The following is a 72,089-nucleotide window of genomic DNA, read 5'->3' as shown; positions in this document are numbered from 1 at the left end:
TGCTTAGTATGGTGTCCAATAGCCCGCCCACAAACAAAAGATGGTATGATGGGCTCAAGAGTAATTTTGAAACCTGAAGAAAAGACCCAAATATCACATTGATTTTAACAATAGCCAAAGCAAGTTTGGGAGAGCAAGTAACCATTCCAAATTGTCCCTGAGTTAGGTAACCATTTACGGAAATAATACTTCTTTCTCTCTAGATGTATGGGTGTCAAGAAAACAGCTGGAGTCTATCATAAAACCAGGCCTGACCCTTGGCTCTATGTGGTTCAGTTGGTTCCCTGGCTCATTTCTTATTTTATCCAAAGCCAGGTCAGACCGTCCGGGTGGAATGTTCATAAAAACCAAAACCTTAGTGTGAACATTTTCTTTAAGGTCAGTGTAATTTACAATCTGTCCGGAGAAGCTTTTAGAGATGTAGGATGTGATGTGGAATGTGGCTGTAATCCACAATGCACTCTCATTACCCTTCCCTCCTATTAGAAATTGATTCTGGCACAGCTCCTTCAGGTGGAAAGTGACTCTGTCAGCAACTGCTGTTTCGTTTTTCACACATTTGTGTTCCCCCTACCAGAGTATTAAAGCCTCCTTAATGTTTAGGAAAGGTTAAAAACAGTTATCACCAACATTTAGAGTTTCATATCTCCCTGTTATTTCTACTGTGCTTTGCTCCTTGGGCAATTAGCAATCATGTGGAGTGGAAGATCTTTTCCTCAAATTACCTGAGCTTGACTACTCTGTATGCCAAGTGACCCCGAAGGAAAACATGCCCAAACAAGTCAGCTGGCTCTGACTGTAGTTGGCAGCACTTATCTCCCTTTTTCCCTACCCTTATGGATCTTCCTTGCACTTTAGGAAAAGATAACACTGTCACCAAACTACGGACACCTTGCAACTTGACTCTAGACAGATCCAGAGAACACACCGGACTTTTTCCATAGATGAATTGAAGCTGCCGAAGAGGATGGTCAGCTCATCTCTGTATGTGGCCATTAGCATTCCCATAACTTTCAGGGTGTTGGGTAGTGTGATGATTAATTTTATTTGTCAATTAGATGAGATCACAGATGCCCAGCTATTTGGCTAAAAATTATTTCTGGGGTGTCTCCAGATAAGAGTGTTTCCAGATAAGACTAGCATTTGAACTGGACTGAGTAAAACAGATTTCCCTTCCTTGCATGGGCAGGCATCATCCAATCTGTTGAGGATCTGCACAGAACAAAAAAGTGGAGGAAAAGAAAATTTGCTCTCTGCCTGACTGCTTGAGCAGAGACATTCATCTTCTCCTCCCTCAGGCTGAGACTTACACCATCAGCTCCCCTGGTTCTTAGGCCTTTGGACTTGGATTAAATTACACCACTGGCTTTCTTGGGTCTCTGGCTTGCAGATGGCAAATCATGGGACTTCTCAGCCTCCATAATCAAGTGAGCCAATTCCCCATAATAAATCTCTTTTATTAATTAACCAATAATCCTATTGGTTCTATTTCTCTAAAGAACCTCGACTGATACAGATAGTATCTCTTAATAGTGCCCATGGTGTTCACTTCCTGATATCATGCTTTTTAACCTGTTTCAATTCATGTATACCTCCTTTGGTTAAATATAAAATATTCTTTCACCCCATACATTGAACATTACATCTTCCACAAGTAGATTCTGTTTAATCTTCTTTAAACTTGTTCATTTTTCAAGTTTCCAAATATGGAAGCATATTGAACATGCCTTTTAAAAATGAAGTAGATTGCCTAGAGATTTGTGTTGGCCTCTTTGGGGAGGAAGCTCCTGGTTAACGGTCATGGATTATGACAGACATAATGGGTGGGCCCAACAGCTACCTCAATCTTCTTATTGCCATCCACTTTAAACACCAAGAAGCTTTCCCAATTTTTCCTGCACTGAGGAATGGCCCTATGGCATGTTATCGTGGCAGTGATAGGTAAGTAGATGTCTGCTGCTTTGCTTTCCTAAGAAAGGGACAGACATAGCCGACTCCATCTCTCCATGTCTTAACTTGGGGAAGTTCACCACCTCTAGCAACCTCAGTCTTTTTAATGTAAAATGATAATAGCGTCTAATTCATGGATTGCTACAAGAGTTATAAGCATAAGTGAGGATAACTTTTAAAAAATATTAACCCATTTTTTTGTATCTCATATTTCTTACCCTTCATGCTACAACTTTCCTCCCCCCACCAATACCTTATTCACGGTCAACTATTTTATGGTCCCTACCCTAGGGATGAGATATACTGGTGAAAACAGATATACAAGGAGTTTCTTCTAGACACTGAGTAGGTAGAGGTGAGAAAAGAAAGGACTCAGGACATAGACTAGAGAATTCAAGATATTTTAAAATTTATAAATATTAGTATTTGATTTCCACTTCCAGGAAAATGAAGTAGATGTACTTTTCCCTCTTCCTCTTCCTAAATATAACAGACCAGCCAGGGACCCCAGGACCGAAATAATGACACCATGGTGAGCTTCTTTTTGCACTGTATATCCCAGACTTGGAGCTGAAGAGACAGCAACCTGGAAACCCCAATGGGCACAAAAAACAACAAAAGTCCCCCAAAAACCTGTTCTCACTAGCCAATAGACCAGGAAAGGGGCAGCCTAGAAAGGCAGAAAATTTTTAGATGATAACCTCTTCAGTCTAGCCAAACACTACAGAAAAAAAAACAACAACCCTGCTTCTCCACCCCCACTCATGTCAGTAAAGACTAAGTAGTGAGCCTAGACTTCCACCTTCATCAAGCTGCGTGACATGTCTCAACCCTCTTGTTGCAGTGGTGTCAGAGAAGGTCAGTAGAGAGCTGGAAACTTTATCCTCACTGGTTGATAAGGAGGTCCACCCCTCCACCGTGTCAGCAGAGACCATATGGGAGCCTGGACTTCTACCCCAATCTGTCAGTAATGATGTCAGTAATGACCCACTGGGGTGGTAGCAGAAGAGGCCTAGTGGAGAGTTAGCCATAAAGGACGTCACCCTCTCTTCCACCCTCATGATGTTATTGGAGGTCATGTGGGGAACACCAATGAGACACTCCTACCCCTCCCGGCTACAGAGATATCAGTAGAGGCCTAGTGACAAACTAGAACTTCTACCTCCACCTAACAGTAACAAGGAGCTTCCCCCACCCTGCTCTCAGATATCAGTGGAGGCCAAGTGGAGAATCTGGGTTTCCACTGGTATCTGGCAGTAATGAGATTCCCTTCTCCCTTCTGACCCCCAGCCACTAGAGTAGTATCAGAGGAAGTCAGCTAAAACAGAAGGTTCAAATAAGATCAAGAGTCAAATGTCATGCCCCAAATGTCCAGATTTCAATTGAAAATCACTCATCATACATTTCAAGGTGAGTGGAAAAAGACAATAGATGTCAACACCAAGACACCCGAAATGTTAGAATTATGTGACAAAGAGTTCAAAGCAGCCATGATAAAAATGCTTCATGAGCAATTATGAACATGCTTGAAACAAATGAAAAGTAAGAAGAAAGTCTCAGCAAAGAAACAAAAGAAGAACGTCACATCATCAGAGTCCTGGAAGGAGAGGAAAAACAGGATGAGGCTGATAACGTATTCAAGGAAGTAATGGCTGGAAACTTCCCAAATTTGCTGAAAGACATAAACCATAAAAAAAATTCAAGATACTAAGAGCACGCCCAACATGATAGACCCAAAGAAACCCATACCAAGAGTACATCATAGTCAAACTTTGGAAAAGACAAAGAAAAAAATCTTGAAAATAGTAAGAGAGAAATGACACTTGTGGGGAAAGACCATTTGATGACAGATTTCTCATCAGAAACCATGGAAGCAGTGAAAGTAGGACATTTTTCATATACTGAAAGAACTATCAACCCAGAATCCTATATTCAGCAAAAATAACATTCAGGATTAAAGAGAAAAATCAAGACATTCTCAGATGAAGGAATATTAAGAAAACTATTAAGAAAACTATCACCAGCAGACCTACTCTAAAAGAATGACTAAAGGAATTTCTCACAAAAAAAGGAAATAATAAAAGAAGGAAAGGTGAAACATCAGGAAAGGAAAAAAAAAGCTTGGTAAGCAAAAATATGGGTAAATACAATAGACTTTTCTTTTCTCATATGTTTTCTATATTATGCTTGATAATTAAAGAAAAATTATACCACTGTCTGATACAGTTCTAAATGTATATGGGGAAATATTTAAGACAATTATATCATAGGTGGGAGAGGGTAAAAATATGTGAAGGTAAATAAAGTTTCTCCACTTCATATGAACTGGTAAAGTGATATTAGTAGATCATGACGTTATGCATTTATACAGTAACACCTAGATTAACCACTAAAAAAGCTATACAAGGAGATGTACTAAAAATATAATGGAAGCCATAGCAATCTTGAGAAAGAAGAACAAACCTGAAAGTGTCACACCTCTTTGATCTACTACAAAGTTAGAGTAATCAAAATAGTACGAAACTTGCCCAAAAGTAGACACATAGATTGGTGGAACAGAATAGAGAGTCAAGCTTATTTTGTCGATTATTCTATGACAAAGAAGGTGGGAATATACAATGGGGGAATAGACAGTCTCTTCAATAAATGGTTCTGGGAAAACTGGACAGCTACATGAAAAAGAATGAAAGTGGACCATTTTTTTAATACCATGCACAAAAAGAAGCTCAAATGGATTAAAGACCTAAATGTGAAAACATAAAACTCCTAGAAGAAAACATAGGCAGTAATCTCTTTGACATCAACCATAGCAACATTTTTCTAGCTATGTCTCCTTACACAAGGGAAACAAGAGCAAAAATAAACAATTGGGACTACACAAAAATTACAAGAAAAAAAAACCCACAAAAACTTTTGTGCATCAAAGGAAACCATCAACAAGATGAAAAAGCAACCTACTCAATGGGAGAAGTTATTTGTAAATGATATATCTGATAAAAGGTTAATATCCAAAATGCTTAAAGAACTTACACAATTCAACACCAAAGGAACCAATAATCTGATTAAAAATTTGTAGAGAGGGGCGCCTGGGTGGCGCAGTCGTTAAGCGTCTGCCTTCGGCTCAGGGCGTGATCCCGGCGTTACGGGATCGAGCCCCACATCAGGCTCCTCTGCTGGGAGCCTGCTTCTTCCTCTCCCACTCCCCCTGCTTATGTTCCCTCTCTCACTGGCTGTCTCTCTCTCTGTCAAATAAATAAATAAAATCTTAAAAAAAAAAATTGTAGAGGACCTGAATAGACATTTTTTGAGAGACATACAGATGGTCAACAGACACGTGAAAAAATGCTCAACATCACAAATCATCAGGGAAATACAAATCAAAGTCACCCTGAGTTATCACCTCACACCTGTCAGAATGGCTATTATCATAAAGACAAGAAATAACAAATGTTGATGAGGATGTGGAGAAAAAGGAACCCTTGTGTACTGTTGGTAGAAATGTAAGTTGATGCAACCACTAAGGAAAACAGCATGGAGGTTCCTCAAAACATTAAAATAGAAATACCACATGATCCAGTAATCCACTAGTGGGTATTTACCCAAGAAAATGAAAAATATATATGCAGCCTTATGTTTATTGCAGTATTATTTATAATAGCAAGATATGAAAGCAACCCAAGTGTTCACCAAAATATCACTCAGCTATAAAAAGAACATAGTCTTGCCATTTGTGATGACATGGATGGATCTAAAGGGTATTGTGTTAAGTGAAGTAAGTCAGACAGAGAAAGAAAAACACCATATCATTTCACTCAAATGTGGAATCTAAAAAACAAAACAAATGAACAAAAACAACAACAAAAAAACGAACAGATGCTTAAATACAGAGAGTAAATTGATGGTTTTCAGAGGGAAGGGAAGTGAGGGACAGACAAAATGGGTGAAGGGTAGTGGGAGGTACAAGCTTCTGGTGTGAAATGCACATGTCACTAGAATGAAAGGTACAGCATAGGGAATATAGTCAATGATATTGCAATAGTGTTGTATGGTGAGAGATGGTAGCTACACTTGTGGTGAGCATACCATAATGCATAGAGCTGTCAAATCACTATTTTGTACACCTGAAACTAATGTAACATTGTGTGTCCACTATACTTCAATAATATAAAAAAAATCTTTCCACAAAGATAAATCCTGGGCCAAATGGTTTAACTGGTAAATCTTACCAAATACCCAATGAGAAATTAATATCAAAATTTCACTGACACTTTGAAAAAAATTATCGCAAGTAAAGAACATTATGGACCAATATAACTAATGAATATAGATACAGAAATCCTCAAAATATACTAGCAAACTGAATTGAGCAACATATAAAAATGATCAGACTATGACCAAGTGGGATGATTTCATAAATGCAGTGTTTAACGTTTAACATCAATCAATGCAATACACAATGGAATAAAAAACAAAAATATCATTTCTATAGACCCAGAAAAGTATTTGTCAAATCCAAAACCTATTTGTGATAAAAACCTAAACAGGCTTTTAGTAAACAAAAATTTCTGAGACCTACTAAAGGGCACCTATGAAAAACCCATAACTAACTTCACACTTAATGGTGAAGACTGGATGTTTAGGAACAAGATAAGTATATTTAATTTGCACTCTATTCAACATTATACAGGAGGTATTGGCCAATGGAACTCTGAAGAAAAGAAATAAAATTCTACAATTTGGAAATGAAAAAATACATTATGGCTAAATCAAATTGGAATTCTTTTTTTTTTTTCCCCAAAGTAAGCTCTATGCCCAGTGTGGGGTTTGAACTCATGACTCTGAGATCAAGAGTTGCATGCTCTACTGACTGAGCCAGCAGGCACCCCCAAAATGGAATTCTTTAAAAGGGTCAAGTAACCCACAGGAAGGCAGGGAAAAAGAAACAGAAAAGTGAAAAGCAGAACAAACAGAAAACAAAAAATAAAATTGCTAACTTAAATTTTGACAGAGCAATAATTTCATTAAATATAATTGACCTAAGTACACTAAATAAAAGACAAGGATTGGCAGAGTGGATTAAAAACTGACCCAACTATATGTTATCTACAAGAAACTCATTTCAACTATGATACAGGCAGATTGAAAGTAAAAGGATGGAATAGATATATTACACACACATTACTTAAAAGAAAGCAGAGGTAGTTGAATTATTTCAGATAAAATAGACTTCAGAGAAAAGAAAATATCCAGACAGAGAGACATTATATAATGATAACAAGATTGAGCCACCAAAAAGAACACTAAATAGGTATGTACCAAACAATAGAGCCACAAATATGTGAAACAAAAAGTGATACAACTAAAAGGAGAATAAGACAAATCCACAATTATAGTTGGAGACTTCAACACTCCTTTCTCAAGGACATAGCAGAGCTCTGAATTCAGCACCACCATCAACAAACAGGATATAATCAACATATACAGACCATGCTGTCAAACAATTTGAGAATACACATTCTTTCCAAATGCCCACAGAATATGTACCAAGATAAACTATATCTTGGGCCATAGAATACATTTTTAAAAATGTAAAAGAATTTGAAATAATACAGTGTGTTCTCTGACAATTGAATCAAACTAGAAATCAGTAACTGAAAGATAATGGGAAAATCTCCAAACAGTTGAAAACTGAACAGTACACATCGAAATAATCAATGAGTCATGGAGGAAGTTTCAAGGGAAAAGAAATGCATTGAATGGAATGAAAAATAAAAGTAAAATGTAATCAAAATTTTGGAAGCATTGCTGACAAGGAAATGTATGGCACCAAATATCTACATTAGCAAAGGGGAAAGGTCTAAAATCAATAATATAAGCTCTCACCTCAAGAACCTAGAAAATGAAGAGCAATATAAATCCAAAACCAGCAGAAGGGTTAAAAAAAATCTGTTCCGTAAGAACAGAAATTGGTGAACTTAAAACAGAAAAATAACAAAGAAAAATTAATAAAATAAAGAGCTAATCCTTTGAAAAGATCAATAAACTAGACAAATCTCTAGTAAGACTGACAGAAAAGAGAGGGGACACAAATTACCAATACTGGAAATGAACAAAGGCTATTATTACAGACTTTTCAAAATCAAAAGGATCATAAAGGAATAATACAAACAACTCTGCATAAATATGAAATGGATCAATTTCTAAAAGAAACACAAATTATCACAACTCACAACTAATATGAAATAGTTTGAATAGTTTTATGACCATTAAGGAAATTGAGTTCACAATTTTAAAACTCCGAGAAAAGAACTCGCCAGGCCCAAATAGTTTCACTGGAGAATTCTACCAAGTGTTTAAAGAGGAATTAACATTAATTCTACACAATCTCTTCTAGGAAAAAGAAGAGAAGACTTTCCACTTCACTTTATAAAGCTAGTGTTACCCTAATACCAAAACTAGACAAAAACAATACCAAAAATCCCACCCTACAGACTAATACCCCTCATGAACTTAGAGACACAAAAATCCTCATTACAATTATATATTATGGCACCTATAATTCACCCATACGTAAGATAATTACACAGTGACGCTTGCTATATAGCTATAGTAATCAAGACTATGTGGTACTGGAAGAGGGATATCCACATAGATCACTGAACAGAATAGGGAACCCAGAAATGGATGCACGCAAATATGTCTGATTTTCACAAAAGTGAAAAAATAATTCAATGGAAGAAATGCAGCCTTTTCAACAAATGATACTGGAGCAGTTGGGTATTTTATGGGAGAAAAGAAGAGAACCTCACTCTAAGTCTCATTCTTTCTACAAAAAGTCAAAGCGTATAACGGACTTAAAAGTAAAACATAAAGTTGTAGAGCTTTTACAGAAAGAACAGGAGAAAACCTTCAGATCTAGAGGTAGGTAGAGTTCTTAGACTCAAACCGAAAGCACAATCCGTAAAGGGGAAACAATTGACAAATTGGACTTCATTGAAACTGAAAACTTGTGCTCTGTGAAAGACCCGGTGAAGAGGATAAAAAGACAAGCTACAGACTGGGAGAAATATTCACATACCACATATCTGACAAAGGACTAGTAACTAGAATATACAAAGAATGCTCAAAACTCAACAGTAAAACAAACAAATCCGCTCAATTATTTTTTAAAATATTTATTGATTTGAGAGGGGCGCCTGGGTGGCACAGTCATTAAGCGTCTGCCTTCGGCTCAGGGCATGATCCCAGCGTGATGGGATCAAGCCCCACATCAGGCTCCTCCGCTGGGAGTCGGCTTCTTCCTCTCCCACTCCCCCTGCTTGTGTTCCCTCTCTCGCTGGTCTCTATCTCTGTCAAATAAATAAATAAAATCTTAAAAAAATATATTTATTTGAGAGAGAGAGAGAAAAACACAAGCTGGGGGAAACAGAGGGAGAAGCAGACTGCCCACCGAGCAGGGAGCCCGACGCAGGGCTGCATCCCAGGACCCCGGAATCCTGACCCGAGCTGAGGGCAGACGCTCCACCGACCGAGCCACCCAGGCACCCCACAAATAACTCAATTATTAAATGGGCAAACAACATGGAGATTTCACCAAAGAAAATATAGAGAAGGCAAATAAACACACAGAAAGACGTTCATCATTAGCCATTAGGGAAATGCAATTTAAAACCACTTGAGATCACCATTCACTAATCAGAATGGCCGAAATGCTGATGAGAACGCAGAGCAGATAGACCACTCATACATTGCTGGTGGGAACATAAAATGGAAAGACCACTCAGGATGATGGTTTAGCACTTTCTTAAAAAAATGAAACATGCATCTACTATACAACTTAGCCATTGTACTAGGCTTCTATTCTAGAGAATGAAACTTATGCTCACACAAAAACCTGCACACAAACGTTTATAGCAGCATTATTTGTAATAGCCCAAACTGGAAACAATCCAGCTGTCCTTCATCAGGTGAATGGCAAAACAATCTGTGGCACATACACACTGTGGAATACTATTCAACAGTGAAAAAGGATCAACGATCAATACATGTCACAACCTGGATGAATCTCCAGAGAATGATGGTGAGAGAAAAAAGCCAATTCCAAAAGATTACATATTATATGACTTCACGGATGAAATGACAAGATCATGGAAATGGAGAACAGACCAGTAGTTGCCAGGGTTAAGGATGCCAAGTGTGAGAGGGAAGTAAGTGTGGCTAAAAGGGCAGCATCAGGAATGCTTGGGTACGGTAAAGTCTGTATCTTGACTGTATCGATGCTAATATCCTAGTTGTGATATTACAGTACAGTTTTTCAAGATGTTTCCATTAGGAAAACTGTTAAAGTGACATCTCTGTATTTTTTCTTACAACTGCATGTTAATTTACAATTATCTCATAATTAAAAATTCAATTAAAAATATCAATACTTTGTTGAAATGATGTCTTTTATTATTTATAAAACAACTTCTATTGTGAACTACTGTTCTAGAAGTGTAAACAAGTAGTTTTTTTTACTGAACTTTGTATTTTGAACTACTTTTAGACTTACAGAAAAAATTGCAAAATAGTACAGAGCTTCCATGTATCCTTCACATATACGCTCCCAATTGTTAACATCATATATAGACATAGTATAATATCAGAACTAGGGAATTCATGTTGGTACAATATCATTAACCAAATTCAAGACTGCAAACTTCCACAAATTTTTCCATTAATGTTCCCTTTTTTGTTGTAACAGGATCCTATTCAGGACCCTACATTGCATTTAGTTGTCATTTCTCCATGTTCTGTGATCAGCCCCAATTGTTACTCAGTCTTTCCTTGTCTTTCCCAACCTTGGCATTCCCAAAGAGCAGTTGTTTTGCTGAATGTTTCTCATTAGCAGCCTGTCTGGTGTCTTCTTGTGATTGGACTGAGCTCTTGTGCTATGAAGACACCCAAAAGCTCCTAGCTTCTAAAATTGGGAAGGATTCTTAGGGGAAGGGAGGGCTTGGGAGGTAATTCACAGCTACTTCTGAGTCCTATAGAAAAAGGTCCTTCCACTCCTGGACTTGAAGAGGCGTCCCTGGGAAAAATACCACAGAAGTGCCACATAGACTTGTGCAACTTAAGAGTGAAAGGAACCCATGTCCCTTTCCTGGACAGACAGGTGGAGGGACCTTTCAGTCAGCATGGACAGGCAATATCAAAAGTATTACATACATCCCCCTCATTCTGCCACCACATCTAGATGCAATCAAGAGGCTGGATAGACCCTCCAAACTGGCTATTCGTTTAGCAGAATAGGGGCTCAGACTAGAATCTATTTTGAATTAAAAAAAAAAAAAGGTTACGGGGGAATGGGACAGACTGGTGATGGGTAGTAGTAAGGAGGGCACGTATTGCATGGTGCACTGGGTGTTATACGCAACTAATGAATCATGGAACTTTACATCAGAAACCAGGGATGTACTGTATGGTGACTAACATAATATAATAAAAAAAACATTAAAATAAAAAAAATAAAGGTTACATTTCTTAACCTCTGAGCTGTGACTTGGGATTTATACCCATTGGTAAGGATTGAATAAATGACAGCGGATATAGTGAATAATGGTATATATGCACAGAAGTGTGTGGATGAGTAGGAGTGTGTGTTTGTTCTGAGCACAAACAGCACCATGTTCAAAGGCATGGAAGTAGAAGGTGGCCTGGGTACTTTGGGAACCGCAGACCATTCATGGGAAAGTAACCAATCGGCTCTACTTGTCAGGGCAGGGGGGCTTCTATCCAGATTGTGCTGTATTCCTTCTATTGCACAGTGATGTGTGTAATGTACCAAGTTGTGATGCCATAAAAACATCTTTTTATGAAATGCCATAATCACCCCCTGGGTAATGGTGCTGTATGCTTTTGGTTCTCCAGACCACCCCAGAGGGTGTGCTGTCATTGACCATGAAGGGGAGCCCTTGGCATGTTTCCGAGTGTAGGTGGGAAGACTGGCCTCTTCTTCTGGGTGATAAGCAGGTGCAGTGACAGCTCAGCTGTTCCGCCACCGATAAAACTCCCAGCACTCCGCAGTCCTTTAGGGACTGAATCTGTGCACATTTCCAGACTTAGGGAATGACAGCATTTTAGACCAGTGAGGTTCTTAGAGGGTCCAGCACCCTAAATTTACAAATGAAGAGACTGGGTTGCAAAGAGGGAAGGGTAGCTTGTGCAAGCGTGTCCAGCCAGCCAGTGACTGAGTCTTTGGGCTCTAGGTTCCCAGCCCAGTGTTTGTGGCTACTTTTCCATGTTTCATGCTCCTCTGGGGTAGCCTTCTCCTGGGGAAACACTACCTGCCCTTCCAGCCCACCTAAATCCAATCCAGCTTTCAAAACCCACCTCATATATCTCAGGAACTGACCTCCCCCGTGGCAATTCTTGTCAATACTAGTAGTTGGCAATGAAACAAGTATTATCTTAATGTCTTATCTTCTAAAGTTGTTCTATCAGCTTAAATAGGTTTTTTTGCTTTTACTTCACTTTTTAAGCCTTTATGCATTACCTTATCCAATGAAATGGTTTCATTCTGGAGCACAGGCTTTTGTGTGTGTGTGTGTGTGTGTGTGTGTGTGTGTGTGTGTGTGTGTTTGTTCCTGCAACAGTACCAGCGCCGTACCATGCACAAGTGCACACGTAATAAGCACTGGCTGATTCGATGCTGCTAGCCCAAGCTCACCGCAGCGTGCTATGGGACACAAAGGAGTGTCATATGAAGGCTAATAATATGGGTTCAAGAGTCAGTAGCCTAGCTTTGGCAAGCTGTGTGTGAACTTGGGCAAGTTGCTTCAGGGTTTTTGGGGGGGATGCTTTTTAAGTTTTCGTTTACATTCCAGTTAGTTAACACGCAGTGTCATATGAGTTTCAGGCGTATAATACGGTGCTCATCACTAGTGCCCTCCTTAATCCCCGTCACCTATTTCCCCCACCCCTGACCCCCACCCCTGTTCTGTTCTCTAAGTTGCTTCAGTTTTGAGCCTTGGTTTTCTTTTCTGCAATATGGGATGATGATAGTTCTCCTAGGACTGACAAGTGGATTAAATCAATCTCTCTGGCATATAACATACCTTATATACCCGTGGTCACAGCCATAAACCTTTGGTTGATGGCAGCTATTACTACTACTAACATCATGTCATGGGTTGGAAATCACTGAAGTTCTATTAACTCCATGGAGCTCTGTGGCCTTAAACTAATCCTTCCACAGGCATTTCAACACCTCATAGAAGGGTCACAGGGTCCAGGCAGGGGCGTGTGCGTATGTCCCCATAACTGTCATCCATTCTTATTCTTACCCTACTCTGATCCATAAAAAAAGTGGTGTGTATTCGATACATAAAAGCATATGTGTGTGTGTGTGTGTGTGTATGTCGTGCACACACAACACACATTTGCAGGGCACCCCTTCCAAAAAACCGTTCAGGGGCTTGCCGGAGTCTCTCCTTGCATAAATACTTTCAGCCACTAGGCGGTGCCTTGGTGCCTCGATTCTTCTCAGGGCAGCGTTTTTTGCTAGTTCCCACCAGGGAGTCAGCTGTAAAAGCCTAAGTGAATCTTTCTTTCTCCACCTACTGCAGACTGTGCAAATCATTGCCTCAGCTGATTCAGATGTATTATGATGTGCTGGGAAACCCGAGCATTCTCTCATCCTGTGGAGATTAATTACCTTGAAATAGTCATTGGATTAAAAGTATTTAAACATGCACTGTTTAAAGCTCAGTGCTGCAAAATGCCATACTCAAGATATGTATTATGGGTATTAAATAATTAACTTTAGTGTGTGAGAGAAAGGGAAATGAAGGGGGAAGAAAGAGTGGGAGGGTGGGGGAGATCTTATTTAGTGCTAAACCAGCGGTGAGACTGACAGTAGCCAAGTCTAAAGCTTTCCACAAATCAGCTCAATCCTGGCTTCTCAATTATTAGAATGATGTGACCTTGGGCAAAATACTTATCCTCTCCAAGTCTCAGCTTCCACATCTTTAAAAGGGAATGACAGTGCCTCAGAAGTAGAAATTTCATGTGGCTAAGACATGGAAAGCACGGGCTGTCATGCCTAACTCATGGTAGGCACTCATACAAAGCGAGATTCAGGGTTTGCCTTTGCTTCTTTAGACCCAGAGATGGCCTTGGTCCCGGCTCTGTGGCCCTCTCCTTCCTCCCCCGTGCCAAGCTGCTCTCCCTCAGGTCTGGGAGAAGCTCGAGAGTGTGGGTATTAGGTGCACAGACTCAGGAGGCTGGCTGCCCTGGTCCACGGCCCCGCTCTAGCACAGACCAGCTACGCAAACTTGGGCAAGCATCTTACACCCTCACTGCCTCCTTGGGGTGCCTGGGTGGCTCAGTCAATTAAGTGTCCGGCTCTTGGTTTCAGCTCAGGTCCTGATCTCAGGGTCATGAGATTGAGCCCTGGGTCCGGCTCTGTACTCCGTGCCCGGAGTCTGCTTGAGATTCTGTCTCCCTCTGCCCCTCCCGCTTATGCTTTCTCTCTCTAAATAAAGAAATAAATCTTAAAAAAAAAACAAAAACCCAAACCCTCTCAATGCCTCAGTTTCTTTATCTGTAAGGGAGATGATAATAGCGCCTTACCTGATAGGGCTGCTGTGAGGGACGGAGGAGTCACCACGTAGGGATCGACGAGAGCAGTACCCGTCGCGCAGACAGGGCTCCGCAGGTGTTGCTTCCTGTGATCATTTCAGGTTCAATTCAGACCCCACCTGTGTTTAGTTCTGAGCCGGCCTTCACACGCAATGTAGGGGCTCTTTCGCCTCCTGGTGCCCTATCCTGTTTGTCTCGGTGCCATGTTCAGGCCTTGGACCTTCTAGAAGCTCCTATGTAGGCCCGACCTTCCCCAAGTGTCTCCTGCTCCATGCTCTAAGCCAAGCCTCCCCTCTGTTACTCATTCAGATTCATTCCTCCTTAGTCCCTGATTTGTGGCCGCTGTAGGAAATAGAGCAACCCAACTAATTCATATTAAGATGCTAATGGCTGAATACAAGCTCCAGGGGGACAGAAGTCTGGTCCGTTTTATTCACTGCTTATCCCTAGTACCTAGGAGGTGCCTGAACATGGGAAGTACTCCATAAATACTATTGCATGACTCTTTGGATCTGTGGGAACATAAAATCTTCATTGAAAGTAATGCATCTTGAACGGTGGGATTTCAGACGTCTTGACAACTAAAGAGGAAAATGTTGAAGTCAGGGACTCCTAAGTGTGTCCCCGAGATCACCGCGGCTAGGGGAACTTCTACTTCATTTATATATACAGCTCTATTTTTTATTTTTTTTACTTTTTATTTTGAAATGAATTTTGACTTAAAGAAAAGTTGCAAAAAAGAAAAATAAAGCACCCATCTCTCAGCTTATCCTGAATTTTAATGTTAACACCTTCCACAGGGCAGGGACGGAAACTACGAAACCATGAAGTTAACATCGGTACTCTTAATGTTAATCTCTGTGCTATGAATTAGCATTAACTAAACCCTGGGGCTAACTTGAGTGTCACCAGTCCTTCCACGGATGAGGCTCTCACGTTGCACTTACTTGCTATGTCACCATAGTCTCCTCCAATCTGTGACAGTTCCTCAGTCTTTCCTTGTCTTCGGTGACTTGCCACAGTGCAGTATAACTGGTCAGCTGGATGTTTTTCACGACTAGATTGAGGTTATGGATTTTTGCAGGAATCCAGAGGGATGTGACCTTCTCAGCAGATGTATCAGAGGGCACATGATGTCAATATGTCTTTTTACTGCTGATAATTAACCTTGATCACTTGGTTGAAGTGGTGTCTGCTGAGTTTCTCCACTGTAAAATTGCCATTTCTCCCTTTAAAAGTAATAAATGTCTTGAGGGAGATATTTTGAGACTATGCAAATACTCTCTTTCTCCTCAAACTTTCCCACACTAACTTGAGCATCCATTGGTAGATTTCCCCATAATAATTATCACTGTAGTGTTTGCCTCGTGGTGATTTTTTTTTTATCTTTCTCATTTCTTTTGCATTTACTTATTTGAATTTTTTTGCAAGGAAGAGCTGTCCCTTCTCCCCCATTTATTTATTTATGCAATTAAAATGCTTATCAGTATGGAATTATGGATATTTATTTTATTTTATGGACAATAATCCAATATTTGTTTGTTCGTTTATCAATTTGTTCTAGTTTTGGCCAATGGCCTTTCCGTGAGGTCATATGTGGTAACTGTAGAGACTACCCGGGCATATTCCCCATTGGACCCTGGGGGATAAGGCCCAAGGAGGCAAAGCGCCGGTAGGGGTGGTTGGGCTTAGAAGCCTCGTCTCCTGGATGCCTGTCCTGCTCTCTGCCAAGGCACCAGGCTGTCTGTCCACACTTCTCAGTCTTTGTTTACCGTGAAATTCCCATAACCACATGCTCCCCCGCCCTCTGACTCCTGGGGCTCAGCCAGTCACTGGGAGGCTGCGGGAGGGGCAGGAGGCCAGGCTGTCTTCCCATTTCTGCCACGTGCCGTGGAGGGGTGGCCTTCTCTGTCACCTCTTTGCCACCAACACCCACGCAGGCAGTCAGGTTTAGTTTGGGAAGGTAAATCTGTAGGTTATTATTACTGCTGTAAAAGTAAAGCATCTCACTTTTCAGCCAGTGTGGTCACCCACAGCTTTTTAAAAAAGTGTAGGTACAACTTATTTCTCCTTCCCGCAGTAATGAATGCAAATGAGGCTTGTTAAAAGGTGCCAGGACAGTTAAGTAGAACACGGTTTCCTCTAGAGAGAGAGGAATAAATGAAGGATATCGTTGCTAAACATCAAGACATATCCAGAACGTGGGTGTCCTACCAGCAAGCTGGCCTGAACTCTACAAAGTCGGTGTCGTAACACAAAAGAGGTGAGGTTTTGTAGATTAAAAGAAGCTAAAGAGACATAACAACCTAATACAATGTGTCAGTCTCTGATGGGTCCTGATTTTTGTGAAAGTCATTTGGAGACACTTGAAATTTGAATTTGGACTGGGTATTAGACACCAGGAAATTATTAATTTTCTTAGGTGTGATAATGGTATTATCATTTTGTAGGAGAACATTCTTGTACTTAGGATATACATGCCGAAGAATTTGGAGTGAAGTGTCTTGATATCTGTAACTTACTTCAAATAATTCTGAAAAAAAGTCCATAGAGTAAAGCAAATGTAGCAAAATGTTAACAGTTGTCAAATGTAGGTGTATAATAGAAGAGTGTTCCTCTTTCAATATTCTGTATGCTTGAAATTTTTCAAAATAAAGCCTGAAGAAAAACTACTCCTATAATCTCGTTTTATATATCCTCTAGTTAAAAGAACCCCTCCTTTTATTCCCATTAAAATGACAAAAATCAGTTCCATCCCGCTGAAATGATCACATGACCAGGGGTTCAGGAACTCACATTAGCAGGATCAAGTATCAAACCCGGATCTGTGGAGAGATGGTTGGAATGGGGAGTAGAGCTCTGGTCTCTGCATATCTAGTCTTAAATTCCAGCTACTCTGCTGTTTGATCAGTGACCTTGGCTAAGGAACACAACACTTCTGGGCTTCAGTTTCCACAACTGTAAAATGGGGATAGGAACGTGTTATTTGTTTCGAGAATCAAGGGTTCCATTTGTACGTGCCATATAATATGGATATGGGTATCACCACCAGCAGTGGAGAGTGTAGACCCACCACCATCAGTTGTTGTTGTATTACGTACTAAGGACTCTCTTGTGAGCCCCTGCGGGCCATCCAGTTCTCCTGGGGTGTGCAGGGAATGTGAAGATGATAGCTCAGGCCCCAGGAGCTAGAAGTTGGGTGACGGAAGCAGGACTGGGGGAGAGATGGGAATGGGGTCTGTCTTCAGGGACCTCAAGACCATTTGAGCAAGCGAGATTTTATATACAATCATTGTTCTCTTCAAAACTTTTGGGTTAGGAGCATTAGCTTATTCAATGTGAACATTTAAAATATCTGACAATATTTTAAAATTCTGGTTTGACCTAGCTGCTGCTGCTTCCTTTTTTAAATACAGAAGCCTCAATAATAGGAGGGCTGACAATTGGGTATCTTTATGCAAAAACATGATCCTTGGCTGTTATGTGACACTACATGAAAAAAATTAGATCATAGACTTAAATTTAAGAGCCAGCTAAAAAACTTCTAGAATAAAATATAGAATAAAATGTTAGTGATCTTGAGTCAGGCAAAGATTTCTTAAATAGGACACAAAAAGCATGAGTCATGAAAGAAAAAGTATTAAATTGGACTTCATCAAAAGACAGTGTCTTCAAAAGCACCATTAAGAAAGTGAAACAGCAAGCCCCTGACTGTTAGAAAATGTTCGTAAAACACATATCTAACAAAGGACTGTATCATGTACAGTAACACATGGCAGATTTCTTATAACTCAATAATGTGAAGATAAACAACCCAATTAAAAAATGGGCAAAAGAGGGGCACCTGGGTGGCTCAGTCAGTTCTTGGTTTCTGCTCAGGTCATGATCTCAGGGTCGTGGGATCAGCACCTTCTCAGGCTCTGCGCTCAGTGGGGAATCTGCTTGAGATTCTCTCCCTCTGCCCCTCCCCCCCACCCATGCTCTCTCTCTCTCTCTCTCTCTATCTATCTATCTCTATCTCTATCTCTATCTCTATCTCTATCTCTATCTCTATCTCTATTTCTATCTCTCAAATAAACAAATGCCCAGAGAAGGAAGGTGATCTTTTAAAAAATGGGGAAAAGGTAATCTTTTAAAAAATGGGCAAAAGACTTGAACAGACACTTCAGTAAAGAACATGTGCAGATGGCAAATAAGCGCATGAAATGATGCTCAACATCGTCAGTCAAAAACACAATGAGATGCGACCACACCCCCACTAGATGACTGAAATTAAAGAGACAGTACCTAGAGTTGGTTGGTGAGGATATGGAGTAACAACAACTTTCATACACTGCTGGTGTAAACGCAAAACAGGAAGGTTACTTCGGAAAACAGTTTGGCAATTTCTGATACAGTTAAATATACATTTAATAGAATTCCTGGAAATTCTACTCCTAAGTATTTACCTAAGAGAAATGAAAGCGTATGTTCCCACAGAGGTTTGCATGTGAATGTTCATTGAGTTTTAGTCATAATAGCTTCAAACTAGCAGCAATCCAAATGCCTATCAGCTGGTGAGTGGATGAAAAACTATGGTATGTCCACATAGTGCAATAATATGCAGCAATAAAAAAGAGGAATGAACATGCAGAACATGGATGAGTCCCCAAAAACGTGGTAAGTGAAAGAAGGCAGACACATAAGTATGTAATTTCACTTGCATAGTGTTCTGGCATCTTTAAACAGAGGTGTTCTGAGAAAAATAATCTAGTGGTGTTATAGAGGTGACTTGACTTGCAGAGATCCCCAGGGTGGTGTACATTCTAGGAGGTGGGTGCTGCAACCTTGACCTGACCTTGTGGGACCCTGGGCTGGGGGGATTAGAGAGAAAGCATGAACATCAAGGGCATTATACAGAGCCTTGGCTTCTCATCTTGGCTCTGCTAAGATGTGTGCCACTGGGCAAGTCATTTAACCTCTCTGGGCCTCAGTTTCCTCACCCATAAAACAGGGACTTAAAGTCTACTCCTAAGGAAAGTTACAGGTTAGTTAGAGTTACAGGTAAGTTGTCTTACACCCAGAATAGAAGCATAGCTCTTTGAAGATTAATTTCCTTCCCTGTTGGTTTCTCTCCCTTTGCCCCTCATTGATATGTGTCTTGCCACTTCTCTCTGCTTCTTTTCTATAAGAAATGTAAGCACAAAATGTGTCTAAGCTGGGTCAAAATGTGTCTTCCGGCCAGCTTTGCCACAGCACCAGCCTTTAGTTGGGTCTTTCTTCAGCACACCTTGGCCACTGACATCCTATGTGACTTGGACAAGTCACCTTCCTTCTCTGGGCATCTTCTTCAAATTGAAGGGCTTGGGCCAGACGATTGCTCTGGGCTCCAATTTCAACTGCTTCACTCTAAGATTCTAGCCCAGGAATGAAGAAATGGCAGAACTCAAGAAGCAGTTGCTTATGAAAGTCTAAGGAAACAGATCTTCTGGGCGCTGGGCCTGGGCCTCTGGTCCAGATGAGAGTGGAAAGGAGGTCTTTGGGAAGAGTCAGTCTAGAGTCTAGAGGAGAAGGATGGTAAATTCAGAGTGGTTCCTATTTCCCTTCCTGCTCAACCCCCTACCCAGCGAAGCGTTGTGAGGTGGGTGGAGGCACTGTCCTTTCTTGGAGGAAAATCATTTCTCCAAACAGGGGCCCTGAGTGTTCTAAATCAGAGGTGCTGGCCTCCTCTCTTCCCCAGCACAGCAGACTCATCAATAGCTTCCAGCGCCTGCTCACTGCAGTGAAAAATGAGGTGCCAGCCCTTACTCCTGTGGCAGTGAAGGGTGAGGCAAGCTCAGAATAGTTGGGCGTGTCCCTGGTTGCACAGGCTCAGCACAGCCACCCATGGCTCTGCAGCACCTACCGCGTGGAGAGGAAAGGGCAGAATGGCACCATCGAGCTTGTGACCTTGGCCTCCGAGAGGATCCTCCAAGTAGGGTGCTGAGCAGCCTTGGAGAAAAGAGCCAAACAAGAGCCATTAACTTCCCTGGGCTGAGGGTGATTGATCCCACCCGGACAAGTCCCGTGTCTTCAAGCCATGCTGCACAGTAACTTCCAGACTGGCCTGCTGCCTCAGCTCTGAGCTGTAGGTAGACCAGTACTTTGTCTCTGATGGGCACATACATTGTTAAAAAACCATGTAGTCACACAGGCCTGGGTTCAAACCCCAGTCCTTCTCCTTCAGACAAATGACTTAGCTTCTGTGTCTTACTCTCTCTGAATGAGATCAATAAAAGTACCTGGAGGAGTCGTGGGGAGAAAGGATAAAGGAATGTGAAACATCCAGGGCAGTGCGCTGTACATGGTGGGTGCTCCAGAAATGGTGACTATTCTTACAGCTGGCTTTAGGACCTCATGCATGAGAAAGGACCACATAGCCCAGACTCTTTGGCATGCAATGAAGTTTATTTTATTTTTTTTATTAAAGATTTTTATTTATTTGACAGAGAGAGCACGCATGAAAGAGAGCACAAACGGGGGGAGCAGCAGGCAGAGGGAGAAGCAGCCTCCCCACTGAGCATAGAGCCCGAAGTGGGACTTGATCCCAGGACCCCGGGATCACGACCTGAGCCGAAGACAGATGCTTAACTGACTGAACCACCCAGGTGCCCCAACAGGGTTTATTTTACTAGACCAGTAGCTCTCAGAGTGTGGCACCCTGACCAGCAGTATCCGAGAACTGGTTAGAAATGCCAATTCCCCAACTTCACATCAGATCTTCTGAATCAAGGACTCTGGAGTAAGGCCCAGTGAGCTGTTTTAATAAGCCCTCTAGGTGATTCTGATGCCTGCTCAAGTTTGAGAAATGTTGTACTTTTTTTTTTTTTTTGCAAATTCGAGCATAGAGAATTTAAAATGTTGTCATAAAATATATTAATTGGTTTCACTTTATGCATCAAACTTGAAATAATACAAATCTCCCCAAATAAATATGTCATCACAATTTGCATCGTTTCGAAGCTGGCAGGTGAATGCACTTCGAACAGCACCTACGCTAGAAACACTTGGTAGTGCCATCGTAGTTGCTATCAGTTGGGATGCTCTCAGCAGCAGATATCAGAAAATCCTGACTAAAATGGATTTAAGACATAAGAAAATGTATTAGTTCACATGACAAGAATTCCACAGGTGGGTGCCTCTGGGAACAGTTCATCAGGGGCGCTTGGCTGCTCTGTGATTGTGTCCTGCATGCTTCTGCGTGTTGGCTTCCCTTCAGGATGGGGGTATTATGAACGCAGCAGTCCTAGATGTCACACTCAGACTTGGCAACACTGCAAGGAAGAAGCCTATTTTTGTGATCTTTCTTTAGGAACCAGGAAGCCTTTCCTACAAGATCCTGAAAGGCTTCCCCTCATCTCATTGGCTGTTCCTATACTGTATGCCCACTTCTAAATGCATGTTCACAAGATGGGAAGAAGACAATTGGTTTATACCAATCTATGGGTGTTGTTATGGGTTGAATTTTGTCCCCCCTCCCCTCCACCAAATTTACTTGTTGAAGTCCTAACTTCCAGGACTTCAGAATGTGACTTTATTTGGAAATAGGGTCACCACAGATGTAATTAGTTAAGATGAGGTCATACTGGAGTAGGGCGGCCCCCAGTCCAATATGACTAGTGTCTTTACAAAAAGGGACACTGACCTGCACACAGGGAAAATGTCATGTGAAGCTGAAGGCAGAGATTGGGGTGAGACAGCGGAAGCCAAGGGAGACCAACAAATCACCAGCTAGCCACCAGTGTCTAGGAGACCGGAGGGGAACAGATTCTTCCCCACTGTGCTTATCAGGACTAACCCTGCAGACACGTTGATGTGGGACTCCTACACTCCAGAACTGTGAGACAATACTTTTCTTTTATTTAAGCCTCCCATTTCATGGTGCTTTGTTGTGGCAGCCCTAGTCAAACCAACAGAGTGGTAGACCAGATGTTGGGGAGTCAGCTGCCATGATCACTGCACCTGCTATCGGGTAATGAATGTCATACTAATATCTCTACCTCAAATACACCTAAAATGTGGGACAAGCAATATCATGAGATAGAAAGTGCCCAGGCTTTGGGATCCAAAGATCTGGGTTTAAACTGTATCCGCAGCTAGCTGTGTGACCTTGGGCAAACCACCTGGGCTCTCTGAACCACTAAACTGTAAAGTCCACTACTGAACTATGAGATGGGATATCAATTGTTGGCATGCAAATATTCAGACACTCCCCTTTCCCAGACCATCAAAGAGAATTACATCCCCCCTTAATTTTCCACCTGGTTCCATTCTGTCCCTACCTCAATCCTCCTCCACCCACCGCCACTCCAGGAGAGTTTGAGATTGTTTCTGTAGAACTACTTGGGTAGATAAGGACAAAAGAAGACAGTAGAGGGGAGAGAAGGAAGAGAGTAAGAACTTGACCCCTGGAGGAGGAGGTCAGTCTGCAGAATAAAGCGTTGAGAGAAAGAAGAGAGGAGATGAGAAAAAGAAAAGTTGAGAAGGCTGAAGGTAGAAAGACATCGTTTTGAGGGCCATTTGGCTAGTGAGGGGCCTCAGAACACATAGAGGGTAAGAGAATGTGGAAAGACAGAAAAGAGATTTCCAAGGAGATTTGGGGTATAGATTAGATCCACCTTTCTGTGTTTCAAAAGCTTCTAGAAAAGAATGTAATTCCCGAGCTCTAGAGAGAGAATAAAGTCGGATCACAAACTCACCTTCCTGGAATACTTAATGAAAGAATCGCAAAATTAAAATAAGCTTCCCCTTGCCAAAACAAAAACAAAAACAAAAACAAAAGTGAGCAAGCAAGAACCCCTGGCAGTAGCCAATCAAGGAAAGGGATACAACTTCGTGCCCTACAGTCCAAAACGTGGTGGTCAGGGAACGAGACAGAGAAGTCTGGCTTGATTTGCCATGACTTGTAAACTTCCCCCATAAGCCTCTCAGATGCAAGTGAGTGAAAAAAATTCTGAGAATTCACACAACTATGCCCCAGACTGGTTCAAGCGGGACTAAGGCAGGGCTGCCAGCTTAAACACAGGATACCTAGTTAAATTTGGAATTTCTGATGAACGGTGAATAGCTCCTTATTGTACACCCCATTCAGTGTGGAGGACATACCCATACTAAAAATGATTCGTTGTTTATCCGAAATTCAAATTTAACTGGGAGTCTTGGTATTGTTATTATTATTATTTTGATTAAATCTGGCAACGCTAGACTGAGGAAATGAGCAGATATTCTGTAAAAATTAAAAACAAAAACAAACAAAAAAACTAAAACAACAGCAACAACAAAAAACCCCTCAAGCAGAAGTCTCTAACAACTCTAGAAAGGTCTCATTGGCAATGGGACTCACCATTTCATGGGCTCCGTTCTGAATGGGGATACCACTATCCAGTCTCAGCGAGCTGCCTGTGGCTTTAATAAAATCCCAGTGCAGAGACAGCCAAAGTCCCCAGGGCTCCACCTGACTCCTACAGGAGTTCTCCCTACTGCACCCTCAGGGTATAAAAAAGTGGAGAGAACTGCATCGCCCTAGCCTCTCGAACTTAGAGAAGACAAACAGGCTTTGGGTATGGCAGGACAGAGTTCATAAAGTCTTTCCAGAGTTATCTCCATTATAATGAGCAAAACAAAAGGAATGCATCACAAGTATGAAAACAAGCAGTACGTAGAAGGCAAAGGAGAGATGAAGAATCCGGACGTAGAAGAAAACCCAAGGAATGAAAGAAAATTCTCTCTGGCTATTTGGAGGCAGCTGTTTCTGCCCAACTGGCTGTTCACCAGATTTTTGTAGCAGTGGAAGAAAAGGAAAAGAAAGAAAAGGCTGAGATCTTTGATTAACTCTCTGCTTTGGGGAATTGCTGCTTAAGGCAAAAACCAAAGAACTGCCCCAAACAAAACAACATTTATAATAGGAATATTTGTTCTACTGCTGTTTATAAGAGTAAGCGAAAATGATTTATATAATCAGAAATTGGTTAAGTAAATGGTAGAAATTCATACCGTGGAATTTGCATGGAGTGTTGAGAATTGAAATTAAGATCTGTGTTTTCTATTTCTGAGTAAAAATAATTAGGTTATGGAGCAACATGTAAAGGAAAATCTCTTTGATGATCTGCAAATCTGTGCTCATGTGCTTATGTTCATAAAAGTGCCCCCAAGGGTGTTTTCCCAAGATGTTATCCATGGCTTCCATGTCTTATGATGGGATTTCTAATTTTCCCCCCTTCTCTGCACTTTTCTGTATTGAGTTTACTTTTTCCTTTCACATAATAGACGTATTGATTCTATTTATTTTTTAAAAAAGCTTGTACCCCCTTTTGCTTTTCTTGAGTTCAGGGGACTTTCAAGTTACCTGAAGTACTCTGGGGTGAAGTAGACCAGGTAGGATGTGACTAGGTCACATTTGCTTTGTAACGAGTGGCCAACAACTTGTCTTCCCTCAGGATGGTTCTGCAGCCCCAAGCCCTTGGGGAGTCTTAGCAACAGCTGCTTGACCTGAAGCTCCGGATGACCAGCTGGGTTAGGCTCCCGTTGGAACGCTGGACCTGTGCCAGATGAATTGCTTTGGAAAGCAGAATAGTGCTGTGAAAGAGTGAGAAACCAGCAACTTATTGGCCAAGCGTTCTTGGGCAATGATTTCTCCCCTCTAGCCTCAGTTTCCCTGTATAAAATGGGGGTAATGGGAACCTACCTTACAGGGTCGTTGTGGGCATCGGATGAAATAATGTATGTGAAAGATAGTCAATGAATTTGTTTCCCTTTTCAAAGTCTTTCCATTGTGCTGTTAAAATTAGATGTTCCATTTTATTGATGATTGGACCTTGGGTTGAGGGCAAATTTATTTGGAAATGTTTATGTAAGGGTAAATGCCCTCCCTGCCCTCTAGTCTATGCCCGCAATCTTGCCTTGAATACACTTTAGAATTTTACTGCTGGTGGGAGTCTTACAACTCAATTATTTGTTTCCAGAACTTGACTTCCCTGTGCATTCTCTTATTTGGTATGTGGGAAACAAGAGAATTCTACTGTAATTTCTATGAATAGAACATGATTAAACAGTTGTCAGGAAATCAGAACAAAAGGGAATGCTTTGCACTCAAAAGGCTTGCAATCAGTAACGAAAGGTCAGATGGCATCTGAGACGGACATAGGTTTTCCAATGCTCCCTGCAGGGTGAGAGAGCCTTGGTGCCCAGCTTTTCATCTCTGGCTTTGGGCTCAATTAAACAGCAGAGTCAGCCTGCTGCCCTGGGCTGACACACAAGCTGAGTACGTGTGGGTACTTCTCGCTTCTTCAGAACAGCAATTTGTATTTTAAAAATAATTAAGAGGTGTTAACTAGCCTTACACGCTGTCTTTAGAGGGACAGTCTGTCCTAGGGTATGGTGAAAACATTCTCTCTCAAGTCCACGCAGCACAGGAAGCCAGAAAAATGGGATCGCTCACTGGATCGGGGTTTTGGAAACAATGTTTGAAACAAAATATTTTATGGCAACTAGCATGTCAAAGCGGTGAAATCAAAGAGCCGAGTTCCAGTTCAGACACCAAGCATGTGGCCATGGAATTCAGGATCAATCAGAGCAAATAACACATCTGCATGCGTTCCGGGCAATTTCTCCCTCAGACGACAACATCTGTATTTTTCACTGAGGTTCAAGTTTAGGAAAGATGGGCATACAAGTGAACCCTGAAGCCCCTGGCCTAAGAATTTAAAAACGCAGGAGGATCCACGACATAACGTCCCCAAGTCAGAGTCCCCCCACCAGGTAAACCTTACGTGTTGGATGGGCGTGCACTTGCACGGGACTTGACAACATCCTGACCGTCACAAACACCCTCTGAGTGGGGGAAGGGACTGAGGGAGCTTCCAGGGGCTGTGTCTTGGGTTGAATATAGGTAGGAAGTGATGACACTAATAAATCAACAACCACTAAACATTCAGACATTGAGACCAAGCGCTTCATAATTTTGGTCACTGGTAGCCATGCGATTAGTAAGTTGCCCCATATTGTGAGTGAGAGAGAGAGTGTGCACGAGTGTGTGCGTGTGCACGCATCCTCACACATTAATTGGAATAAGAGAACGGAAATAAAAGATTCCAAACAATTAATTGCCCAATTAGCTGTCCTCACAATTATGGGAATGTGACATTTCGTGAAAAACGCAACGATCATTTTAAACGAAATTGCCCATTTTGAAAGCGTCCTCCTAGCTCAGTCGCCATGCCAACTGGTTCTCACGGTGGTGCCATTGCTTTGGAGAGGCGGGCACAATAGTCCCTCTCACACCAAGCCCAGTCTGCTTTCTTAATTAACAACATTGAAACTAGGGAGGGGAAAGGCTGCGGTTGGGAACTGGCGGCTTGGTGAGACTCCCTTTCCGGTGATTTCTCCTTGCATCTGAGGAAATATTGTTGGCGGGGGCAGTGATGCAGGGCAGGGCTGGGAAGACTGGCTGATGAGGGACGTTGTGCAATCAGCTAAAGGTCTCTTTCCAAAGCAGGGTGGTGTGTGGGCAAAAATGAAAGACAAGGGAATATGAACAAAATCTCAGGTTCCAGAGATTCAACGTGACTGATGGAGGTCTGGCTGGATTCTTTCCAACATTTTCTACTGGCTTCCAGAAATTCAATAAAGGGACGGAATCAGAACGCTCTTCTTCCTGCCCCTTGTTTTCATAGTATCTGGTCTCATGGACTGACTTGCATGCCCACCCAGCGGCCATCCCTAGGGCACACAAGGACCTCGGTTTTCTTTGGCCTCATTCCCTCCTAGCATCATGGCCCCTACCGCATGCATACACACACACACACACACACACACACACACACACACACGCAGCCCACCCACTAAGAGAGCACAGACCTGAATACAATGGGGCCCACAGTTCCCACATGTATCATTTTCATCGCCCTGAGCTCTGAAAGAAGGGCCCAAGGGAAACCAGGATTTGAAGGGCACTGAGACCTCCTCCTGGATAGGCCTCTTCTGCCTTGGGCGGCAGCTCAGATTCCAGAGCCCGGGCCCGACTTTGCACTCAGTGAACATTGAACAAATTCAAGTTTGTTCTGACATGGAATTCCTGAGAAAGCCCCATTGGTCAGCACTTCTGCTCTCTTGCACAGTGAAGTGTAGTGCTCATGATGGTCATATTGTAGGACATGGACCAGCACTTGCTTCAGAGAGAGGGGGGTTTTGGATCTTGGTTTACTGCAAGCTCTGTTGCTTCTCAGCTGGGAGAACTTAGATAGGTCACTTAAATATTACTTAGCATCAGGGAGCCTTGTCTGTAAAATGGGGAGGAAAAAGGTACTATTCCACTGAGTTACTATGAAGACTAAATAAGCCAATGCATGGGAGGGGCCTAGCACTGCTAAATACTCCAATGGTAGACTTTGTTACTATATATTTATTATTTCTTTCCAAATAATGGCTCAGTGTCAAAGCTGGGACTCCAGAGAGGATCCATCAACCCCTCAGCTTTGTGCAGACTCCAGGACTCGGAGGCCAAGGAGCAGGCTGACTGGGCCCACTCTCCACACAGCCTCCAGTAGAGTGTTTCTAAAAATGGAGCTCTAATCCGTAACTCTCGTACTACCCGAAGCCCATCGGTGGCTGCCACGGACCACAGAATATAGGCAGGGCTTCTTGCATGACAGAGGGTCTCTCTGAATCACTGGGGCCTGGGCAGGGGCCTCAGCAGAGGCAAGGTGAGCAGGCCAACTGAGGACTCTGTTCCGCAGGGAAGGATCTGAGGGCTTGTAAGGGCCAGGGGCCAGGGTTCAATCCAGGTCTTGGGAAGACTCAGGAACAGAATGGAAACAGATTTGGGGCACCATTTCAGGATTAAAACCGAGGTTCTTGTGTGCTCTAGAGATGGTCCCTGGGTGGGCATGCAGGTCAGTCCATGAAACCAGATATCATGAAAATGAGGAGGAGGAATAAGAGTGTTCTGGTTCTGTCCTCTCCTTGAATTTCTGGATGCCAGTAGGAAATGTCAGAAAGAATCCAACATAATGACAGCCAGACTGGAGAGTGTCCGTTGATCCTGGGGTGGTGAGGGAACATTCACTTCTCTGTATCCCACCACAGTATGTCTGTCTTGCTTCCTAGTGTATGAGGAGAAATGTGGCAGCTTCCATGATGGATTCAGGGGCTGGTAAGTGAGAAGCTCACCACGGGCAGTAATGACACATTAGGTTGCAAGCAACAAGTACGTTTACTTCTCACCATTCTAGAAGTCCTGAGGTAAGGCAGACTCCAGGTGAGAGACTACTGGTGATGCAGGCTGACTTTGGGTCTCAGCTCTGCCATCCTTGCATGGATATCCTCCTAAGATGGTTTCCTTCAGAATCTCAAGATGGCTGCCAGGAACAGTGGCAAGTACCTGCCTCCTTGTGAGGGTGGGGGAAGTGCTCAAGAGACCTCTCCCCTGACCATGAAATGTAAACATTTCTGTTTAGCCTGACTGGGCAATGTAGGGTACTCCAATCAATAACAGCTTCCCTCTGGAGCTGGGGGGATCCAGAACAAATTTGAGACTCATTTGGAAAGGAGGCTGGGGATGCTCTGGGTTGGGTAGGCAAGCAACTTCTCAACACGTTCTAACAAATATATATCTCACACTGGCATATGGGAAGCACTCCCAGGTTTTCAGGAGTGTGATGTCCTCTGGCTTCATAAACACCCCTAGCAAACTTGAGAGGTGAGCAAGGGTTAGCCTATCTACTTGCCAGAAAAGGGCTCAGGGAGGTTAAGAAACTGACTCAAGGTCACACAAGTGGTGGAGCAGCCACAGGACTTTCTTTACCTTCCCTGCTCACTCAGAACTTGTTTATGGTTTAGAATCCTTTGACCTCGAGAGCAAGAGGGAGTCCCATGAGTGATTGAGTTGTTTGTTCTGGGTACAGTTGGTATGTAACAACTCTCTCAGAGATAATTCCACAACATGTACATCCTAGAACTTTGGTGCATGACTCCTCCCCACCCTCAGCCATTAGTGGCCAACCAACTGCCTTCTGGCTCCCAGCTTTTCCCCACCACCATCCCTGCTTCCTACCCACGGGCCCTGCTTTTCCACATTTTGCCTTCCCACCCCTAGTGCCCTTTGTTCCAAGACTACTTACTATCAGTTAATGACAAAATCCTCCCAGTGTGGGTGTGACAGGCAGGGGACAGGGAGAAGGGAGAGAGAAAGGACATTCCGAGGCAGAGAGGTTGGGGCAACTCCCCTCTTTGGCAAAATAGCAATGAAGCCCATCTGAGCAGATCTGTGCAGCTGGGCCTAGCAGTTGCCTGCCAGAACGTTGACTCCTAAGGCAAATGCATTGCTTTGTCCATGGGAAGATGTGGTTCCTTTGAAGTTTCCCTGTTGATGTTTGGTACAAAGTAAGAGATTGGAAACAGGACTTCAGACAATCTGGCTTTCAAAGGAGTCAATGGGGCAGAGTCCACCTGTTGGCAGGTGGGGCTTAACCTTTTCTCCTAAAGGGTTGTAGAAGGACGTGGACTTTTCTTGTTCTTTTTCTATCTTAATGGGAGAACTAGAGCCAAGGAATATCCATCCTACCCTCCTCCCTTTGACAAGGAGGCTTCCCTTCCTAGGTACCAGCAAGTGGCCACGGGCTCCTCTAGCCATTGAAATGCCCACCCTCCAGGCCAGCACGTCACAGGTGGCCTTAGGGTCTGCCTGAGTGTCTCTCTCTTTGCCAGGGCTCCCTGTAACGTTTCTCAAAGGGAGTCTCCCAAGCTTGGAAGAGGCCCATCAGGGATATCTGGGGACCTTGGGGTTTTTCCTGCCTTTTAGAATTTCTGGGTCTGCAATAAATGTGGGCGCCAGAGGAACAGGGAAAGCTCTGGAACATAGGTAGGAGTACTGTGGCTGAGTGGCAGCTCAGACAACCACTAAGGCCCTTCCTGTCTCCAGTTCTGTGAATTTTATTGAGTTATAATCAGGCTCCCACTGCAGAGTCTTGACTTAAAAAAAGAAGAAAAAAAGCTTTATGGAGGTGTCACTGGCACAAACAATAAACTAGGGACATCTACTTCTGGCCAAGATGGAGTAATAGGGACTAGAGTCTTGATTCTTGTAGGTCCTCTATAGCCTCACGTTTTGGGGAAAATGTAGCTGCTTCCCAGCTGACGCCTCTGCAGTCCCTTGACCCTCACCCTGAGTAGAGAAAGCAACACTAGTTTTTCTAATTATCCTGACATTTCCGACAAAGCTATTGTTCCTTAAGTCTAAAGGGACTTCAAGTAGCTCTAGTCTGGCTGGGCTCATGTCACATGGTCCTGGCTTCCAGGGTTCCCGTTACTGGAAGTGCATTAACATTCCCCAAAGGTCATAAGAAGGGGACTCCAGGCCTGTGGTAGAGAGAGAAGGAACTTTGAGAAGATGGTCATTTAAAAATACTTACCAAAGCCTTGGAATCTTGACTCTTCCTGTAAAGAAGCAGGCTTTGTTCAACTCTTCCATGTTTCCTGAGAGAACCAACATGACGGGTGGGGGTAGAATGAGTCAAACAGGGCAACACCCCAAAGCTGGTCTCTGAAGGAAGCCTCACAGGCGAATGAAAGTCTTGTGAAGTCTTGGAAGGCAGGGTAAAGCAGATCGATCCTATAGTTGGGTCATAAGAAGTCTTCCAATTTATTCCAGATCATCGACCATGTCGTTGATGGCTCTGCATCCACTGCAAATGTTATAGAAGAATCGTTAATGATGCAAGAAAAGTTCCCACTAGCTGAGCCTCCCACCTTCTGCGTCGCTGACATTTGGGGCTGGGTAACCCTTTGCTGCGGGGCTGTCCCGCGTGTTGTAGGACATTTAACAGCAGCCCTGGTTTCCAGTCATCACTAGCACCCCGCCCCTAGTTACCAAACCAAAACTGTCTCTAGACATTGCCAAATGTCTCTGGTGGGGGAGGGGGGAGTGATTCCATTTTGGTTTGAAAAAAAAGTAATACTAGACTGTCGTGTTGGCCACTATTCATTGTGTGACCGTCACATGCCAGGTGCCGTGTTAAGGGTCTTACAGGAAGGGTCTTGTTTATCTGTGGCTACTGGATTACAAAGGCCTTTTATTTTCTTCTGTTATTATGAGAAACACATCAAGCAACAGGGTTCCAATTTCTCTAGTTCATTTATAGGTTCTCCCTCTGCCTCCAGCCCCACCCAGAGAGAAGTGGCAGTGTCGGCCTGGGCAAAGAGATTAGGGTCCTGGCCGTGTCACTTCTTAGGGGTGTGCGTTTGGACATCCTTGTCAGTCTTCCGGAAACTCATTTATAAAATGAGGATAATAATACTGGCCTTGCAAGGCTGGGAGGCTCAGAAACAAATTTGTGAGGGGAAGGAACATGCCTGCTTTGCTCTCCACCCTCTCCTCAATGCCAGGCCCCCTGGATCCGGTGCATACATAATAGATGATCAACGAATGCTCCTTGAATGACTAGGTCAATGAAGAAAAATGCCTGCCATCTATCCCAGGCACTGGTACTGACATGTGCCCCATAAATACCTCCTGTCTGACCGCGTGTCAGGGGCACCGGCCGGCATCCGGGGCTACGAGCAGGACAGCCGCCTCTGCCCTGCGGAGTTTGTGATCCAGGAGGATGGGAACGACAATGAACAAGAATTACAAATCATTAAATAATTGCAGGTGCGAAAATATCGCAAAGCAGAGGCTCAGAGTCACCCACATGCTCACACTTCCCCGGACATGCACTCACACACAGCACACCCAACTATGGGCAGGTGAGAGCAAATGCCCCGCCGTCTGGCCTGTGGGATTGTGGTTAGGCAAGGATCGAGGCTCTGGAGAACGTTTAGAGAAGTTTTCATTGCTTTGGAAGTTTCAAACAATAAACTTTAATAAAAGAAAACATTTCCATTGAACTTGTAAACACTTAATAGGAGTTAAAAGAAATTAAAACTAATCAAATAGTCTGTTCTCTTCCAATTCAATAAGCACGTTCTTTTATTAACTTCATTGTCTGTTAAGATCGGGATTCAGGTTTGTCTGCATCTGGAAAAGGTCACATTTGTCCAAAGACTGATGGAGGACTAGAGGGAGGCAGCCGCTTGCACTGGGAATGCCAACAAGAGCCAGGGCTCTGTGAGGCTGCCCCAGACGCCGGCCCTGCCATGATCTCGCTGTGCCCACAGACGTGTTCCCCTCGCTCCTCTGCCGAGACTCGGTTTCCTCAGCTGTGAAGAGCAGGTGGTACTACTGTGTGAGGTCGTGTCGAGGGTTAAGAGAACTAAGGTACACGTAGAAAGTATTGCGTGTTACAAGAAGGGTTCATTTGATGGCGACCCCCTCCCCTCTTCCCTTCAGTTCAGAGACGGCCTCTCCAAGTTATGTTCAGTCTTTAAAACTCAGGTCCGGCGTCAGTGGAGGGCTGGGCCTTCTCTGGGCAGCCTTGGCCTTCTGCATGCTCACTCTCGTGCATGCTGGCCGCGGTCTGAGTCTGACCGGGAGCTCATGGGGGACCGGGGCTGAGGGCCCCTCGATCCCTGATTGCCACCGGACACCCTCCATCCCCCTTCCCTGTTGTGCCCTGCACTGCGCGCAACATTTCCCAGCCTCCCTGGCAGCAGGCTTTGGGCCAGGGTTTCTACCAGTGGGAGCCCGGATGGAGGGTGGAAAGTGGAAAGGAAGGAGGAGCCAGGATGCTTCTTTGTCTCTTCCTCCCCCTTCCATTTTGGGGGTGTTTGGGGGCTGCATCTCCTCTGATAGCATCTCCTGCCATGGTCCGGCCCTCCCTGCAAGTCCCGGCTTCTGGGTTCTGGTAACACCACTGTCCTCCCTGAGTCCCTGGTGGAATAGGTAGCTTCCTGCTCTTGCTAAGCCCCAGGTCACTCCCCCATCTCCTATCAGGCTTCCAGGCTTCCCCAGCTTCTGCATAAGCAATTCCCTGTACTGAACTTCCTCCATGTGAAATGCCTAGCACGGTTGTTTCCTGACAAGAGCAGACTGATGGGTTCTGTGTCCCCAGCCTTGACGGGAGCTCTGATTGGCTGAGTGCATTTTCTGTTGTCACTTTCCAAAGAAGGTGGGGTTTTTGTCCACCTTTCCAGGCCTTGCCCTTGGTTCCCCCTCACCCTCCAAAACTTTAGCGATCCAGAAGCATGAGGAACAACTAATGTGAGGGCCAACCCCAGAAAAATCTATGACCAAATCTTTAAAGTTCTTGAAAATTCAGTCTAGTTCATTTCTATTTCATTTTCTCAAGCCCCGGCTTCTAATTGGGTCCATTTATATAACAAGTGTAATCAGTGAGCCAAAATTAAATATCTATCCCCAACTTCTGCCCTTCTAATCAATAACAAATCAAGAGTGAAAAGAGCTGGTTCAAGTGGAAGAATTGGCTCTGGGAGGCCTGCTCTGTCCATCCGTTCCATCCAGCTCTGCATGGAGGTGTTACTCACCCCCCTCCCCCAATCCAGCAAGGATGTGAACAAGTCACTTCCAGCGACATCCAGTCTGCAATGGAATTAGTCTTGGAGGAAACTGAGGGTGAATGCTGAATTAAGAGAAATGAAGCCTGATTTCAGATGACTGGGAAGAAACGGCATTAGAGGTTTCCTGAATATGCTGGGTGACTGGACGTTGCTGGTAGGTTTGAACGTCCAGGAACAGGGAGGGCCACCCTGTCCCTACCAGGAACCGCCTCCTGACTGCAAGGTCTCAGGCTCTGGAGACAGATCTACCTGGGTTCAAATTCTGCCTGGGCTACTGACCAGCTGTAGGGGCGTCGGTGAGTGTTTGACCAGATCCAAGCCTCAGTTTCCTCATTTGTAAAATGGCTTTCATTATCATAGTCCCAGAAAGAGCTCCAGGACAGAGAAGATATTGAACAAAAGGCCTGTTATCCTCTCTTTGATTCAAGTCCCAGGCCGGGCCTCTCCTGTGCCTGTAAGTACAATTGCTCTGTGTTGACTTGCCTGGTTGTGCTAACCTAGACCTTCCTGGGCTTTGGGGAGTGTGCGGGGCTGGGACAAAATGAGAGAACCCCTGTGGGTCTGTCTTGGCTGCTGTACGCTGGCCAGTTGTCGCACAGTTCGCATTTGCTCCTCTGTTCTGCAGCTGCTCATGGTGAGTGAGGCTTCTAATTCTGAGCCTCTCCCCTCCCTCCCCTCCTTCCTCTCCCTCCTTTCCCCTGCTCCCCTCCTTTCCCATCCTTTTTTCCTCCCCTCTTCTCTTTCTCTTTCTCCCCTCCTCCCCTCTCACGTCCCCTCACGCCTGGGGGCATCAGCACTTCCTCACCTCAGAAGTGTCTGTGGCAGCCTGGCTGCTCCTCCAGCCCCCAGCCCAGGCCTTCCTCCTGCCCCAGTGACTGGGGGCTGGTAGGTTCACGAAGGGGTTAACATGGGGCCGTTGCAGGGTGGCAGTGGGCACCTGGGGAGAGGGCCTGCTGGCCTTGGCAATCGTTACTTTGCTACCTCACACACAACAGGCCTGAGCCAAATGCACGATCTTCCCTGCAGCCGTGCTGAGGACGGCCCTTCCCCCACTTCCCCAAACCTCCATCTTTGTGGCCTCACCTCCTCTGTGAGCTTCATGCCACCATTGCCTAGCGCAAGGGCTCCTAAATTGAAGCGCCTCTCCCCTTCTCCCCTTCTTCCCCCCCCCCGCCACTCCCTGGCCCTGACACGCATCCCTCACTGCTTCTCCCCGAACTCTTTATCACAATAGCCCCTGAGCAGGTGAACCCAGTCCTTCTCCCCACCTCCATCTGTCCTGCCAACAATAGCTGGAGAATTTTCGCTGGCCCATGTCTCAGGCCACAGCACTCAGAAGCCTGCACTGGCTCCCATGATCCTCTCGCTGAGGCCCTGCAAGGCATTCCCATCCCACTCTAGTCCGAGCTAGCAACCTTCCTGGCCCTCACCTCCTCCCTTCCATTGTGAGTGGGCGCTACCCTCTCACCTTTCCCCAACCCTCTGTGTCATTTTCTGTCTAGTGCCTTTGCTCACGGCAGTTACTTCTCTACTATGCCCTCCACCTTCACCCCCCCCCCACTGTCTTCCAGCCCCAGTGGCCCCCCTGCCATGAAGCTGCTCTGGAGAGCACGACACTTCTCTTTCAGGGCTCAGCACGCGCAGGCCAGNNNGCACGTGGGTGAATACACACTTAAAATGGATCGTGCTTTAGCTGAAAGAAGCAGGGCTTGTCATTGTGCCCACCAAGCGCCTGCAGGTGACTCACCTGGGGACCTTCTAACCATGCAGATTCCTTGGCCCTGCCTTGAAGCGGGAGGGGACGGAAATCTGTGTTTTTAATCCATCCTCCTGTGATCTTCGAATTCGAGGACTATGTAAAGGATGTCGGTGTTCCAGCTTTTGGAAAGCAGGAATTGTAATGAAGGGGCTGTTACCGTGTCATGCACGCGTGTATAGACAAGTAGAGTTAGGGAGGAGAGCGAGTACTGGCTGCTGTTTTAGGACCTCTGTTAACATCTGACTCCATCTCACTCCTTGTGACGCAGGTGCCACAGTCCTCTCTCCTCACTCCGCAGAAGAAGAAATGGAGGTGCACAGTCGCACAGCTGGGGGGGGGGGAGCAGAGCAGGGTTTGAACTATGGGCTCAGGCCAAAGCCCACGTTCGAGCGACTCCACAGTGCTTCCCATTTGTGAACTGGGATCTTTCATGGGACAGGCTTTCTTTAACTCGCAAGATCAGGCCCCTGGTTCACAGCTCAGCTGCCGTCTCTCAGGGCACCCCTGGAGGCCGGCATTCTGAGGTTCTGAGCGTCTTTCCCAGCAGCCCCACCCGCCTCAGTGTAAGATGGGTTTTCAAAGGCCGCCCCTTCCACTCTGTTCCCAAACAGCCTTGTGCATGCTGGGAGAAGCAGTCCTGTCATGGCTGAGTCTTGAAATCAGCCAAAGGAGCAAAAATAGGAAGTAGGCGACTTGCCCCATCTCCTCCACAGGGCACGCCGGACCAGAAGACAGGCCCCAGCGCAGAACACCTGCCCGGCTTTGACAAGAGAACCTCAAACCCGACTGCTTCGGAGTGCAGGTGCCTCTTTGTTGGAAAAGAAGGATCGGTAGAACGAATGCTGCCACTATGGGTCTTTAGCACCACATGTCAACCAATCCATTCAGTTACCCCTCATTTGTAGAAAACAAGCACTGAGAAAATCAGTTTTAAATGGGAAATGGGAGTTTTAAATTATATTGTTTGTTATCTATAATTGAAAAAGTGCTCTGCACATGTAAGGAACAAGTCAGTGTTTCCAAAACACTGTGCAGGAGTGAAATGCTGTGGGTAAGGGGGACCCAGGGTTTAAGGTCTGGCTTCTTTGCTGCAGGACTTTTCAGAGCTTTAAAACAGGAATTCTCGCTGTGAATGTCTAAGAAGGAGATAGAGTTCTTAGCATTCCCAAAGTTCATTTGACCATGAACATTTTCACGGGGGGGGGGGGGGTGGGAGGGTAACATCCCCTAGAATATACTTTGCAAAACCTAGGATCAAAAGTTACTAATAATTAGAACCCTGCCATGGACAGAAATGCTTTACAGCTAGTTCCCAATGGGCTTTCAGATGGATCTTGTTCTCGAAGGACAAACGAGAGGGTGATTTGAGGCAGTGGTGGGCTAGGGCAAGACTAGGAGGGGGCATCAAAAGGGGAACCCAAGGCTCCTGGAGAAGCTCCCGGGGAGCTGGGGACAAAGAGCTTGCTTCACCAGTCCCTGCACTGGGTCCCTGTTCTGCCCCAGGAGACGGGCCTGCAGCTCCTCAGGAGGCTCCCCCCCAACCAGCATCCACGGGGAGACCCATCCCCACACCCCAGCCAACATGAGACTCCATCCAAGCACTTCTGGGCTCTCTTGCTGCAGGAACGTGGCATGGCTGTTGGGGAGAACAGCTTGCCAGGAGGCCCATGGCAAGGCTGCCCGGTCATAGGGGCTTAGGCCAAGGCTGGCCCTTGTCCACATGACCAGATTACAACTTTAGTCTCCATCCTCGATTCCATTTAGGAAGCTCAGGATCAATGAATGATCTGTTCATTCAAGTCACACCGGAGTGGGCCAACACCACATGCTACCTCTCCGGGGATAAACCTGCTTTTCAAAGGTACTGCTTGCCTAACGGTGGGGTTCTAGGCCCTGCTACAGAGGGGGGAAGGAAATGGCTTTGACCTGTAGGGCATTCCCAGGACCCCATGAATGATCCACCATACATCTGTCCCTGTTGACCACTCTGCCCTTCCAGGTGCACTATTCCATTTGTGTATCCAGCAGGAAAATACAATTCTGCTCAGAGTAGCAAACCTAATGTTCTGGAAGCACCAGGAGGCCTCGGAGGTACTGACCCATCACTACTTAGCATCCGCTCATCTGGACCCCTGGGCTGTAGAGGGAGTAACTCTACATAATGGCCAGAGCCAGCAGGGACCTTGCTCCTGGCATGGGTCAGGCCCAGCTTCAAGCACTCCATAGGCACTGACTTGCTAACCCCTCACAGCGACCCAGTGGAGGAGATGATGCTATTTTTGTCTTTCCGTGTTATAGAAGAGAAAAACAAGGATGTAAAGGCCAAGTGATGCGCCCTTGGCTACCCAGCTAAGAAGCGGAGCAGCGAGACCAGAACTCAGGCTTCCTGGCAGAGCTTGGGAGTCCTCTGTAGTGGTGTCGCTCTCCCCAGGGCTGAAAGGCAGAGGGCGGTCCTGGACCGAGAGCAGCTGCTCCCACAGACCTGCAGAGACCTTTACAAGTGGCTCTTCCCGTGCTGCTGAAGGCAAAGCACAAACTGGAAGCCATATGCATCTTAAAATAGCTCTTGGAGAAATGAATGTGTTAGCCGAAGGAATGAATCTCAAAGGGCAATGTTTAAGAATGAGCAGGGAATGCTGTCTTAGCTAGAAAATGTTTCCAGGTAAAGCAATCCCCCCCCCCAAAATGAATTAACAGAAAACAAACAAAACCGGACCAAAAAATAAACAACAACCACCGCAACGAAAGCCTCCCAGAGAACGACCATGCAGGCAATCACCACTGTTGCCTGTGGATAAAACTGAGAGTCCTAGAGATAAAGGGAGAGAGATATAAAGGGTTTCAAAGTATGGGAATGATTTTTGTTTTTTCATTTAATGCTAGGTTTCAAAGAAGGAAGAATATGTCTGTCAACTGAACACACTTTTTCTATTTAAAATCCATCCAGATGTCTTAATGGGCTTGTCAGGAGTGGGAGGGTCCCCTCGGCTGCTTCCCAAAGCCCGGAGAGAACCCTTGGTGGGGAGTGTGGAGCACGGCTCAGCAGCCTCCTTGTGGCCATTACTTCTTCTTGAACACCTGATAGCACACCTGGTCACCACAGGTCAGCTTCTGCAAGGTCAGAAAGTGGGTGAGTGACTCGCAGGCCAGGCCTTCCTCTGCCCCCCCAGGCCTTGGTGTCTGTGAGTCGGCGTGAGCATGGGGAAGCTGGAATACAGAGGACACTCAGTCATTCTGGGCCAAGTGCATCTCATGGACCCAATCAGCTGGCATGCCCTGCAGGTAGCAGTAATTTGATTGTGACACTTGAATTGAGCTTGAACAACTATAAAAATGAAAAATGCAAAGAAATTACCCTCTTGGGCGGGATTTTTCCTACTCCCGTGATTAAAGCAACATCTCCTAATTTATAAAAGGCCATGAAGCCATGAAGAAGGAAAGGATCTAATGGGGAGAAGCATTTGGAAGGCAAGGGCCTGGGAATCTGCAGGCTGGTGGGCTGTCACTCCGTGCTGCGGGCTTTCTGGACTCAGGTGATTAGAATGTTGGTTGGTGGCATCCCAGGCAATGACAGGGCAACAGGGCGTGGGCAGCAGAAGGGCTCCCCCCAGGCCTGCCAATGCAGAAAAGATACTGCTTTTCATCCAGACAGAGGGAGCCCCCAGGCCTTATCCACGCCTCATGACTCCTTTAGGGAGGAGAGAGAAATATGAGAGTGGGGACGGCCACGAAATCATTGCAGTTGACAATGAATCCATTGTCTTAGCCACAGGGACCACTGGGGATTGTACTACAATTAAAAAAATCCATCATCCAAACCAGAGCAGGTAGGGAAAACCGTCAATGGAAAACACGCTAGATGCTTCCCATTTATCACCAGTTGACACTGCTTCCAAAATAAAGATCTCAGGTGAGGAAGCCTGGCTCTGGAGGGCACCGCGGTGACCTGCATACTGACACTGGGGCCAAGTAGCTGCCTGACTCCGCAGGTGAAGGAATGACTGAATGAGTGAAAAGCCATTTAACAAACGAGTGACTGAATGCATGAAGGAGTGAAAGATTCCTCACTATTTGAATGCTGGACACATAAATTGCCTTGAAGATTGAAGACTGAAAAATTCAGCTACCTAGACACATAACATTTATTTCAGGAGATCAGCCATTGTTCCTACTGTACCAAGTTAACTTAAAATATTTCAGGTTTAGGTGGACATACCTGATGATGAGAGGCAATGCTTGTGGTCCACAAGGTGGTTCCCAAGCCCCCCTGTCCCTATCCGTCCCACTCCCGCCCCTCTTCTTCCCGGCTCACATCATGGTGAGGAGGCCTGGAGCCACCTTCCTCCAGGGCATCTTTGTTCTGTGCCTCACATTTCTCTTCAGCTGGTCTTTAACGGATTCCCTGCATTACGCCTTGGATCTCGGCTTCCTAACTCAGCATTTTGAACTCTCATTTTAATTGCAGCCGTTCACAGAGACAGCCATATAGATTTCTTCTTGGAGTCCCCTGAGCCAGACAGGAATGGCTTTCTGACTATATGACCACACGCATTTGGCTGGCGCTCAGGGGACGAGTGCAGGGCCATTTTTCTTGTCAAGGCACCTGGCGAGGTGAACCTGCAGTCTGTATAAGCACCGCGGAAGAGGACTGGGCAGACCCCGGGACTTACCAGGTGCAGCTTGTCCCCCTCAACCCACTGCCTCCAGCCACGGTTCTCCTTCTCCCCCTTCTGCACGCACACAAGGACATCACCTTCCCAGGTGATCAGCGTCTGCAATGACAGGTTCCCAGGCAAATCAGATGTATGGTCTTGATTGGGATGGAACAAACCTAAGCCCACAGGTGTGGTGCCTGCGGCCATTGTCAGGCTCCTGCTTGCCCACAGGGCAGAGCCCTCAGCCTCTGCTGAGCTGAGATCGGCCAGACTCACTTTCTACATATACCCTCCATTCCCGCCAAACCGGCTTATTGTGGCTGGTTCTGTTCTCTTTTAAAGAATCCTAGAGGCACCTGCATGGCTCAGTCGGTTAGGCGTCGGTTTGGCTCAGGTCATGATCTTGGGGGTCATGATCTCAAGCCCTGGTTCAGGCTCCATGCTGATCGGGGAGTCTGCTTGAGGTTCTCTCTCTTCCTCTCCCTCTGCCCCTGTACTCGCTCACGCCCTCTCTCTCTCTCAAATAAGTAAATAAATCTTAAAAAAAAAAAAAAAAAGAATTCTTCTCTCCCATTTTACCATATGGTGAAGACAGGATTCCAAATCAGTGGGGGAAAAGATGGTGCATTTGACTATAAATGATGTAAAATTTCTGGAAGGGCAAAATAGTATAATGTCAACAGATGAAGAACAAACTGGGAAACATAATTGCAACACATATCAAAGACCTGACTTCCTTATATGTAAAGGGCTCCTGTAAATCAATAAGAGAAAGATCATTAACCCAATAGGAAATTTTAAAAAGGACACAGCCAACAGCTTCTGAGGGAAAAAAAAAAACTCTAAAACCCAGCAGATGGCTTTTAAACATAAGAAAAGATATTCAACCTTGCTCATAATAGGAGAAATGCAAATTAAGGCTGTTTTTCAGATACAATTCATCACACGGTCAAAGATCAAAGAGTCTGATAACACACTGAGAGGAAGTGTGGAGAAGCAGGCACCTCCATAAATGGCTAGTGGGTATATAAATTGGTATGAATCCTTTTGCAGGGCAATTTTATATTACCTCTTGAAATATAACATTGTGTATACCCTTTGACCTAGAAATTCTGCGTCTGGGAATTTTCCCTCCAGGAATCACACGGTGAGGATGGCCTGTCGTAGGGCAATAGTGCAGGCAGAGAAGCTACCTGACTAGCAGGGGCCCACAACAGGTGGTTCCAGGGCTATCCTCATCATCCAGAAGCAGGAGGGTGGCCCTTCTCCTGGTCCTGGGCTTCCTCTGGACAGCAGTGCGGACCGGCTCGTAACACGGGGGCGGCAGCAGCGCTGCAGAGCTCGTGCAGGACAGCCGGGCTGAGCTGACCGGCAAGTTGAAGAAGCCATAAACCTACTGAACCCCAAGAGGCTCAAATTCCTGTGCACATACTTACAGCTCATACCCCCCCCCCAACTCCTCTGGCTTCTCTTTCTCCTTTTATTTCTCCTAGCCCCCGCCTCGGGACTGTTTGTACTATCCCTAGATGGTTCTCCAGGGCCGCCCGCCTCTGAGCCCAGGTGAGGACCGCACATGCACCTCCTGAAGGATGACATCACTCCCATCCAGACAGTGGTTTTGTGTCGCTCCTGTCCTTTCTCAGGGATGACCCCGATGCCAGCTGGTTTTCTCCCAAGCATATGCAAATTGTATTATGTCTCTGTGAACAATATTATGCTAAGGACCAGACGTTTGCTTTTCTATCTTGCCAACGTAGTTGGCGACAAACTGACCTGTGTTTCCTTATTCACTGTCCTTGCACATTCGGGTCTATTTTTTGGGACAAATTTGTTTTCTACAGATTGTTAAGTCTACCTATTTCTAAAATAATATTTGACCTTGACCAATTTATCCATCCTCATTTTACTCCTCAACACATCACGGTGTTGTTTGTTACGGCAAACGACTAGAAGCCTCATAAATTCCGTCAACAGGAGGCTACTTAAATATGTGTGGTTCATGGGGTGCCTGGGTGGCTCAATCAGGGCACCTGGGTGGCTCAGTCATTAAGCGTCTGCCTTTGGCTCAGGTCATGATCCCAGGGTCCTGGGATTGAGCCCCACATTGGGCTCCCTGCTCCACGGGAAGCCTGCTTCTCCTTCTCCCACTCCCCCTGCTTGTGTTCCCTCTCTAGCTGTGTCTCTGTCAAATAAATAACAATCTTAAAAAAAAAAAAACAAAAAACGTGTGGTTCATCCATGCTATGCAGCCCTTGAAAGAAGGAGGCAGTTCTATACCTATGGAGGAGAGCAGTCTCCATAGTGTATAGTGAAGTTAAAAAAGCAAGGAGCATGGCCATATGCATAAAACAAGGGGGGAATGTGTATGCACGCATATGTTTGCACATATTCTCTGCAAGGAAGTAAAAGAGCCCTTAATGGTGATCGTCGCTGAGGAAGGAACTGAGAGGTTGGGGGGCCAGAATGGGAAGGAAATTTCACTTTTTACTATTTAAATTTTCTTAAACCATCTGCATGTAATATTCCCTAAATTAATTTAACAATAAAATTCTACATGTTTTCTAAAGAAAATAGGTCTCCTGCTTCTTTGAGGCCATCTGAAGCCTCACATCTTTGAAGGTCTTTAAGAAGCTTAATTTACAGATTGCTCTCCTTGTTCTTCTGCGAGGGAAGAACAAGGAGAGCTAGAATATTCCAGAATTCCCTCCCAAATAGATGAGAAAGGAATACTCATTTGTCGTTGCCCATCATTGGTTTTGGGACTCAATTCCCTCCCAAAAGGATGAGAAAGGATCACGTCTTCTTATTGGGCAAGGACTGTGTCTTCTAACCCCCTACCCCCGCCCACATTGCCTTACACCTCATGGACACCTAATACATGTTGACTGAACTAGTGTCTATCTCTCCCAATAGACAAGAAGCTCCATGAAAGAAGAGGCCATGTCGGCTGTTCATTTCTGCAATCCCAGACTCAGCAGAGAAGGTGCTTGGTGAGCAATGTTGAATGACTCTGTGATTGAGTTATTTTGTTGAAACGGAATCGTGAGGTAAATTCATGTGGGACCACATCTTCTTAATCCAGTCATCTGTTGAAAGGCATCTCGGCTCCTTCCACGATTTAGCTATTGTGGACAATGCTGCTATGAACATTGGGGTGCTTAAGGCCCTTCTCTTCACTACGTCTGTATCTTTGGGGTAAATACCCAGTAGTGCAATTGACTGGATTAAGAAGATGTGGTCCATATATACAATGGAATATTACTGAGCCATCAAAAAGAACTATTTCTCAACATTTGCTGTAACATGAACGGGATTGGAGGAGATAATGCTAAGTGAAATAAGTTAAGCAGAGAAGGACAATTATCATATGGTTTCACTCATTTATGGAACATAAGAAGGAGGAAGATCTGTAGGAGAAGAAAGGGAAGAAGAAAGGGGGGGTAAAGAGAAGGGAATGAACCATGAGAGACTATGGACTCTGGGAAACAAACTGAGGGCTTCAGAGGGGAGGGGGGTGGGGGAATGGGATACGCTGGTGATGGGTAGTAAGGAGGGCACGTATTGCATGGTGCACTGGGTGTTATACGCAAGTAATGAATGATGGAACTTTACATCAAAAACTAGGGATGTACTGTATGGTGACTAACATAATAAAAAATCATTAAAAAAAATATATATATATATAAAATAAATAAATAAATCCACGTGAGAGAATAAATGATCGTATGTATTCTTTGTTGATGATGATTCCTGACGACTCAGCCAGCCCGCCTTCTTGCCTTGATTTCTGTGGTCCCCTGGAGTGCACACATGACCATCATTATGGACACTGGATGCTAACTTTCCATCTACCTGTCTGCTTTCTCATGAGACGGTGAGATCTTTCAGAGCAGAAAGGGCTCTAATTCATTACTTTACCCATAGCTCCTGACCCAGGCATCTCATGTAGTGGGGGTGTGGCAAATTTGTAGAAGGAACAAAAAAGAAAAACGTTGGTGCACGAGGGCCTGTCCTAATATTTTCTTTTAATAAATCTTAGTAAGCAGCAAGATTAAAAGTTATTCTGACCCTAAGTAATTGGCTACCAATGAATTACGGTAATATCTACAATATTACAGCCTTACTCCTACATAAAGCAGACAGTAAGAAGAGAAATGAACTGAAATTCCACCATTCAATTTCCTTTCAGTTGGCGTCCCTCATCCCTGCATCAGAGGACGTTTTGAAAGAGGCTCAATTGCCTTCAAAGATCTTGAGGCTGAGGAGATGGAGACAAGTGAGGAAAACCATTGCTTCTGAGCCAGAGGATAAAGAAGACACACTTGCACTGAATTAAAGAAGGAAGCTGGGCCCACGCTGCAGTTTCCCTCTCTCAGTGTCCACAGTGAAAATCATTAAAAACAGCCCTGGATGGGAAATTAGATAAGGTACTAAAGGAGCACTAAATTTGCAGAAGTGGATAACTATACTGGGATTATATGAGAGACTATTCTAATTCATAGGAAACGCTGCATTACTTAGAGGTAACACATCAGATTGCTCAGAAAAAAATATGTATATAATAGCGAGAGAGCACGTACAAAAGATTAAGCAAATGGGGCAAAATATTGACCGTAGGTAGCTCTCAGCAAAGAGTATATGGATGTTCTTTGCTATTTTCATGCAACTTTTCTGTAAATTCGAATCAGTCCCCTAAGAGTTTTTTTTTTTTTTAAAGGAAAATAACAGCTCTTTAAACGAAGCGCATTGAAGGGCACCATGAACGTGTTTAAATTCTCCCAGCACAGCTGCCCTTGTGCCAGAGCCATTTCGGCAGCGCCCACCATCCCCTCCGGCAATCCCAAGCGGGGGCCTCCCGAAGAAGCTGCTGCCCCGGGCTCCCATGGACACCACAGTGGCACCACTTGTTCTAACTGCCATCATCTGTGTCTGCTTTCCCCTGCCTCAATTGTCCACCCCAATTACTTATTGTTTCTAATTGATACAACTTACATACAATAAAATTTACCTTTTTAAAGTACAATTCAGTCATTTTTAGTATATTCACAAAGTTGTAAAATCCTCACCACTGTCTAAATCCAGAACATTTTCATGGGTCCCCAAAGAAACCCTGCATCAGCCAGTGGTCACTCCCCATTCCCTCTGCCCCAGGCAACCACTTTCTGTCTCTAGGGATTTGCCTGACTTTTCAAAAAAGATTTTATTTTTTTATTTGAGAGAGAGAGACAGAGATAGTGACAGAGATAGTGAGAGAGAGAACGAGCGGGGAGGAGAAGGAGAAGCAGGCTCTCCACTGAACAAAGAGCCTGATGCAGGGCTCGATCTCAGGACCCTTGGATCATGACCTGAGCCGACGGCAGACACATAAATGACTGAGCCACCCAGGCGCCCCTAGGGATTTGCCTATTCTGGGCATTTCATATAAGTCCTACGATATGTGGCCTCTGTGGCTGACTGCTCTCGCTTAGCAGGATACGTCCTGAGTTCATGCGGGCGGCGGTATATATCAGTGTGCGCTCCTTTCTACGCCTGCATGCTATTCCATTACATGAGGATCCGTTATTTCTTTTTAATTTTATTCTGTGTAGCTTGTGTATTTTTGAAAAGGGCTTTAAATCCTCTTAGAAACAATTCAGCATAGAAAGTGAAGAATATGTATGACCCGCAGGAAGGAAGAAGGGGGTCTCTGGGTCTCTTAAAGAGTTGACCCCACAGTTCAAGTGGTGTCACTGCTCCTGCTCTGGGATGGCATGGATCCGGGCACATTCGGGCCCTATTGTGCCTCTGCTACAGCCCCACCCCACACACATCTCTCCCCCACGCTGCCGAATGGGGAGGTTCTCAGAGGGGTTCGTGAGGGCGACAGAGGAGTTGAGAAGTAGAGCCCTGGAGAATAAGAGCATGAATACTACAGAAACACGTGCACACACACACACACAGATGCATGTGCACACATTCAGATATAGACACACACACACATACACATACACATGCACACACGTGTGGGCACAGACACACATGTGCACGTGTGTGCAGGTGCACACGGACACACAGGTTTGTGCGCCCTCAGGCATGCTGCCACATGCGGGCCTCAGAAATTAATCAGAGAGAGAGACTCACTTGCTCCCTGTGGTCCCTTTCCAGCTGAAGGGTTCCAGTCAGATTACAGAAAGCAGGTAGTCCCGAGGCATCTGCTCTGTGTTGTGGTTCTCATGGGAACAGCCTTTTGCTGGAGACTGGGCAAATTCTGTCCTGGGGACTTCTCAGACCCCACCAGTTGCCTGTGCGTGTGTGTGTGTGTGTGTGTGTGTGTGTGTGTGTGTGTGTGTAAGCCCCAACTTCTTGTTGTGGGCAAAGCAGAGATAAGAAGTGGGAAGCGGGATTCTCTCCCTGCAGGACTAAGGCTGGGAAGAGGATGGGGCTCCAGGGTGCGGGGGACAGAAGGCGAAGGAGCACAACAGTCGGTGTTGAGAGGCAGAACCCTCTAACGGTCAGGGCTGAAAGGATGTAACTTATTTTAGGAAGAGTGAGTTCTCTACTATCAAAGGTGATGAAAGAAGAAGTCAGAGAGAACAGGCCTGCTTTTCCACAGCCCACATCCAGAATGAAAAGGCGAAGGAAAATGAATCATTGTGAACAGATTAGGCTAGAACAGCAGAGTGATGCAAAAATTCAGAGACAAATTTCCCATCCGTTCCGGTGTCTGAGGAACTGGCCTTCCAGCCACACAGTTCAGAGAAGCCTTGTCGATCCATCAACCCCTCAGGGAGGGGATTCTACAACGGGCTGTTCCAGAGCCCGGAGGCTTTGGCTCTTATGCCAAGACCGCTCTGATGGAAGCATTTCCAAAGTGCTTTTCATTTCCCACTTTTCTTTAGCAAGGAGCACTAAATATAATTCAACCTTGACTTGATGGCTGAGATTATCAATGCTGCAGGACAACTTGATGGATAAATAAAATGCGTCCTGCTCTCTTGGCTTTAGAGTCATCGCCAAAGAACGATGACAGCTTTTTCCCCCCACCCCAGGAGAGCAGCCAGAGCTCATGTCCCTTGCTTTGGGGGAGAGTTGAGACCTCTGACTTTGGAAGAGCTCCTGGAAGCACCAGAGAAGAGTGGGACTCTGGAGAGAGTGGGGTTCATGGTGAAAGGGAAAAGGCAGGATGGAGGATTGAGCTTCCTTGTGGCACTCTGAGGGGCTGGCCCACTGCTGGGGTGAGGGCACAGACACCTGGGGATAGGATACTCAGCACTGCCCTCCCTCACTTTGAGAGCCAGGGCAGAGGTCCTGGTGGCTGCACGGGCATGAAGGGAGTGGGTGCTATAAATATGCAGGCTGCCAACCCTTGTATAAGCTCGTGGGCCTGGACAGTGAGTGGTCAGTGGCAACCATGCTAAATGACAAACTGGAAGTCCTTCCAAATTTCCTGGACTGTGTAATCCATGAGGTTCTTGCATGGTGCTAAGATTGGAATTGGGGGGGGGTTGCCTGGGTGGCCCAGTCAGTTAAGTGTCTTCTTTTGGTTCAGGTCCTGATCCCAGGGTCCTGGGATCCAGCCCGAGTCAGGCTCCTGCTCAGCAGGGAGCCTGTTTCTCCCTCTTCCTCCACCCCTCCCCCATTCATGCAGGTGCGCGTGCGCGCACTCTCTCTCTCTCACGCATTCTCAAATAAATAAATAAGTAAATAAATAAATAAATAAATAAAATCTTTAAAAAAAAATTGGAATGGGGGAATCCTTAAATATGATTGAGATTGCATTTCTCCCCATTCCTGTTCGCAGGGACTGTCCAGGGGTAATTGGATTTGGATAACCAAAGACAGGTGCACTGAGTGTGAGCGTGAGCACTGCAGCGATTGGACACTGGGCTGTGATACCACATGGTAATGCAAAAGGCGAGGGAGACCAGCTGTTACCCTGCCTCCCCCTGCCCCCTGCCCCCAACCCCACTTCTCCCTGCTGCTGTCATTCTCTGCCTTATTTACGAACAGCTCCTCTGGGCAAGGGCCTGCTTCTTCTGCAGAGTCAAGTTCTCAGGCCTTGAGATAACTACCCACTCGTGCACTCAGAGCTGTCTGCTCACTTTCAGGGTCCTACCTATATCCGAGCAGTTCAAGTGGCTGGAAGCCGGGCCTTCTGATGTATGGAGGATTTCCTCGATTATGTCCTGTGAATTAAGGTGATGCTGGGACAGAAGCCATCAATGTGCCAGAGATTTCTCTAAGTGACTAGCACTGGGAAAACCTTGACTTCTTTAGTCCACTGACTTTTTTTGATTAGCATTGCATTTTTCTTTTAAAAAGTTAAATCAGTTGGGATCATCCAAAATTGACGTATTTCATATTAAAACGTGTGAATTCTCAACATCTCTTGAAAAGAAAAAAGTAACCTAGCAACACAAGGCCCCCATGCTCCATGGCAATGCTTGGCTGGTGCTGAGTACAGCTGACCCTGAGATGAAGAGCTGTGCTACCCAGCTCGCGAAATCACTCTCACTCCCTACGGTATTGCCCTTGCCCTCCAGGCCCACGTCAGCATAGTGCTGGCCTCCTACCCCAGGTCCTGGAGAGGTGGGCAATCTTCCATCTCTCCTTTGCTTATAAGCTTAGTGTAGAAGCCAGCTTGCTTCTTCCTGCTGAGCCTCCAATACTTTCTTAATGCCAGCATCGAGTCACTCTGGTCTCCTCTGCTGATCCCTCCCTGGTTGTTTCTGTCATATTTCATTGCAAAGCCAGATGGCCGGCTTCTGCACACAGAATATATGAGTAGAAACTGCCAGGCCAGGTCCTCACCTTAACATTCCGGTTGTCCAGGCCCTTCGTGCACTCCTCAAACTCCACTCCAACAGTGAAATCCAGATCATAGTTGCGGAATGTGCTGTTGGTTTTCGTCTTGAAGTTATCGCCGTCTTGATCAATGATCTTCGTCTGAGTCAGACGTACTGCGATCTTGCGGGTGGCAAAATCAATATCTGTTGGCAAAGAAAGTCGTGGAGGTTATGATGTGCTCAGCCAGACTCATTCATTTCTTTAACAAGGCCAAACATTAAGGACTAGAGACACAGACCACGGGCAGCCCACATTTCTTTGCTCAAATGGGGAACAAGAGCTGTCTTACACATGGCCAGTTTGGGCATCTCAGTCAATCGATTGTCTGGAAACCTAGGGTCTTTTGGCGCCTCCTCAGGAGCTCTGATGGAAGGGGGAGGTAACAGGCAGGGCTCACCCCTGAGCTGCAACTCCCAGTAGGCACGTGCATTCATACACATACGCACACACGTGCACATGCAGGTACACGCACACACATGCACATGCAGGTACATGCACACACACACACCCCTCCCCCATAGAAGTTCCATTCTATTTAACATAATTGGATTTCCTCCTAGGAGTTTGCTGAATGAAAGATTTCACGGTTTAAAAGGAAGAAGACCACTTAAAAATAACCAGTCTAGATCATGGGTAAAAATGGGCCTTTTGTTAATGTCCATGGCAGGTTAGGATACATATGCACCTCCATTTTTAAAGCAGATTGGGGGTGTACTTAGCTAGGCTGTTCTGCCTCAGTCATGGGCCCCCAGGATAACTTTAAGCATATTCCAGACATTTAATAAATACTTGTGCAGATTATTGTGAAAAGTTTAAAACAAACCAAAGTAGAAAGGAGAGTACAAGGAACTCCACACATCCATTAGCCAGATTCAACCATTATCAAGATTTTGCCACATTTATTCCATTTACATCTTTTCTTTGTTGATTTTTTCCATCAAATTCTATAGCAGTTGTTTTTATCCCCAGCTTTACTAAGATACAATTAACAAATAACATTGCGTCACTTTCAGTGGTAGATATGATGATTTGATACACATATATGTTGCAAAATGTTGACCAACAATAAGGCAGTTCTTTTTAAAGTTCAGTATGTATTAGAGTTTCCAAGAGAATTCCTACAAAGAGATCCCTGGACCCAGGTCCCATAGATTCTGCCTCTGTAGTTCTCAGGGAAGCCATGAGTTTGCATTTCTAATAAACTCCATGGTGATGTTCATATTATCGGTCAATGATCACATTTTGAGCAGTATTGCTGTGACAGATTGACAATTGATACATCAGCAGTATTTGATTTCACATATATTTTTGATTGAGACAAGTGGCAATGGATGTTTGAAAATTAAGTTTCACCAGAGAGCCTTCCAGTTATCTTTAACTATATCTTTATTTTCAAATAGGAAGGAAATTATGAGGAAGTATTTTAATGGAAAACGTATTCATTTCTCAGAGACTATTATATAAGCAAAAGGGTGTGCCCTTCAGTGGGGTGTTTCATTTACCAAGCTTTCAATTTTACAGTACGAAGCTAGGTATGGAGCCAAACTTCTTGCTAACCTCTGGTTGTGTATAAAATGTCACCCAAGCCAAAATGTCACTGCCCTGTGGAATAGATTTAGAAACAGAGGATCATTCTGGAACTTGCTATAAACATCATTAAGCTCTTGGTATCTAGCCAAAATCATATTGGATCCCCTTTATGTCTGTGAATTCTCCAGATATTTTGGATGCCAATCTAAATCTAACTTTTTTTTTCCCAGAAATTCCAGCTGGAAGTTTTTAAAAATACTGACATTGGTTTTTATCATAACCGAAGGATAATAATGACCTCAAGAGTAAGAACAATTTGGATTCATTGAGTATTCTTGCTCTGAGAATCCCAGACCCATCTCTATGGTCAGTCAGTAATTAAACTTCACACTGTGTGCTTTCTGGTGGGGGATAAATACTATTGTGCCCACGAGGAAGACCAGCAGTCACCAACAGTTTAGGAAGCTCCTGACAATATGGAGAATTAACACCTCTGCTGGCCTACCCCCACCCTTTCTGCTGCCCTTCCATGGTAGCCAAGCATCACGTCCCTCATCCTCTCTTCTCATTCCTTTCTGACTCATCTCCTTCTGGATTTCTTTAGTTACTATCTCTCTTCTCCTCCTAAAGGACCAAGAAGAGACTGAAGCTGGCTGGTTGGACCTCAATGTGGGCCAGCAGTTTGACCACAGCTGGGAACCCACAAGAGTATCACATCTGCATGGGGAAGGGCCCTGGCTGGGCTTTTGGACGTGAAATTGTATAGTCAGCATTTATCATAAAGGGAATAATTTCAAGTAACATCAGGCAGTGCAGAAGGTAAAAGGATTACATACTTGTATCCTAAGTTGAAAAGAAAAACAGGTTCAAGTTGGCATGAGCTAGTGCATGAATGCTAGGGCCTTGCTCAAATATCATTCATGACTCTTGGTTGAGAACCTGTTGTGTCTAAGAATTCACCAATGGGACCCAAAGCTGGCTGCCCAACAGGATCAGGTGGGAAGATGGAAAAACTACAGAGTTCTGGGTCTTACCCTAGACCCGGAATCTCTGGGTGGTTTTTGATCTTGAATTTCCTCATAACAGGCTGTTTGGAGAGACTTCTATGGTTTAAGAAATTTGAAAGCCATGACTTAAGCACCTACTCCTCCAGCCATAGGTGATGACACAGAGACCCAGAGAGGTTAAGTGACTTGTCTAAGCATGCACAGCTGGAAAAGCAATCACAGGGTTTGATAATTGGATGGATATGTGTGGAGGGGTCAGGTTGGGAGGAGAAAACAGTAGTTTTGAGCTTGGGAATCAAGATGAAATCCAGAAAAGTAGGAGAGAGAATTAATCTTATGGGGAACATAAGAACTGAATTTGAGGTCAAATGATCTGGGGGCTACTCTGTGTGGACCCTTGGTAATATTTGGGGTGGTAATTAAGACACGCCTTGGAACCAACCAGGAATGGTGCCCCAGGGTGGAACCACCCTTGGGAAACCTCACCCAACAAACCCATGAGATAAGTATTATATTATCTCCATTTTACCAATGAGGAAACTGGCTCAGAGAAGCTGTGGCACTTTCTCTGGGTTGTAATAGCGAGGAAGCGATCGAGGTGGAATTTGAACCCAGAATGGCCTGTCTCCGGGGCCAGCACGTGCTCCACAAGCCCTGGGCCAGCCCGTCTTGTCAGAAGGTCAGACCCCACCCCCCCGAGTCTGTGCACTTTCTGTGGTTGCCCAAACACCAGTAACTTCTGAGCGACTCTTCTTTACAGCTCCCCTGGAGCCACAGGGACTTCTGGATCCAGCCGGAGGACACATCCCTGTTTGGGGCAGTTTACGTTTCCCGGAGCTCGAATGTACCGTTTTCACCACACCGCAGTTGTTTTCTGGGCTCAGGGCTCTCTGTGAAGTTTGAGCTCGGTCAATCACACTCTAAGCCTGGCCTTTTTCTGATAGCTCCTTTAGCTTCTGCTCCGTGGCTCAGGGAACTGTACCCGGGGACATCCAAGCCACACAGCCTGCAATGAGGCCACCGGACGTGGAATCAGATGAAAGCTCTCTCTGCTGCCCTTTGTGCTGTGAACATTCTAGGCCAGCATTCACAGAGCCCGGGGTCCCCACTGCATCTGCCATGGCGCTCAGCTTCACAGGTCCCAAAACTGTGGTTCATGATCAATTATGTTTAGGAAACAAGGAGGTAAAACCAAGAGAAGCAGGTTTCTACACTGAAGAACTTCACAGAGCCTTCAATCTAGGAAAGATGCTTGGCAACCCCAACCGCGGGGATGCAGGGTATGGACTCTCCCAGTCTTGTGCGGCCATAGACCCGCCCTGTGGTGGGACATGCCACCCAGCTGGTCCGGTGTTCCATAGAACATGATACAGAAAGGGCTGACAAAACTCTCCAGCTTTCTCTCAGCCACCTGGGCCCTGCAATTGTGGAACTATCTCCTGTTTCATTTTCTCCCTTCGAGGCAACTGCTGACCTGTTTGGAAGGGAAAAGACTAAATAGGACCAACTGGTCAAGTATTTCTGTCTTAGAAATTAATCCTGCCTTAAAATTGCTAAAAGCCACTGAAGAGTCTTCCAGATCTAGTCAGTATAAACACATGCTTGTGGCAGGCAGAGGGCTAACATGGCACACTCCAACTCCTGTTTCTCTCTTTCTGCCCCAGAAACACAGTCTAGCGAGTCAGGTGACACCTGTGTGTCCAGCTTCAGTCCCACGGCTGAACCCTAGAGTCCAGCAGAGCACAGTGGCCATAACTGGAGCTATTATGAACCGCACCAGGTTGCTTTGAGGCTTAAATTCTGCCCAGTGGCTTGTGGTAACGGCCCCATCAATGGTGGCGGCTGCCATCATCGTAATCATCACTATGAAGCCCCTTGCGCTCACAGGCTGCAGTGCTCCACGTCCTTTGCATTTTCCCAGATATGCCCTGTGGGTTCGCCCCCTAAATCCCTGCTGCTCTCCTCCCAGCTCTCCAAGTCTCACAAGACCCAGCCCCAACCTTGCCTTCTCCAGATGATTCTGCTCTTTCCTCACCTGCTCTTCAGACCACACAGCTTTACCCCCAGGAGACACACAGATAGTGTCCTTTGACTTTTCCATGGGGGTGATTCTTTCCTCCAAAGTCTTACCTCTAGGACCTTGCTCTGTGTCTCCAGGGTTGGGCACAGGTAGGTGCTCAAGAAACACTTCTGGATTGGTTGATGGGCACCATAGTTTAGGACAGTGGTTCTCAGAGTGAGGTCCCTGGACCAGCAGCATCACAGTACCTGGGAACCTCTTAGAAATGTAAATTCTGGGGCTCACCCTAGACCTGCGGGTTGGGCCCTGCTTGTTTTTACAAGCCTTGCAAGTGATTCTCTGCATGCTAAAGTTTAGAACTGCTGGTATAAGAGTGAGGGTCAGATCCAGGTATAAATCCTGCCCCAGATTTCCCAGCTATGTGACCTCAGGGAAGTCACTTTCCTTTTCTGAACCTAAGCTTACTCACAGTAAAATCAGGAAAGAATGCTCATCTCAGAGTGTTATTTAGGTAAGGATTCAGTTACGATGATGTAAAATGCTTTACAAAGTACCAATAAGCTTGTGGGCATTCTGTGCACATTGGCCTCCACCCCCTTGGCCTTTTCTGTTTAGGTGAAACAGTGGCCAGATCGGCATTCAGGCCAGAGTGAAATATTTGGTTCATACTGATGCATCTCCAAGGGCTCTGGACTCCATGGGAACAGTCAGAATGGTGGCTGATGGACTCCCTCACCAGCGTCGCCCTGCCCTGCCACGTGGGCATTTTATCCAGCCTGACCAAACATTTCTCTGCATGGACCAGCTTCTTCGCTGCAAAGTTTGGCCAGTCGGTAGAAGTAACTTTAGCCCCCACTCCTGAGGTCCATGCTGTTTTAAACCATGGTGCCGAAACTGTAGTTAGGAGATGAGAAAGAAAACCGCAGGCCAGGTGTTAACCAGGTGAAACGAGGGGGAAGGCTCCAGGTAAAGCAACGAAGGGAGAACTGAGGATTACAGAAAAATTTAGAACAGCAGTGTTCCTCAGAGAGGATGTGGAAATCAAGGCGCAGAGAATTTAAGTGGTGGGTTCAGAGTTACCCAGCTGGGACAGAGCTCCTGACAGCTTGTCCACAAATAGTTTATCACTCACAACTAAGGCTCCTAATGAAAATTATTGCTTGTCCCTGGTTGCCTAGAAAGGTAGATCACAGCTAAAAATACCTATTGCTGAGAGAACTGGTTTGTCCTGGCACAACACCCCCGGCCAATCTCTGTGACCAGCGCCGGGAGAATCTTATTAGGGGCTCTATGCACATGGAATCAAGCATTGCTGCTTCTCTGGATTGAAAAATGGTTCGGCGTCTTGGCCACCCCTTTAGCATTTGCACAGGCTAGTTAATCACGTCACCTCTGCTCCACCCCAGGGAAGGGAGCCAAGTGTTCTGTCGGCGAATTCGTGATATTTCTAATCAAAAGGAAAGGTTTAACTGCGGCTGTAGAACACACACACATACACACACACACAAACACACACACACACACACAGATTACAAAAACACTTCCTCTTTGTACTTTGCAGAGAAAATTATTTTCCTGATATGGTATTTTAACACCAGGGTTATCAAATATGTTTTATCTGCTTTTCTGGATTAAAGGTATCTTCGAGCCTGATTTATAGCCAGGTGAAATGAATTTCTATCTCAGAGGAAAAGGTCCAAAGGCAAGCTACTTCTGAATAATATATGTGGCTTGCAGCTACCGCAGAAGAAAACAACAACACCGAAGTGAGTTTATTAAAGCATACTTTCCATAACTGCATTTTGAACAATGTAAGTCATAAAGTTGAAATATGAGTATACTGCTCACCATTAAAATGCTTTGTAATATGCTTGTGAGAAAAGCTAAAGTTGCGGGCTAAAAGGGCAGGCAGTCTTTGTAAATTAAAGAGAGAGATGCACACATATTCATCATGTGAAATCTGAGACCCATTTCAAGCTCGGCTTTGATGGGCTTCAAACCTGGACTCCTTAATTCTCAGATGATAGCACTCTTAGGCAACCATGAGAAGCAGAGTGCAAGAGCAATCTTCTCCGCATCTTTTCCTCCAGATAACACACTTAGAGAGAAATTGGACTGGCCCCCCGCCTGCCTCCTCCTGTCTCTCACGGGCATCTCCAAATATGTTTAAGACCTTTCCTAGACAGTGGGGGCAGGCTGGAGACCCTGGGGAGCCTCCCCTGCTCTCTCTGCATGATTTTGCCTCCCCACTCATACTCTAGTGCTGATCATTGGGATGGGGGCAGGGGGAGGTGAGGCTAATACAAGCTGGGAGGAAGGGGCTGAACTTATCTTCACTGGGGGCTTTTCTACCCACCGCACCCCAAGGCCTTTCCCTGTTTAAAAGTCCAACCAGGGATGCCTGGGTGGCTCAGTTGGTTAAGCATCTGCCTTCGGCTCAGGTCATAATCCCAGGGTCCTGGGATCGAGCCCCCCATCAGGCTCCCCGCTCAGTGGGGAGCCTGCTTCTCCCTCTGCCTGCAGCTGTCCCTGCTTGTGCTTGCTCTCTCTCTCTGACAAATAAATAAAATCTTTAAAAAAAATAAATAAAAGTCCAACCAGATACCATGTGGTTCAAGTAAACACTTTGGCAATGTATATAACTTCTTTGACCTGTAAGCACTAGCAGAAATCCAAATTTTGTCAAACTAACTCCTTGGATCATCAGACATTTTTTCTTTCTCTCTCTCTCCCTCTCCCTCATTTGCTAATTAATTTCCACCCCGGGACTCTGAGTGACTCTTGCAATGTTTCTGAGGGTCCTGACTGTCTACCATCCCGACAGACCTTGCTCAGAATGAAGCTCCTTCTCCCCTACCCCCATGCTTAGTACCTGCACCTGGAACAGTGCTGTGGAAAGAGCCTGGGTGGGAGAAGCAGGCAGACTGGGATCCTGTCTGTGCGATATTATTTCCCAGCCACAGGTGACCCCAGGGAGGTCCTTTCACTTCTCTGGGCTTCAGATTCCTCATCCTGTGAAATGGAAAGCATTCCTTCCATCTTAATCCCTGACTACACCCTGAGCACTAGATCTTGTATCAACACGCCAATTTTAATACTCTACCTGGATGTGTAATGGGCATCTGAAGTCAAAATAGGCAAAACAGAAGTCTTCTTGCATTCCGCCCCGCCCAGCACCCCTCTCCAAACTCACTCCTCCTCATGGCTTCTCTATTTCAGCCTACGGGATCACTGTCTTCCCAGTTGTTCAACCCTAAGCCTGGGGCCATCTTCATTTCCTCCATATGCTCTGGTTTCATATTCCTCTGCAAGCCCTGTTGGCCTTATCTCCAAAATATATGTTGAACCCGTCCTCTCTTCTCCAGGCCCGGGAGCACTACTAGCCCAAGCACCTCTTGCCTGAACAACACAGCAGCCTCCTAGGATGGGCTTCCCTGCTTCTAGTCTTGCTTTCTAATGATTCATTCTCTGCACTGAGCTGTAGTGATCCTTAAAGAATATAAATAAGCTAGATTGTCTTCCATCATAAGGGCTCACCTGCCCCTTGTTTGCCACTTCCCAACACACCAGGCTTTGTGTTTCTTGAACACACCCACAACTTTTGCATTTGCTGTCTCCTGTACCTGTGACACCACTTCTCGACAGTCAAGCCTTGGCTCGCTTGTCACCTCAGACAGCCTTCCCTGACCACCCATTGCTCTTCACTCCAGAGGTCCTTTTCATTTTCTTACCTACCTACTGTACACTACCTTAAACTATTTACTTTCTCTCACTGCCGCTAGCATGTACACTCCAAGAGGGCAAGGAACTTGTCGTGTCGTTGACCACCATGTTGCCAGTGCCTAGAACATTTCTTGGCATGTCATAGGTGCTCAATGCATCTGTTGAAACTGAATAAGTTAAATGAAATAATGTATATGAAGTTCTGGCAAGATGCTTACCATGGCTTGATAATGCTTCTCATGGCACATGCCACCTCTGGAGCTGGACTGTGGCTCCTAAGCAGTCAGGACAGGATTTGGACCATTGTGGGTATTCAGGAAACCTTTCCAGGCAGAGACCCCACAGGTGGGAGCTGGCTGACTACATCCTCTAAGCCTACCTCCTTTCTGGTAGAATTTTCCAGAGACCCACTAGGACTTTTTGCAGTGGCCTCTTCTCTTTTAAATCTGTGCATGTTCATTTAAATGAGAAGATGTTTTTCATAGAAGATGCCCCCCTCCTTTTCCAAATTAAGAGAAGAATTGGATTTTCCCTAATATTTACAGTTTGTGGACTAAAGAACATCTTAATGTTTACATTGAACATTAACTGACCAGTTTTAGGACACACACCTTCCATTATATGTCCACATCTTCACTGATTAAAGTTACATGACAGTGTTTCATTTTCTAGGCTCCTTCCCTGCCCTGTCCCCGCCCAGGCACCAAATCTAGTCTATTTTCCACTCCAGACTTAACCCTGTCCTCCTTCTTGGCACTGCTTTTACCATCTTCCCAGGGCCATCACAACAGCCCCTTCACTTCTATGATGGTCCCTGCAGATCTATTCACCCCTTGCTCTTAGAGCAAGCATTGCTGGCTTCTCTCTCCTCTGCAGACACTTCCTCTCCTTATAGGATGAAGTCCACAGTGGTGGCACACCACCTTCAAGACCTGACCTGTCACCTTTCTGACTTTCTTTCATCCCCTCCTTGCACTTCACTGTCTGGCAATACAACTTGGTCTGTTCCCTCTGTCCAACACCACATTCTTTTTTTAAAAAAATATTTTATCTATTTATTTGAGAGAGAGAGAGAGTGAGCTCTAGAGGGGGGTGGATCAGAGGGAGAAGTAGACTCAATCTTGGGACTCCAGGATCACGACCTGAGCCGAAAGCAGTCGCTTAACCAACTGAGCCACCCAGGCACCCCCAACACTACGTTCATACTGGCTTGGCCTTTGCATATGCCTGCAGTCATGCCTGACTCCATTTCTGTGTGGAGCAATTCCTTCCATCCTTCAAAACCCCACCAGGCACTTAGGAAGCCTTCAATGACCTGTGTACAGTAACACCCTCCAACACCCCACACATACATCTTGTTCCTGCTCTATTGCTATGGACCTAAGGGATGGAATCACCCACTGTCCCATGGGTGACAGACTACATTTACTTAAACGGCTGCAACAGTACTTCTCATCCTACACGCTGTTCATACCATGTGACTTTGCCACTCCTCTCATTGAAAGATGGGGTCTCTGTACCTTTCTCTTGAATGTGGGTGGGCTCATGACTCCTTCAACCCAATAAAATACAATGGAAGTGATACTGTATGATTTCTGAGCCTGAGTCATACAAGGCCCTTCAGCTTCTGCCTCCTCTCCAAGCATGCTGTGAGGAAACCCAGACCAGAAAGTTCCTATCTGGCAGATGAAGAAACTGGTTCCGGAAGGTTAAAAAATTGGTCAAGGTTAGAGAACAAGCCTTAACTGGGCTGGCCCTTCTGGTTTGGTTTCCTCACCTACATGATCTTGTTCAGAATTATACTTCTGAGCTAAGCTCCAGACCATCTGCCCATGTATAGAAGCAGTCTTCCATTTTATGGTCCACTCAGGGCACTAAACTCAGCGCAGCAGGGCTGGGGTTCTGGTAGGAGGATTTGTCCCTCTCCCCACTCCCCCGAGGATTTGAGGTAAAACTCTGATAGCCAGGAGGAAAAATAAAGCAATTCTGTGTTGGAAACATGCCTGGAGTACATGAAGAAAGTTCCAATCTCTATAAGCTGTGCAATACGTCCCAGCTCTCCTTGTTCACTGAACACGGTGGAAATGTTCATCAAGCTAGAAGTTACTTGCACAGAAAATTCCACAATTCCCATTCTTGATGAGACTTCCCATCATCATATCCAAATTATTGGGCCTCTGACCCCAAGGGCAGCCCCAGCAGTGGGGAGATTCCAACCAGGAGCTCCTTACGTGGAGAGCTCTAAAGCTGGAAAAGGGATGAGGAGGATGTTGCAGGACAAAATAAGCCCAGGCAGCCAAAGCTCCCTGCCCAGTGCCTGGCCCATGGCAGCTGGCCCACACATCAGCTCCTCCTTCAGCTTTCATGTGACTTCTGTCAGCCCCATGAGAGATCCCACAAGAGCATCAACTCAGGACACACGCTGATCAAGAACTTGGCCTGGAGTCCAGTTCAAAAGTCAGGTAAAGCAGTGAGTTGTTTGATCTGTGTGACAAAAGCCACTCCTAGCCTTCTGTGGGTCTGATATTCTCTAGCTGAGAAATTTTTTAACCACTCCTTGTCTGCTTCCCCTCCACAAGCCTGACATAAGTGCAATGCAGGGGCCATTCGTGGATAATATCAGGTCCAACTGGTGATCTAAGAGACGGTGATCAAAGGCAAGAGAGCCACTGCACCATCCTGTCAAGTTTGGTTTTACTCCGTGTGTGCATGCCTGTGTGTGTGTGTGTGTGTGTGTGTGTGTGTGTGTGTGTACCCTCTATTCACATGTCTTTTCTCCATGCCAGGAATTATGCTAAGGACATTTCAGACATAATCTCACTTACTATTATTCCCAACTTACTGATGAGGAATCTGAGCTTCACAGAGAATTTGTATGACTTTCCTATTATTACATAGCTAGCAAAAAAGGAACGAGGCTTGCACACAGATCTGTTGAACTCCATGGTGGCACTGTCTGGAGGGCTGGACCACAGTTCTCCCAAAGTTCCCCTCCTTCCCTCACCCCTGGTCTCCTCCTTACCTAGGGCCTTCATGTAGCCTTCAAAGTTGTCATTACTCTCCATCTCCCAGGTTCCATTCTGGTCCCTTGTCATGGTGATAGCCTCTAGTTCAGTGTGGGTGAGTGTTGAATGTCAAGGAGCAGGCTGCAGGGAGAACATGTTAAAATGAGCTACTTTTATAGTGTAGTGGACCAGGTTTATGGCTTTGAGATAACAGGTTCAAAGGTTATAAGCACAACCCAAAAAACCTTTCCTTTCCTTTGCAAAGTTCAGCAGGACTATGAGCAACCCACACTCAAGGTCCAACGTGGCCAGAATGGGTGTCCCAGTGACCTCTTCCACATGCAGGGCCCCAGAGCAGCTCCTTTTTGGCTGGCTGGGTTCCCACAGAGCTCTTGGCCCCACACTGAACACTCTATCCTGCCCTTGAGGAAACAAATACCCAGTGCCCACCCCACCCACACTGGGCAGGGCCCAATCTACTAAAAGCAAGCCAGATCTGGAGGGAGGCCAGATAGGAGGCAGAGGGGCAGTGGGACTCTGCTTCAAGACCCCAGGAGCAAGCTGAGGATCACCTTGACCAAAGTGGGGGGCATAGCTGGCATTCAGAGAAAGACTCTTGGTTCAGGCTGTTCCCCAAATTAGCTGTCCTAGTGGGTCAGAAAATGGGTTGGTTTACTGCTCTGATGCATAGTTCTGAGAGATGAGGCCTGGTCCACTCCACTCTGAAGCACAGAAGTGTGAGCCGAGGTGGATAAACCGTGAGGCCCCGAAAGTGAGTTTTGATTACGGCACTCTGGAGCTCTAATACATGTATTCATATGCTGTGAAATCTAAGCAAATGGTTCTGTCTGTGTGTGGTTTGGGGGGGTGTAAAGCAGCACATCTATTTTTTAGTAAATATACTGGAAACAGGAAGACACATAGTAAAAAACAGCCCAGCCACTATCAAAAAAACCAATGTGGGATAAAGGGAAGAGTACAGGACAACTTCCCACAAAGAGAAGATGAGTGAAGGCAGAACAAATAGACAGATGGGCAGCATCAGGCTTCATTATTTGATGTCCATGCAGAAGCTGCTGTAAGCTGAGCACTTAGCCTCCTGGTTTGGAAAGGTAGGTATTCCCTCTGGGTTCAGATTCACGGACTTCCACACAGCCCCTTCTGCCCCCAACTGAGTCTCCTATAGGCCTCCCTTGCAAGAAAATACTAAAAAGATGACCTGGTGGGGGAGGCGGTTGGGAGCAAAAATGGGGTTGCCATAAGCAAAAGATCTGAATTTTAATGGGTGGATGGGGGAATTCACCCTGTGTCAGGCAGGAAGTTGAAACTAAGATGCTTGCATAAAACCAAAACACTGGACAAACCATTCTGCCAGTGAGAGTGTGAAATACCTAAATCTGCCCAGAGACAATAAGAAAGTTTGTCCATTTGGCCTGGGATCTATGTGAGTTAAAAAGAAGTTCTGCCTGCACTGCCTCTGGTTTAGGGTTTGAGCTTATGCTTTCTGCTAGCCAATGTATTAAATAAATGGAGTCCTGAACTTGCAAAACATATGGGCTTCCAGAAAGAAGTAAATGTGAAAACTGTCTGGAGGGACACATCTTCAAACCAGGCCAACCAGAATTTCCTGTGACAAAGTCAGCCAAATGTGAGCTAATCCAAAATTGTAAAAGACACATGAAAATCTACCAAAAAGCAAACGTCAGCAGAAACACACAAACTAGACTTCTAAGAGCCACAGATGATAAAAGTGGTCAGTAACAAACTATAAAATAAGTATGTTTAGAATGAGCAAAAAATTTTAAAAGCACTTAAAACCATGAAAAAGAATAAAATGACATTTAAAAAATAGGTTGAAAAATAACCAGAGAGTAGTAGAAATTTTAAAAATACAGTCATTAAAATTTAAAAGGTAATGGGTGGATTAAATAGCTGATTCAACACAGCTGAAGAGAGACCAAGTAAACTGGTTGATAGAGCTGAGGAAATTAACCTGAATGTATGTAACACAGAATACACTGGTGGAAATTTAGAACATCAAAATAAAAATGAAATTCTAAAATATTCCAGGGAAAACAAAAACAACAACAGATTACCTAAAAATAAACAATACAGTAATCGGACCAATATCAGACTTCGAACAATTCTGATGGAAGGCAACAATAGAACAATATCTTGCAATGATGAGGGGAAAGTCTTTTGACTAAGAATTCTAAATGCAGCAAACTTCATTAAAATATGAGGGTTTTAAAAACTAAAATACTTTCAGATATAACAACCCCAAACTGGAAACTACCCAAACATTCATTGACAGATTAATAAACAAATTATTGTATATTCACACAACAGAATACTACTCAACAGTAAAAGGGAACATAATGACATGAATGCATCTCATAGATATTATGCTGAGGGAAAGAAACCTGACACAAAAGATCATATATTACATGGTTCCATCCATAGGAAACTCCAGGAAAAAAAATCTAATCTACAGCAATATAAAATAGATCAATAATTTGCTGAGCACAGGAAGAAGAAAAGGTGGAAAGAGCACAAGGGAAATTTCTTGGGGAGGCAGGATGGAAATGTTCTATAGTTCAGGTGGTGGCTACATGACAATTGTTAAAACTTAAACTCCACAATTGATATCTGTTCATTTTTATTGTATGTAAAATAAATTTTAATAAAAAATTAATGAAATCATTTTTATTCATGCATTCAATCATGATGGTTTTGGGAAAAAAATCAGTAGCAACCCAAACTATAATCCCATATTATACCTGTATGGGAAATTAGTTGATTGACATGAAATAAGTGTGTGCTAAGGAGGCTATTATTATTGATTGACTAGATGTTTGTAAGAAATATAAGTTTAAATACTATCTGATAAACAAGAGGAACCTCTAGAGCAGTGGTTCTCAAACCTTAGCAAGTGTCAGATTTATCTGTAGGGCCAACTAAAGCACAGATTGTTGAGGGGAGGCAGGAAGATGGCAGGGGAGGATACTGAGCTCAGCTCATCCCATGGGCACACAGAGATAACAGCTACATCTATACAAATAACTCTGAAAATGACTTGAGCTCTGGCAGAACAGACCTTCCACAGTTAATCTTAGAGAGAAGACCATGTTGAAAAGGGTAGGAAAGGTAGAGAAGCAGTCGGGAACCAAACTCTTCCAGTGAGACTAACCACAAGTGGGAAGGACATCACAAACACAGAGAAATGAGAGGGACAGACCCAGTACCAGGCACCCCTGGCACTAGGGACCTGCATTGGAAAAGTGAGTCCCCATAGCATCTGGCTTTGAAAACCCGCAGGGCTTAATTTCAGGAACTTTAAATATCAGTGGGCTTAACTCTGGGAAATTGGAGGATGATAGGAAACTGAGCTCCTTCCATTAAAAAGCCAGCATAATAAATAACTCAGCCCGAGACATGGCACAGAAAAAGCGGTTTGAAAAGTGCCTGGGGTAGACATGAAGATTTATTGACTATTCTTAGAATGTGTGCTGGAGAGGCAGGGACCTTCAGGAGATATCTTCAAGAAGAAAAGAATTTCTCTTCCCTTCTTCTAGCCTAGATAGCCTGATGTTTGTGGAAGCTAGCACTAATACTTTCTACTACCTTACTACCACCATGAGCCCTGGCCCTGTGCTTTCCTGCAGAACCTACCCTATTCAAACTGCCGGACTCAGCAAGCATCCCTCCAAAGCAGCTCCTGCCCTGTGACACTCTATAGGCTTCCCTGGCCCCAAATGGTGCCACTTCAAACTGACTCCTGCCCTGGGGAAGGAGGAAGATAACCCTACACACCAGCATTGCAGTTGTAGTAGATGGACCTATTACCTCACCGCCCAGACAGCAAGCCCTGCCCTTTGGTATGCCTGCAGCTGTGGCAGAGAGGCCAAGGGCAAACAGTTAATCTGATTGCCAGCCCCACCCACCAAGAAATCCTCAGTGACCTCAGACAGACCTCTCAGTAGCACAGGGACCAAACCCTATCCAGTGTGCCCATGGCAGGAAAAGCAGGTTATTGCATCCAGTTGGGCTGAAGGCAACTGCAACTCAGTCACAACAGAAAGGTGCATACAGCCCACACGGAGGATACCCCTGGAGTGCCTGGTTCTGCTGACCAGAGGGGATTACATTATAGGGTACCACAAGACCTCTTCTTCGCAGGCCATGACTTTCAAGACCAGGAGATGTAGCTGACCTACCTAAGACACGGAAACAAACACAGAGACACAAAATGAGTTGACAGAGGAATATGTCCCAGATGAAAGATCAAGACAAAATCACAGTAAAAGAACTAAATGAAACAACATAAGCAATACGCCTGATAAAGAAATCAAAGTAATAATCATAAAGATACTCACTGAACCTGACATAAAGGTAGATGAGCTCACTGAGAACGCCAACACAGAGAAAATATAAAAAATAACAAATCAGAGCTGAAGAATTCAATAATTGAAATAAAAAATATGGAAAGAATCGACAGCAGATTAGAGGACACAGAAGAATGGGTCAGTCGTCTGGAAGACCAGGTAGTAAAAAGCAACCAAGGTGAATAGGAAAAAATAATACTTAAAAATGAGAATAGATTAAAGGAACTCAGCAACATAAGTTAATAAGATTAACATTACAGAAATCCCAGAAGGAGGAGAGAAAGACAAAGGGGAAGAAAACTTATTTGAAGGAATCATCACTGAAACCTTCCTAATCTGGGGAGGGAAACAGGCATCCAGGTCCAGGAGCACAGACAGCCCCTAACAAGATGAACCCAAGAAGGTCCACACCAGACACATAATAATTAAAATGGTAAGAAGTAATGATAAACAGAGAATTTTAAAAGCCACAAAAGATAACAGTTACATACAAAGGAAACCCTGCTGCTATCAGCAAATTTTTCAGCAGAAGCTTTGCAGCCCAGAAGTGAGTGTGTGATCTATTCAAAGTGCTGACAAGAAAAAAAATCTACAACCAAGAATACTCTACCCAGTAAGGTTATCATTCAGAATAGGAGAAGAGATAGAGTTTCCCAGACAAACAAAAGTTACAGGAGTTCATCACCACTAAACCATCCTTACAAAAAAATGTTTAAGGGAATTCTTTAAGTGAAAAAAAAAAAAAAAAGACCGTAACTGGAAGAAAATTATGAAAGGAAAACATTTTACTGATAAAAGCAAACATATAGTAAAGGTAGCAGATCAATCACGTATAAAGCCGTATGAAAGTTAAAACATGAAAGCAGTAAAAATCAATTATATCTACAAAAATCAATTATATCTACAAAAATTAGTCAAGGGATACAAAAAAGTAAAAAGATGTAAAATATGACATCAGATACATAAAACATGGAGGGGGAAGTAAAAATTTAGTGCTTTTAGAATGTGTTCAAACTCGTGACCAACTTAATATAGACTGCTATACACATAAGATGTTATATATGAACTCCATGGTCATCACAAATCAGAAACCTATAATAGATACAAAAAATAAAAAAGAAAGGAATCCAAGCATAACACTAAAGAAAGCCATCGGACAACAAAGGGAAGAGAACAAGAGAAGAAAAAAGAAACCCAAGAACTACAAAAACAACCAGAAAACAATGAACAAAATGGCAATAAGTACATACCTATCAATAATTACCTCACATGTAAACGAACCAAATGCTTCAATCAAAAAACATAGGGTGACTGAATGGGATAAAAAAGCAAAACCCCTCTACAGGCTGCCTACAAGACACTTACTTCAAAGTCACATACAGATTCAAAGTGAAGGGATGAAGAAACATATACCATGCACATGGAAGTGGGAAAAAAAAAAAGCCAAGGTAGCAATACTTATATCAGACCAAGTAGACTTTTTTTTTTCCAGAAAAGAGGTGACTATTGATGTTTATGGACATTAATATAGAAATTCACGCCATTTCAGAAACTTCTAGCTCTTACAACAGCTTTTTTGTATGCTAAAGCAGTTTTCAGCTGGGGATGGTTTTGCCCCATGGGGGACATTTCCAATAGGGACCTTTTTGTTTGTTATAACTTGGCAGGGAGGCGGTTACTACTGATATAGGGCATAAAGGAATGTTGCTAAACATCTTATGATGTACAGGACAGCCCCCTACAACAAAGACTTACTCTGCTCCAAATCCTGAGATGATAACCTGGCTTCTGGGGACTATTATCAATCCAGGACCAGGAATGCGAATGCCTGGGTGGCTCAGTCGGTGAAGCGTCTGCTCTTCTGCTCGGGTCATGATCCCAGGGTCCTGGGATCAAGCCCTACATCGGGCTCCCTGTTCAGCATAGAGTCTGCTTCTCCCTCCCCTCTGCTGCTTCCCCTGCTTCTGCTCTCTCTCAAATAAATAAAATCTTTAAAAAATAAAATAAAGCCTCCTAGACACTATGAAAACTGATTTCTTCTCAATCCATAGTAGCAACTATTTCAAGAACCTTAATACACCATAAAGGAGAGGAACACTATAGTGTCTATAAATTTGTCATTATAGAATTCATCTAAGTTTCTGTCCTATTTGTTCCATGAGGGCAGGATCAAGGGCAGTCTTGATCTTTGCTGTATACCAAATGCCTGAGCCATGACAGGCACACAAATGTTCTTTTAATGAGTGAACAAGTGAAGGAGATTACTAACTGGACTTCTCTCTCCAATATAGCATGATCACTCTAGCCAGTGGTGTTAGAAATGATGAAGTAGCTTCGGTTCCAGACAGAGTTCTTTCTCACATCCTCTTTAAGAAGTTGGTCTACATACTGTAGCTCACTATCTCAAAGTTTAAATTCCGGAATAACTCACTGTTGATGTTGCCAGGCATGATAATTCTTTGCATCCTGATTAAGAATATCAGCAATAAACTCAAGCTCCTGAGATGGATCTTTTAGCCATGCTGCTAATACTTGCCTGTGAAGCCAGACTTGATAGTGTTGGGGCTGTTCCTCAATTATTGCAGTGATGGAGTTCATTTCCTCATGTAGATCCTTTTGAAGTGACTTTAAGAGAACTCTCCAAAAATGCCACAGTGTATAACTGGCTGCATTTAACTATTGAGTTAGCATCTCTGGTTAGTTTAAAAGCTTATTCACTTCTTCCATCACAGCTGCAAATAATCATAAACATCTCTAAATTTTTTTACAGTAAATGATCTAGACCACTGAATTGGGGCCATCAGTCTATGGCACTGGGTCTATATCTGTCCATTCTGCTCTGTCCCTGTACAGGACATAGCTGGGTGAGTCTGGGCTCAGGAACTTGTCGTCTATAGGGGATGCCACTGCTTCTCTGGGGTCAGCCACCATAGGTGGTTGATACAAATGGCCTCAGCTGGATTCTCACATAGCTTCTCCCCAGGGCCCACTCCTTCCCCTCTTTTTGGTTAATGTCCCTGTGACATTGCATGTCTGGCCCGTGTTTGTTATGGGAAGTAGATACCATCAGATTTGTCTTTGCCAGAGTCCCCAAGAGGAAGGAGACCTGGAGCTGGGTCTTGCTTTAGATTTTTTTGTAAATTGTGCCCTTTTCTCACTTTTGTGCCCAGAAGGCATTCCAGGAGAACAGGAGGTCACAAACTCTGATTCTTCCCAGGGCCACAGGGATCAAATTGCTTTGGCACAGGTAGGGGTCAATTTTCAATCCCCTTGTCCTTCCCACCCTGCCCTACACTTTTATTGCAGTTGGAAGGATGTAGGGAGCTGGCAAGAGTGAGTCACTCTAGACCACCTCTTCCCAAGGGAGCTGTCCCTGTCTCTTTTCCAAGGATTCTTGGGATGCCCTTGGCAATCCTGCCAGATGGAAACTGCTCCCCACTGAACATTTCTTCCACCAGACCTAACGAATTTCTGACATTTCTCAGATTAGAGAAAATCTGTTTATTTATTGTCCCTCTTCCTAAGATTAGGGGATTATTTGCTCTCTTTCTCCTTGTTTTGTTTACTGCCACATCCCCAGGACCTAGCACACTGTAGATGACAAATGAACAAATATTTGTGCAGTGAAGACTGCTAGTGTTGAATGTAAATGGGGAGGGTATTTCTGCAGCAGAAACCCCAAATTTCTGTATACTCTGCGAAGGAAGGGCAGAAACATTTGACTACTAGTGATACCGTAAGCTATCAGCAATCTTTCTTTTTAATACCTCAAATTAAATGAAAACACTGGTGATTTAATCAATAAGATATTGGTCCATATTCTCTCCCACCATTTATCAAATGCCATTTGATGTGTTAAAATCAATGAAGATGTGCCCATTCAAAACCTCTTATTATATAATGTTTTGTTTCCACTAAGTGGTTTATCCCATGATTAGAATAGCAATCATGATCTTTTGTTGAGTGTGCCAAGCACTAGTCCTGTCTTGTTTCACTTAACGCTCTCAGCAACCCTTCAAGAGAGGGAGTGTCACCAAAGTCCCACTATGAGGATGATGAAAATGAGGTTCAGAGAGGTTAGGTATCTTCTAAAGGTCACACAGCTGATAAGAAGATTGTGGATTTGAGCCCAGACACTCTTCTATCTGACCTATAAGAATCTGTTTTCTAGTTGAGGAAAATATTTATTTAGTAAGGCAGTGCTGAGAATTAAATTGTGTAATGTTTTAAAAGAGTTTAATGCAGTGGTTCCCAACTTTGGTCCCACCCGAGTTATCTCCATGAAGTTGGTGAAAACACAGAGGCTAGGCCCTATGCTACTTTAAGGATCCTGGGACTCTGTGGGCCTTCTTAGCTCCCCAGGTGATTCTGACACCTGTCAAAGTGCAAGAAGGCATTGATGCTGCACATTACATACACTAAACATGTGGGGGCTACAAAAACCAAGCAGAGACAGCATCCCTATGAAGTCTGGGTATAAAAAGAAAGCTGAGGGTAGCCGAAGATGTTGGACCACAGAAAGCATCAGCCTCTAGTGGTCCCCTTGGTGCCCTCTGTTGTGTGAGTGCTGCCCTCTGGATTTGGAGAGCCAGGCGTCAGGAACAGGTATTAGTAATGGCCATGACATGGCTGCCTGCAAGCCCATCGTGACCTCAAGGCAGCCACTGGGGACATGTCAGTCTTTTTGGGCCAGTGCAGGTGGGGAGTACCTGTTTGTGCTGCCTTCGACCAGCCGGGTGGGTTGCCAACCTCAGCCATGTATTTGAGTCAGACTCAATGTTTCCCGACTGGACACCACCAGGAGGCAACTGGGGCCAGGCAAGTCTGTTCCCCATGTCATTGGAGGTGGGATCCCAGACTCAGAGCCCCCATGGGGTCCTGAGTAAATGACTGGTGCTAGTCAGGCTGGGGTATGAGCCATTGGATTTGGGTTATCAGAGTCTCCAGGAGGAAGGAGACCTGGGAGTTCCTTCAGCTATCAGACATCACTGGGCCTTGCTTTAGTTTTTATGTAAATTGTGCCCCTTCTCCAGTTTTGTGCCAAGAAGGCAGGCTAGGAGAGCAGGAGGTCATAAATACTCAACCCTCCCAGGACCACAGGGACCAAATGGCTCAGGCCTAGGAAGGGGCCCATTTGCAATCACTGTGTCCTCCCCACCCTCCCCCACCCTCTTATTAGTAGTTAGGAGGAGATAGGAAGTTGGCAGCAGTCACTCCAGACCACCTCTTCCCAAGGGGACCTGTCTCTGCCTCTCCCACTGACCCTTTCTACCATGAGACCTAGGGAATATCTGCCATTTCCATTTGATATATCTTGTAAATCTTTCCAAATCAACGCATATGATCTACCTCATTCTTATTTATCTATATCTTATTTTATTACATTTTTGGATAAGTAACATATTCACATGGCTTGAAATTGAAGTAGCATGAAAAATACACAGTGAAAGTTTGGTTCAGCTCCTGCTCCTGCTGAACAACAAACCATTCGTGTTAATTTCTTGTGTATCTTTCCAGAGTTTCTTTATGCACATAAAATCAAACATGCAGATATTTTCCCCTTCTCATATTTTTATCTAAAATATAGAATAGAACAAACTTGGATCCACATTTTTCCTTTTTTGCTTCTCTTAGCAAATTTTCATATTAATACAGAGAGCTTTCTTATTCTTTTTGATTTCTATATAGCATCCAACTCCTTCCAAGGACCATAATTAATTTAGCCAGTCCTGAGTGGGTGGTCATTTGGATTGTTTACTGTTATTTGTAATTATAAGCAGTGCAATTCTGATCTATCGTGTCTGTGTTTTTGTACATATTACAGAAAACGTCAGCGTGGTTTTTAATAGGTTGTCCCCAGTGTATGAGAGCTCTTGTTTCATCACATTCTTGGCAACCCTGTGTATTAACAAATAACTTTTAAAAATCTTTGTCAATCAGATAGGTCTGTAGAAATGTATTTTGTTGTTTTAAAAAGGATTTCTTCTAAGTACAATTGACCATATTTGCAAATATTTGTGAACCTTTTTCCTGACAGCCTTTTCATGTCCTTTGTTCATTTTAAATTGGGTTGTTAGACTTTTTACTGATTTAAAGGGCTTTTTATAAGTTTGTATGGAACCATGAAAGACCCCAACCCAAATAACCAAAGCAATCTTGAGAAAGAAGAACAAAGTCGGAGGCATCATAATCACAGATTTCAAGATATACCAGAAAGCTGCAGTAATCAAAACACTATGGTTTTGCATTAAAAACAGACACATACTTCAGTGGAATAGAATACATAGCCCAGAAATAAACCCACACCTATATGGTCAATTAATCTCAATTAATCCATAACCAAGGGGTAAGAATATACCATGGGGAAAAGACAGTCTCTTCAATAAATGGTGCTGAGAAAACTGGACAGCCACGTGCAAAAGAATGAAACTGGACCACTTTCTTACACCATACACAGAAATAAACTCAAAATGGATTAAAGATCTAAACGTGAGACCTGAAATCATAAAACTCCTAGAAGAAAACAGAAGCAGTAATTTCTTGGACATTGGCCTTAGCAACATTTTTCTAGGTATATTTCCTCAGGCAAGGAAAACAAAAGCAAAAATAAACTATTGGGACTATACCAGAATAAAAAGCTTCTGCACACTGAATGAAACCATCAACAAAACAAAAGGCAACTTACTGAATGGGAGAAGATATTTGCAAATGATATATCCCGATAAGGAATTAATATCCAAAATATATAAAGAACTTAATTAACTCAACATCAAAAAACCCCTGAAATAATCCAATTAAAAAATAGGCAGAGGACAAGATGTATGATGGCTAAAAGACACATGAAAAGAAGCTCAACATCACTAATCATCAGGGAAATACAAATCAAAACCAGAATGAAATATCACCTCACATCAGTTAGAATGGTTAGTATCAAAAGGCCAAGAAACGTTAAGTGTTGGTGAGGATGTGGAGAAAAAGGTACCCTCATGCTCTGTTGGTGGGAATGTAAATTGGTACAGCCACCAGAGAAAACAGTATGTAGGTTCCTCAAAAAATTAAAAATAGAAACACCACATGAACCGGTAATTACACTTCTGGGTATTTACCTCCCTCCAAAACAAAAACACTAATTTGAAAAGAT

At 44.5% G+C, this 72,089-nt stretch overlaps 1 protein-coding gene and 1 pseudogene across 1 annotated transcript; both read right to left on the bottom strand.

Annotated features, from left to right (window-relative positions):
• Positions 1–38,675: 38,675 nt before the first annotated feature.
• RBP2 (retinol binding protein 2) lies at positions 38,676–60,653 on the bottom strand. Its single transcript, XM_008707933.2, has 4 exons — positions 60,581–60,653; positions 49,243–49,421; positions 40,468–40,569; positions 38,676–38,908 (listed from the first exon to the last, which is right to left on the bottom strand). The coding sequence occupies exons 1-4, from the start codon at positions 60,651–60,653 to the stop codon at positions 38,858–38,860; spliced, it is 405 nt and encodes a 134-aa protein (XP_008706155.2). The 3' UTR covers positions 38,676–38,857.
• Positions 60,654–66,987: 6,334 nt separating this feature from the next.
• Positions 66,988–68,043, bottom strand: LOC103678548 (annotated as a pseudogene).
• Between the last annotated feature and the right edge of the window lie 4,046 nt (positions 68,044–72,089).

The sequence above is a fragment of the Ursus maritimus genome, unplaced genomic scaffold (genome assembly GCF_017311325.1).
Source record: "Ursus maritimus isolate PB19 unplaced genomic scaffold, ASM1731132v1 scaffold_20, whole genome shotgun sequence".
NCBI classification, from domain to species: Eukaryota; Metazoa; Chordata; class Mammalia; order Carnivora; family Ursidae; genus Ursus; species Ursus maritimus.
The sequence above is the reverse complement of the archived record's forward strand: the minus strand, read 5'-3'. Positions and strand labels throughout refer to the sequence as shown.

Bases quoted from the DNA above. Each gene is read 5' to 3' on its own strand.
- RBP2 (XM_008707933.2), bottom strand. From the start codon at position 60,653: ATGACAAGGGACCAGAATGGAACCTGGGAGATGGAGAGTAATGACAAC. The intron at 49,422-60,580 runs GTAAGGAGGAGA...CTTTGCCAACAG, and splicing joins AGGCTACATGAAGGCCCTAG to ATATTGATTTTGCCACCCGC. The intron at 38,909-40,467 runs GTAAGTCCCGGG...CTGACCTTGCAG, and splicing joins AGGGGGACAAGCTGCACCTG to AAGCTGACCTGTGGTGACCA.